Here is a 52,151-nt window from a genome sequence, read left to right as displayed (position 1 = left end):
ATTTCTCACCCGTGGTCAGGATGCAGATTGGCTTGGAAGCAGCACGACACTAGAAATCGTGCATCACATCAGCAATCAGCCCTTCTGCTGGTGGGTGAGCAGCTGTAGCAGCTTGAGGAGCTCCAGATGCTGGAAGGAGTTGCTGCAATGTGTGGTTGGGAAGGCAGGCTGCTCTTCCCTGGAAATATGACAGCCACCTTCATTTCATCACAGCAGAGGCCCTGGATTTGGCTTAGTTCAAGCTGGAGGGAGTTAAGAAGATGCTGTGGCTTCACTACAGCAGCTTGGTGAAGTCAGGAGATTTGCAATATGGAATTTCAATGTCTAAATTTATGACTAAGACTACAAGCAACATGTTGCCAAGTTAATCACAACAAAACTGACACAACAGCCTTAACACAAAACTTGAATTAACTTTATTTTCCCCTACAGTTGACAACTGGTCTGCATTGAGCTTTAAAGCAACAAAATAAAATGAAATCTCCAAACGACAGGGGCCAGAAATCCAGATTTAATTACCTTTGTGAAAATGTTGCAGCTGTAGTATTGGTCTGTATAAACCACTGGAGTCAAAAATGAGTTCATAAATCAAAAAAATATTCTACACCTTGGGAAAGAAGTCAGCAGTAACATTCTCACAGAACACTGTAAATTTACATTTTCTTCATGAAAGGTACATACTATTCTGCATTTCACATCAAGTTATTGATGCAAGATTTGTTTCTATAAAAAGTTACAACCTGTGGCAGGAAAACAAACTGCAAAAAAACCATTTCATTTTAATTAAAGAAAAATTTCAAGTCTGTATAAAGTTTCCTTGTATCTGGAAAGTGAACATGTTCAGTCTCCATTTATATTTTAGTGCATTTAATCTGACAGTTTTCACCACTTAAAAAAAAACCCAAACCGAACCAGTATAAAAGACAGACAAAGCAAATAGCACTAGAGCAGGAACTTCTTCAATTGATTTAAGCACTCCAAATAAAATGCAGAGAAACAGATTTCCAGAAAAACTTCCACCCTCGCCAGAAAGGCAGTGAGGGCTGAAGAGGTTTGCAAATCTTCTACCTCTGATAGCCACAGAAAAGGGGTTTGTATACCTGTCAACCTTCTTTTCTCCAATAAGCAGGCTATGCTTGTTTTACCAATGTAAACATTCACCTAAAATAGTTTAATTTCTGTTCTGAAGCACCAGCAGCTCCATGGTGCTCAGTTGTGTGTTGCTATAGCATTCATTACTGTCGTTTCAGATCTCTCAGGAGGTTACAAATTTAGCCCTTGTATCTACAGTGTGCAAGATTTGCCTTGTCTACCTTGTGAAATGACAATGTAAGGCAGCAATACTGCAATCCTGTGTTGAACAAAAGCAGCTTGTCCAATTAATCTGTCCTGTCACCTCTCGTGAAAACTGCAGCTTAGCTTCTTACACTCCAGCTCAAAACCAGCCTGCAGCAAGAGTAAAAGGACATTGAAAGAAACCATTGAAAAATAATCATGGGAGTAACTTGTTTTGAAAGTTGAATTTGAGAGAGCTCTGCCATCTCTTTCTTGTTGAAAAAGAGTCATTTTCAGATGTCACCATTCCAGTTTTCATACTGCTGCTATTCAGCTGAACAGTGTTCTCCAGAAAAGATTGACAAGTAATGCATGTGCCAAGGACCAAATTACAGGGTTCTTTGGTAAAGTCAGTCCAAATTTTCAACAGATTTGAAGGATAATATGTACCAATAAAAAAAATGCTGCTAGACTTGGATAGCAGCTCTGTCTTGCTTCTCATTACAAATCTAAAACAGCTGTTCTCAATAAGCCAATATTTTTAATCAGACATTGCCTGAAAATTTTGTACAATAATCTGGACCAATGATGGTTCTGTACCCTCATGTTGCTGTGAAACATGATTTGAGCTAAAGGCAAAGACTGGTTATCTCAAGGACAACTGCTTCGTATTAGCAATCAGAACAGTGTGTTTAAACTGTCTTCCTGTTGGGTCTCTTGCCTTTCTTTAAAATTAGTTTATTCTTAATGTAGCCACGCTTCCTTTTGGAGGTCTAAAAAGAAAAACAGAACAACAGGTATTAGTTAATGATTTAGTCTTGACCGCGGTTTCATGATGTGCATTCAATGCCTGAGCTTTAGATTGATTTTAAAGAGCTTAAATGCTAAACCCTCAACTAGGCATTATCCAGTTATTATTTTTAATGTTGGGATTGTTAATTCCTGCCTATCAGCTGCTTTTGCACAAGATGTGCTTTTGTAACCCTGTCTACTGATCTACTAGAATTCTTTTCAAAGCATGTGCTGAGGCAGAATTAATAATTAACCAACATGATAAAACTCTAATATGCCCAAAGAGCAAAACTGATATATGTCTTAGTTTTGTGTGGAAATACCTTCATGTATTTTTGCACTATTTTATTTACTTAAAAGTTAGCTAGAAGTATTTGCTCAAAGCAGCATTAAAAAAAAAAAAAGAGCTGAATAATCCCATTTTAGTCTTCTAAACTCTGCTGTTGGTCTGTAGGTTGCTTAGTCAGTGCTTCCTGCACATTCCTTTATCAGCCTGTTTTAGATTTTTTTTTAAGGTAGTAATGGGGGGGACCATTAATGTTGGTCATAGGTAAAAATAACTTCCAATTTGTGTACATAGATTGTTGCTGGTAGAACTGTACATTCAACACACCTGCCAGGAGGCAGCTCCCACCCTTGCTGCACTTTGCTGTGCTTACCAGCAGGGTCTATTATTATTTTAAAAAATTGCATTTCATCAGCATGACACCAACAACATGATTGCAATAAAGTGAGATAGACACAAACTAATATGCAATACTCAGACTCATATTGAATCTCTGAGGTTCAGCAATGTCATTCCTAACATGATAGGAGATGGACTGAATTTCCAGTAAGGAAGCAACTGCTGAAAAACTGTGGCTACTAAGGAGCCCTCAGACTGTATTTAAGAAATCCTGGACACCTGCCCCATACTGTCCCTGGTTCTCTGATTTCTTAAGGGGAAGTACAGCCTGTTTGTACTGCAGCCTTCAGAAGCTGTATCAACTTCTAGACAGAAAACTTACACATCCAAGGCTCAAGTGGGGTCAGTGCATCTATCATAGATAAATACAGCCTTGCTTGTCATTTAACATCAAAAGTTACAATGTTAAGCGTATGACAGGCACAATAAAGCTTATCATTTCAAGATATGTCTGGCTGCAGTGGCAACTCCCAAATTCCTTATTTTATGTACTTCCCATCACATCACAGAAATAAGCATCTTTACATTTAACATTCTCTACTTGCAGAGAACGTTCTCTACTTGTATTTCCATGACTCAGTTTAAGTCTACTGTCTATACTAGTTTGTTAGACAGGGTTCTGCAGCCCCTTTTGCAACATCTGTTTGAATATATAGAAAACAGATGTTGTGAAGGAGAGGGCTGCTAACAGTCTCCCCAGCTCCCCTGGGAACAGGCCTTTCTTAATAGGCTGAAGGAGGGCAGCACAACAAACACTTTAAAACCGTGAAGATGACTTCAAGCAGTAAGCAGACAGACACTAAAGTTCCATCAACAAAAGTTTCATATTTAATTTATTTCATACAAAATTGCCATTTGTAAACTTCTAGGCATCACTACTTTCAAACAAAGTCAGAAAGCAACTTCCACATTTACTTAGTGAGCCATAGTTACTGAAACATGAATTGATGTACTTTAGACATTATACTTCCAGTTACATGAAGACTTAAGAGTTGTAACAGCCAGTGACACACTCTATGCTGAGTCAGCATTCTGCCTAAAAAAAATCTAGCCTTGTGTCTTCACATGCTTTTAAGTTAAGCAGACAGTAAATTAACAATTATTACCAGCAGGCAGGTCTGATATTGGACACTAACATGAACAGTATCCATAATATTCTGGCTAGTGGAAATACATAATTCACCAGCTATGTGATTCACTGTTAAAAATAAACTCCTGACCCCTTTCAGTTACTTCACTGGGAACCCACCTTCTTTGACAAATACTTCTGTTTCGGTACAATGTTGGTTACTCTAGGTTTATGATCCAGTGTCTCTCTGTTGTCTAGTTGTTTGACCTTGTATATTCTAACAAGCCAGTGCTCTGAGGTAAAGGCTTCCTCCAGATGTTTAAATTTAATGTCTTTGTTGCCTATCTCCGCATTGCGTGTACGGTCAAATCCTGGGGGTGTCCGAAAATCCAGCTATAAAAATTAAAGTTGCAGGTTAGTTTGAGACAAAACCCAGAACACCAATCACTACAAACTGTGAAACTTCATACTATAAGGCAATGCTTTCAGCTGGCCCGAGTCAAAGGGCAACACTTCTCTTGCATTGGTTACTCTACTACACAGAAAAACCTTTGAGATCCTAAGGGACAAATTCATTCTTACTCCTACAGCTGTCACAGGAGACAGTAGTTAATGTCTCAGCAAAACTACCCTGTCTGCATTCAGAGATGAAACAACTCAAACAACAGTCTGAGGCGCAGGAGCCTGTGGTGTTTTTTCAGCAGAGCTGCTGCCTTTGTGCTCTTGCCTATACTGCAATTATTTGCACTTCCACGGTTTTCCATATAATCCAAAAGTAGTTCACAATTATCAGTTAAATTTGGCCCCACTGTGTTTCAAGTAAATCCACTGAAAAAAGGGTTCTTGTGCTAACACATCAGAAGGAAGGATCCCTAGTGGGGGCATCAAGGGAAGAAAAGGAAAGGGAAAAAAACAAACAGGTTTAGCTCCATCCATGTGTTTGTGCTCCCAAAGGGGAGTGACAACTGCTGCCCTTACTACACAGTGTAGTGTTGTTTTATACACTGATGTGACCTGGATGGAAATCATGTCGTTTCTGACAGACATCTAACAGTCCAATAGTTCCACTTGCATGTTGCTATTACAACAAACAAATCTAAAGCTCTCCACAATGTTGCAGTTGATGCTTTAGTGAGCACACAGCACAGTGCAGTCAAGATACTCATCTAGGGCAATGTGAAGGACACCAAAAAATGAAGTACGAGTGTGGGTTAACAGCAGAAATGCTTTTTGCTAAAGGGTATAAACAGCAGACCATGACTGGATGTGTTTTAATTTGTAAAGCTCACTCTTACTGCAGATTCTGCTACTACAAGCAATGCTTAATTTAAAAGATAGAAAATACATCAAAATAATATTTGTTTTCTCACATTTCAGTTAAGATTCAGAAGAAGTTGTAGCACTAACCTGCATCTCTCCAAATCTGTAATAGGACATTTTATACATGAGGCAGTTCAGCAAAGTTGGAGAGCCTGCCTTGTCTACCCGGAATTCTCCCTGAGGGGTAAAGTAATCACTTTCCTTTAAAGAGAAAAGAAGATACAAAGAGTCAATGCAAACTAAAATCTTAAGGGAATTTCTCATTACTTTCCCCACAGAAAGACATCTAAGAATCTCAACTGGCTATTACAGTTTAAAAGCTGATTTAAGGTAACCTTAAAATGAAAGAAATGGTGCTCATTAAAGGTGAAATAGTTGCAAAATACCTGCTTGTAAGCCAGACCCCAATGGATCAGTTTTCTTAAATCTGTACTTTGTGCTGTTAGAAGTTTTGTCACATCACTGTAAGTGGTTCTGGAAAAGTTACCTCAAACTGTAAAATTTAGTTGGGCATCTATTCTTCAGAAAGGCGACGAACACTGTATTGTTAATATACGAGATTGCAGGGTCACTCTAAACTTCATATATTCTCCATGTTTAAACAAACAATTTCTGCCATTTTCGTCTCAAGTACAAGATCAAAGTACGCACATGGGCTACTCCCTTAAGCCTGTGCTCAATATCTAGGAGTTTTTGTTAGGCTTAAGAAAATATTACTACAGGCTTCTTCAATCTTAGAGGTGTTTGAACAGCTTAAACTCTACATAAGTCAATATTAACACTTTCACTTGTCTCCTACTATTACAGAGTTTGAAGAAATTTGTAATGCTGTTTAAACAGTCTAAACGCTCCTACTTTTTTAAAGCATGTGATGATGCACAGAGAGACATACAGACAAGAATTACAGAAAAAATCCTACTTTTAGTATCATGCAAAAATGTGAAAAGCTTGTGAGGCTACTGACCTTTCAGAATCAAAAACATTGAAAGAAACTGGGCTAGAGGCCACTGCACTCCTACTATTCTAGAAAAACAACCCCAGGATATGTTTCAAATTAAATGGCAATTAAGTAGTAGAGATTTCCCTCCACTGTAGTGACCACGCCCAGACAAGTGATAATAAAAGGGTTTTTTAAAAAAAAAGAAAGTAGAGGTTCCACTTACCCGTATATCTTTGGGATGTTCCCCCTCTGCTATTCTCACCATCCACAAGAACTTATTAATATCATCACCAGAGTAGCCAATCACACCACCAAAAATAATCAAAACATAATCCACATCCAGGCTTCTCATGATCTCATATGCTGCAGACTCATTTGATGACATTGCCTTTCCCACCTGCGTCATTGCAAAAATATCTTAAATTTCTGCATAGCTGCCCTGTTGAACAGCTGCACAGATCAATACAGCCAGACCAAAGCCCAGGAATCCTCTGCCATGTGCTCTAGAATGGCCCTGCTTGAGCAGGGAGGTTGGGCCAGTGACCCACTGCACTCCCTTCCAGCCTGTAGTTCTGTGATTCTCTAATACCTACTTGTCAACCAAAGCCAACATTTTCATTCTAGATAAAGAAAACCCACTGTGAATATTTAGAGCTGCAAAAGCCCAACCTAAACTGAAATATCTTCTCTATAATAGGAGTGCTGCCTGTTGAAAGGAGTGTTTTGGGTATGAAATGTAGCAACAAGGGTTTTCCTTTTGTGGCACCTACATATTCTTGAAGTCCTAACTGTATTACCAAAAGCTTAAGTGTTGCAGAAAATACCTAATTACAAACTATTTTCAAAGCTTTAGACACAGCTCAAAGTGTACAAATTATTTGAAATGTGATTTTTTTTCCCTTGAGCTCTGTCCTTCATTAATGAAGCAGCCATTGTGTCTTGCACTAAGGCACCCTCAGCACTGAATTCAAGATAAATCTACACAGAGAAAATGTCAGAATAAAATTTTTAGAGCTGTATCCAGCACCTCCTGTATCCTGGTCACTTCCCACACTTAAAAGAATTTGGTCAGTAACTGGCATGCAGTTCAGCAGTTTTGTTTGCTCTTGAAGCTCTTGTATTTGAAACACAGTAAGGTATTGCTGTAGTCTAAGGGAGTAACTAGAATATACGTAATATTGCATCTGACTTGGTAACATTCAGCTAAGAACGTAATTAGAGAGCACTAAGCTTCGGCAGCAAGCTGTCAAAAGACCAAGAACCTCAGCTTCTTGGCCATTATCCTAATTAATGTGAGATTATTTGCCCGATTTCCATCTCTGTGCAGGAGAATATCATCTGGACACACCTCCAGGGCATGCCTCGTTTACTGCACAACTGCAGGTATTGGCCACAACACACATTTACTACTTGGGTCCCCCTTTATGGAGTCTTCATTCCAAAATGGAACTTGACAATGCAGCGGTCATATTCGAGAGAATTCTTTATTGAAAGCCATTATTGCCAGTTGCTGCAATGTGTGTGGTTACTGTGCTTAGGCAGCACAGACAACTTCCACAGTCTCTATTCACATGATGCACCTTGTCCTGCAGGAAACTCTGAGTTTGGATGCAGTATCTGCATTTCTACCTCTTGTAGCAGAGGGAGGCACACAGATATCAGAGCTGAGTGTCCATTAAAACCCACCAATGCTGTCAGGTCAACAAACAAATTAGAAGTGCCTTAGAGTACACAGCAATGCATGTTGACTTACATTAGAATGATATTAACACCATCAGTACAATTTCTCAAGCTTGCTTCTAGCTGAATGTAAGTTTCCTGCCCTGTAAAAAGTGTGGATGTGTGATCTCTCTTCCCCCAATACACATTTTTTTTGGGACTCTGTTCAAAGCGCTGCTTCATTAATTTGTTGGCTTTGTACACTGCTTTTTGGCAGATCTGGCTCACAGCTGTACTCACTACTGACCCAAGACAGAAAGAATACAAGAAACTATCCTAATTATCCTAATTTCTTGAGCCCTTCCCCCATTCTGCCCTTGTAGCAAAACATTCTGGGAAGAAATGTGATTGATGAAGAGTCATTGCACAGCACAAATTGCCCAAGGTGGTGCCCTGTAACCACAGGCAACACTAACAGGCTGACTTAAGCACATGTACAAAGGTTAAACTTACTCCTCAGAAGTGAAAGAAATTAAAGGTGCAGTCATTTTGTCTATCTGCAAATTTGAGAAGATAGAATTGCATTAAGTCTGCTACACCTCCACAGCTAGTCATAAATAATCACTTCCTGTGATTTTCCAGATGTCTGAAAATTTTTCAAGTCCTGTGGTCAGTTTTCACATGCCATTCAGAAATCCACTCAGCAGTGACACTGCTGAAATGCAAGGATCCTTACTTTGATAGGCCAGTAATGCTGCAGTACCAGCTGTTACAGCATTAATCCCAAGGGGAATGGTTACCTTAGGTTTTGTCTATCTTCCCCCGAAGAAAAGAAGAGAAACTGAAGTGGAAGTGAAGTTTTGGAAGCTCCAAGTGAGAAAAATGAAAACTCTGAAGCAAAATTGATCCCTATACTTGAGTTTTAACAAATGAAGGATGTTCCTTCCACATTTGTGTTTCTCACTCTATGCAATTTCTCCTCAATATCAATCACCCTAAGAGACATCTGCAATTTCATATTGGACTGCAGTGTAAACATTTTGGTGTTTCTGTTCCATAGAAAACCCCCACCCTTACCAAGGCGATGTGGCTGTTGTTCCAAGTGTTGTTATCAACCAGGGTGGTCCTGTTGGCCATTCCTGCTATCTGATACCCATAGTCCCACCAGGACATCACTCTGGCGTGCTCGTCCGTGTTCTGTCTGAGCCAGTAATAGGCTTCTCTGAAGTCATCCAGGATATTCCGAGTGCTGCAAAATGGTTCATTTTATTTGCATCTGTACAAATACTACCAACAAATTAACTGCACCATGGTAAGTCTGGGTTCACAAATAAGGGTTTTCTTATGAGTTCAGCTCCCTTTGAGGGATTTTGTCACCAGTCATAAGTTTGAATGCTCTGACAGCTGAATGTCCAGAAGCTGAACTGCTTTGAAGACATGACTGCTTTTGAAGACATGACTAAATGCATTTCCAGTCAAATACATATTCTTAAACAAGTTTTCTCAGTTCACTCCAAGGCTTTTTTTTAGCCATGATTTTTATTTGCTTTGGGTAGGATTACTTTTATATATTTCATTAAATACTTCAGAAAATGTTGTATCTTTTTGAAAATTAGAGTATGAATAATTTTTTATTCAGGTCACAATTCTTTTATATAATGAATGATTTAAAGAAGGCAAAGCAAATTGCTAATGCAATGGCAGTAAAAAAGGCTTTAATCACTTCAGACTGTAGACCTTACTTACCCATCATGGTTGTAGGAGGCAAGAACCACGCTGGGGCTGGAGTATGCATTGCTGGTTACCCAGGTACAGTGAACAGCAAACATCATCAACAACATCAGCATCAGCATAGTCACAATGTTTTTGATATTGGGCCCCAGCCCTTCTTCTGTTTTTTCCTGTTCAGACACATGTTTCCTCACTTTGCCTGCCTAAACAAACACAAATGTATCTGTTATGGCAACTTCTATCATCCTTGACACTGGAACCCAAATTTTCTAACTCTTGCTTCTTCCCCTCACCTTATCATACAGGTTGCCAGGGTTCCTTTTGTCATCCTCATCACTGCTGTCTTCTATTGGTGGGTTTTCCCTCTTCATATCATCACCCAAATAACGCTCAAAGACATTGGAGAAAGCGATTGCTGACAGCATACAGACCACTGGAGTCAAAGTGAGCATCAGGCGGACCATCACTCCAGCAAAGTAAACAGCGCTGATTGCATACAGAGCAACTGCAAGGAAACACATCTGATGGTGACACTTGGAAAATAATACTCACTCTGACTGCACACGTACAGGCTCTCCATAAAACTACTTCTGGAACTGGGTTGAGCATCTGTGTGTATAAAGGCTTGAGTGTGCATCTTGCATTTCACTGCTGTTTAATGTGCAGACATACGGCTGAATTAACATTTATCCCTCGGAAGCCTCAAACCCTTCCTGAGATTCATCTCCACAACTGTTAACAATAACACAACCCCATTTTCAATACTCATTAGTAATGCGTCAGAAGATACATTATTAGTGAAATTTAATATTACACACCAACACTACTACTGGAATAATAGGTAACTTCATTTGATTAAAAAAATCAAACAGCTCTAGACCAAACAAGTTATTAGAACTGAAAAAGCAAAAGGAAGTGTTACAATTTCATGTAAATATTAAAGTTTGATTTAAGTTAGAGGTATCTGTGGACAAATTGGGGGCTTGTCTACATTATAATTCTATACAGATGAATAACATGGTATTGTAAGCTCTATTCTGAAGTAAGTATTCCTGAGCAGTGTTACCTCCACTTTGTCTTCCACAAAATATAAACCAAGATTTTCAGAATACTACAAAACATTAAGAATACATTTATTAGAAAGAAAAAAACCCCAAACAATCCTGTATACACTGATTGGGAATATCCAATAGTGGTTTCCTTGTGGTAGACTTGTCTGCTACAGTTTAACAATATCCTCTCATGAAAGATTTCCCACAGAGACCAAGGGACACTGATTTATCAGATTACATCAATGTAAATATTTTCTACATTGTGATGAAGCATGATGGCTCTCCATCCTCACTCATAGGTCTATTTATGCTGTGTTAAATGGAAGGTGCAGCCTTCAGTAGGAGGGTGAAAGCAAGTTGCCCAGCACTGGTCTTGACAAACACTCATTGTAAACATTCATACTGCCCACACATGTCTTAGGCTGCCTAAGAGGCAGCTATATTAGCCTGGAGACTCCTGTGCCTGTAAAAGTCCAAGACCTGAGTGATCTTCGCTCCTCCATATGGGTTACAACTGCTTACAAGCCTCATTCAAATTCAGAAGCTGGCTTTCACAATACGGTTTTGCACAAAAAAAGAAGTTGTCACTGACATAGTGAGACCGCACACTTCCACTTTGGCTAGTGCCTTATTGAGCACTTGATCCAAAGCAAGAGATTCTGTTCACTAAAATAGCAGAAAACCTGGAAAGCAAAGGCATTTTGAATAATTTGTGATGGGATGAGTGCCAGACACCCAAAGTAGGGACCCTGCCTTTGCCAGAGCTGTTCTCCGGGCTAACCTGTACTGTGGAACCGCATCCCACCAGAACGTGCAACTCCAGCTGCAGAACTGAACACAACAAATGACTGCATCCCACCTCCTGGGACTACACTCCATCACCATTTCAGCAACCTCTGCACTTTTATATACTGTTTTAAAGATTGCTAAGTACACGCAACTCCTAATAATCACCTTTACACACATCACTTTTAAACCGTATTTTAGAACAAGCCACATATCAGCTTTGAGCAAACAAAACCAAAGTAAAATGAAGTTGAAGGCAAACTTTTTCAAAATAATTTTAAAACAGTTTCTCTTACCAAAGACTCTTTCATCATTGATGTTTTTGATACAGAACCACAGCCCTGCTGGGAAAGTACACACGAGAATATGCAGATCAAAAAAGAAGGAAACCCATGTTGTAGGCTGATGCTCAGACACAGAGGCAATGATCGGGATGTGAATTTTCGCATACCTTTTTTAAAAAAAATTCAGTTCAAATTATTTTGAAAAGATAAAATTATTAAAACCTGCAAACATTAGGAATTCTGAAATTCATCTCAAAGGAAGCATTTCTATTTTAAATGGCAAGTGCCCTAATCAGAAGAAATCTGATGAAACTATTATACCAAAGAAATCCCCAGGCCTTACTGCATCTAGGAAGCATTTAGTGTATAGTTATTTAAAACAACAATTATTTCCATACTAAATAAGACAATTAAAATTATAGATGTTTCATTTGTTTATGGCTAAATATGAAGCCAAATTCGCCAAAATGGAAACACACAGCTATGGAAGCACCTTTACTACATTTTTTAAGAGAATCATAAATGCCAGTAAATCTCCTAAATTTTCAACATTGTATTTCAAAACCTCTACACAGAATATCTTCATTTTCTTAGTACAGAAAGTTACAGTATTAAATACCAGATCAGTTACTGATGCACCCACATTCATTCAGATACTGAAAAAAACAGGCCTTGTCTACACTTGGAAACACAAATCATCTAAACAACATGTCAAACACTCAGTGCAGACAAGGACAAAACTGCGCTCTATATTACAGACAGCTATACATATGGACCTAATCTAGCATGCTGCCATGACTGAATGGTGAGGTATCAAACACATGTCCTTTTCTTCACTGAGATCTAGCTCTCATTCAAAACTGTATTCTGTGTTTTAACACAATATGTTTTTCTAATGTAGACAAGCCCTCAAAAGTTTAATGCTTTGTATATACATATATATATATATGTGTATACATATATATATATACAGGCAAAGAACAAAATCTATATATTTCTCAAGTAAATCTGAGGCTTCCTTACTAACATTTGTTCTACCACATTTATTATAGAGCTGGGACAGAATCTTGTATGAGCTGGATTTTGGAGCCTGAAAAAAAGTCTGAACTGCACAAAGTTTGAAGTTGTTCTAGCCTTGCTTTAAGTCTTAAAAAAAAAATCTAGCAATTGAATTTCACTTTAAAATATTTATCTGAGAAAAATACTTTCCATTTTATTCCTTTTCTCTGGGCTGACTAAAGAATCCAACAGTATTTTGAAAGGTTAACTAAAACAAAAGATTATCAAGTTTTTTTTTACCTGTGAAAACACACATTAATAAACAATTGTTCAGAGTGGACATCTGGATATACAAAAAAGATGTATGAACATAATATAGAGGCAACATGCAAGATCATATGTGCAACATTTTGGTGATTTCGTGCAATATTGCACAATGAAAATAGTCTAAGGCTCTTAGTAATTTTAAATGTGTACTCAAGGGTTGGCACAGCTTGCAGTTATTTCATGCTGACATACATACTACAATTTCATATAGAAAAAAACATATTACATATTCAAAGACTTGCAACGAAGCAAGCATTTTCACAGATAAATTAGAGAACTGGTGGTAAAGACCATGAAACAGCTACTACAAATACTCTCTTTAGATAACTGATTCTCCTTGACTGAAATACTAAATGGATCTGGAAATGAGGAGAGGAAATGATTATTAGTTTTCAGTAAAATGCTACTGATATCTAAATATTATATCCTTACTTACCCAGTGTCCCACAATGAATAAAATCTGCCACTCCAAGGAGCAATATAACCTGAAAAAGAGAAGGAGGAAGAAAAACCTTTTTGCTGCCTAGGTTTTTAAATGAAATAATTTTTCTACTCCCTCAAGTTATAACACAAACCCAAAGAAATTTTCATTGAACTTGTAATACATGTGAACCATACCTACTGCATTAGGCAGGCTATAAAACCTACCAACCATGAAGCAAGCTGGTTTTAGAACACACTTACAGGATCACATTGTACTTGTTAACTACAATCTGAGTATCAAGACACGCACACTTCCAAAAGTCAAAGCAATGCAATAATAAATATTTCTCGAATAATATGACAGATAGCAAACTATACTCTGTGAAGGAGTATGAGAAAAAGAAAACATAATTGATAAGAAAGTGTTTCATTTTTCTGAAATGTCAGAGCAGGAAACTGGCAACACTCTATAGCCAAAACATGAACACTAAATGAATGCTGGTTTCCTTTTATTTCTCTGCTGGTGAATCTACTTGTGGCATGGAATATAAAAGCTGCTATTAGACATGCTGATAAGCTTTATGTATTATTTGATAAAACAAGGCTTTTAGATAAGTTGAATACGATAAGATGAAAAGAAACAGCATAATTATTAGATGAAAGATAAAAAATATTATTAAAAATTTTAGATGATTCTTAAATTTTTATTTCCACTTTCTTTGCAATTGTTTCAGCTCCTCCTGAAGACAGATACAGACAAGGAGAAATAAGAGAAGGTTAAATCCTTTCATTATTACCCAAGTCTTTGTGTGTGACTCAGTAAGTCTTCCCTCTATCTTATATTCAAAATTAGTATAATCTGACTGAAGGGTTAGTTTAGTATCTAATTTAGACATTTAAATATTATGGTTAACGTTCTAATACAAGACATATTTTTCCCTCCAGTCTTCAGATGAAAAGACTGCTGCCAATCCACTCCGTGCACATGAAGAAGGAGTTGTCAGCACACAGGAAACTACTGGTTGTGATCTTCTCTGGATGCAGACAGCCTTCACCCTCAGAGTGCTGGAAGAGTTGGCCAACATGAGAGCTACCCACCATCTGCTCCTGGGTCATGAGGGTGCCTGGGAATTGGCTACTGCTGCACCTCTAGGCAAGGCAGGAAGCTGTATGTGGGAACCTACAGGGCAGTAACCTGAGCTGCTGCAAAACCATGGAACACAGCCTCCTGAAATACACTGATAAATGTTTTCTTCATTGCTCATTAATAGCTGAAGAAGAATGGACAGGACAAACGGACCATTTGACTGGTTGAAAACTGGCTGTCCTGAGAAGCTCAAGTAGTACACAGTGGGTTGGGGTCCAGCTGGTGGCTCATAGAAAGTAAAAATATCCCAGAGGCCAAAAGGAACTGTGCTAAATTGAAAAGAGTGGCTGACATGCCTTGTGGCAGGCAGGATTTCAGTCCAAAACTTGAAACTCATTCTTCCAGATGCAGGGATAAAGGGTCCAGATGTGGGCACCCTCTTCTGCAAGAGGAGTATTAAGAAAATCTAGAGAGATCAGAGTGCTGTGAGGTGGTCAGGAGCCCAGATCACACAGCCTGTCAGAAGCTGAGGGAACAAGGCCTGTTCCAGCAGATGAAGCAGGGATACTGATCAGTGAATTTCAGAAGATGAAATCAACACTTCCCAAGATCTGCAACTGAATACATATTTGGCTGCATGCTGAGATTAGAAGCCAATTTTTGTTTTGATATGCCAGTCTGAAAACTTTGCTAACTTATGCATGGAAAAGCAAATCAAACCATCATGTTTTAGAAGACTTTGAAACAAACAGAGATGCTAAGAATTCTTTTGGCATTATGATACCATAACTAACAAAAATAAAACTGCTACTAAATAGTCAAAAATGTTGAAACAACTACTTTAGGCTAAACCAAATGTTGATAATCTGACTTACAAGCTGTGAAGGTAAATGAGTTTCACATTTATTTACCTGTGTATGTCAAATAGATGACACTCAGGAATACAGTACCAGCAGCTAGTGAGACGCCCAAGAAGAACAATGTCTGAAATTCTTGCTTTGTTAATCTGTCTCTCAGATATTGCAAAAATGCATAAGCCTGCAGCAGTGCAAAAACGCCTATGGAAAGAGGAAAGTTCTTGTTTAAATGCTCAAAAGCAGTACACCTGTTAAAGCAACCAGCATATTTGCCAATATTTGAATTGGAAAAATAAACATAGGGTACACCCTAACATCTAGAAACTAGTATAACATCACTTTCTGACAAATAACCTTTAATACTTAACAAGCATGACACTTGCAAAACCAGAAACTTCCAATGAGATAAAATATTCTAAAGGAGAGAATCTCCTGAAAAGCAGATTGCATTGATTGACATGAATACAGGTTAACATACCTAGCTAGATGTGGTGAAAAATTAAGAGACAGACTTCAGGCAACACATAATGCTAATACAGAAATATATGCAAACTAAGCTACTGAATAAACAGGAGGAATTAATGAAAGGAAAACCAAACCAAGTAAGTATTAAGTCAACTGTATTTTATAAAGTTAGTGTTGAAATCCCAGAATTCAATGGTGAAGCACCCGACACACTCAAGAAGGCTGTTCAGAGTTTAACATTAAACCCAGAACTTGGACATGGCATTTCAGTTATTATTCATTTCACGGTATATAGTCAGATCAATCCACTGATGAATCCTTTCAAAAGTGAAAATTCAATGCTGGCTGGCAGAGGAATAAAACCAAATAAAACAGAAGTATATAGTCTTTCTTCAAATTAACAAAGAATTCAAGGTACAATGAAATTCACTAGGTCTGAACTCATAGAGAAAGAAAAATAGAAACATTCTATTCACTAAATAAATGTAAAAAATCTTCAGAATCTGAATATGGCTAGGTAATTTTTTGTTTTTCCATTATATTCAGATTGTTGCAAGTCTCCATTTTGAAAGTATTTTTGTGTTAGATTTTAATGATTGTCCCATCCCTGTCCCTAATACATTCTGGTAAGTGACCACATGTAAAAAAAACCCCTAGGGAAACTCACAAACTGAAGTCTCGCACACAAACAGTGCATGCAGTTAAACTCAGTGTTAGCAGAGGTTATTGCTATCAAGAAATAAAGATGTCTGACTGCCAACAACTATGGAAAAATCAACTTAAAGAAATCAAAAAACTCTAAAGAAGACTGAAATTGGTTATTTAAAAATCACCCTCCTGATCAGCAATTTAAGTAATTTGTATTTAGCCTGTGTTGAAAAATTACAGATTATCAACTCTAAAACCAAATGGCTCAGTAAAAACTGCATAACCAATGTTTCAATTGTACATTGGAATGTTTCAATCCTACAACATACAATGGTGAAGGCAACATTGTATTGCAAACCAGCAGAGATTATCAATGTGTAAAGTAAGTGCTTGTCAGAATGCTAATTGATCCAGTCTTATGGAAGCATTTTAGCTCCATTAGCTCACACAAAAAGAGGATTCTGTGTCAATTGGAAAGAAAGCTTCCCAAAAGACACTAAATTGTACCTCTTTCTTTAACAATTTGCTTTGTTAGCTGGTGTTTTCTCTAACAGAAGGAAACAAAGCTGCAAGTGTTTGAGGTTTTCCTGTGTTAAGGAGGCTGGTGGATGCAGAAGCTTCATTTTCTTACCTGCAGCTGCCATGTGTTCACTTGTTCTAATTGGCTGAAATCCCACAAAAGGTATCTGCATCGATAATATTAACCCCACAATGTAGAAAGTGCTATATGCTAGGAGAGAAAAATGTGAGGAGAGGGGAAGAGAAAGATGGGAACAGAATTAATACACATTTGAAAAAGCATTGGCTCCATCTTCAGAGAGGAGTCCATCTTCTCCGCTAACTTCACTGACAGCAAAACAGAACTGTAGTATGTTAAATATTTCAGCCATTTTAAGTACTTTTTTTCTTCACTGACTAGAATAAAGCTGTCCATTGCAACCAATCTTAGTGGATGTAGCAGAGTACTGTTCTTTCAAATCGCACTGTTTTATCTCCTCCTAGGACAATAAGCCATTTAGCTAAGATTCTCCAGCTTGTAAAAAGTTTTCTCTTCCCATATCTTGGTTTTGAGAGTCATGGATGTAGAAAGAGCTCTCAAATAACAAGTGACATAGAAAGCTTTCTATATGAGGAGAAATTAAAGGGACCAGATCTTAAAAAAGTCAAACATTTAAGAGTCCACTACTTCTTTAGAAAATGCAATCAGGCACCATTGTTCTTTATTTAACACAAGAGCAGAGGGAAGGCAAGAAATTGAACAATAGAATTAAAAATTAATATTATGCATATATATCGATAGATCTGTATCAACCCTGGGGATTTATAACCCCCTAGAAAACAGAGGCCAAGAGCATCATTAGTTACTACTATTATTATGAATTATTATTGTATATGCATTAACATTCACATACTTTATTCTAAAAGGGGTTTTGGTCCTCAATATTACAGGGTGAAGAAGAGATGGAAGGGGAAGATAAAAATACCAAATCTGAAAAGCCAAAAGGCTGATTACATTTGAAGTAACTAGCCAACCTAAAGTCCAAATGAAGTTCTGTTCTTTCAGTGGAAAACAGCAATAATCCACCTGTCATATTTTTAAACTCCTACAAATCCTAAACCACAATCTGGCTGTAGATAGCCTGGATCTTACAAAGAGATCCCTGTTCTCATGGAGACCTTTACTAACGTCCACAGGGTCAGTTCTGAGGAGTGCACCACTGAGCAGCACTGTCATTTCCATAGCACCTATGTGGTCTCGCTGAGGGATTATGCTCCCAGGGCACTGTCTGAGTTCCAAACCAGTCAGAAGGGATGGTTTATTCTTTCAAGCACCTGTACTGCACAGCTTGGCCTAGCTACTCACCTATGCCCTTTTAAGTCACTGAAATGCATTTTTCCTGTAGGAAGCTCAATTTTTGAAGAATTCACTACAACATAAATCATTTACTGTACCATGCAACTGTTACAACACTGCCATCCTGTGGAAGTTCAATGGTTGGCATAAATCACTACATTTCACATTTGTTAGACCACTGTAAAGCACCATTTTTAAGCCCAGTCCTGCAACTGCCATACTTGCTATGTGCACTGCCCACTCCCATCCCAAACCCTTACTTCCACTTCTTTCAAAAAGTTACATAGTGCCTGGCACTAAAAAGATTTTTTAAAAAAGGTAATTTACACAACATGACAATTTTTCTAGAAATTTAGAAGCATCAGGACAATATATGATCACAAACTTTTAATGTCCCTTTATATTCTACAGTTTGCACAGTCTTTGCAAAAACAAGAAGTTAATTTTGATTCCTGCATGCTGTTCTTATATTTATAACTTCAACCAACTCCAGAACAAAACCATTCTGACCTACTGTGGATAAAGTCATTTTACAGAGAATTTAATTTGCAGTACACCACAAAAACACAGGAAAGACCTACTGAAAAGCTTCTCTGGAGAGTATAATCATATATTGGCCACAATCTTTCAATTAGTGGATTACAATCATCAGAAAAAAAGACTCTGAAATTTTAGAACACTGAAGTAGTTGATATAAATATATGCCTGTTCACTGTTTTAATGATAAAATACAAGACATATAACAAGGAATTATTGAAACAAAGTTTTAAATTCTGGAAGATCCTCACGTGTTTTATTAAATATTATGATAAAATTAAATATTCTGATAATATAAATTATTAATAATTTATTAATAATTCTGATAAAAAATAAAAATAATAACTATTCTGATAATAAATTAGGTTTTATACAGAACCTAAAAAAATTGAATGAAAAACTATAAAAACTATAAAATTGAAGTGTGCAAACATAACATAAATCTATACCCTTCTAAGTGTAAAACCATTCATTTTTTAAACATATGAGAAACTAAAGAGAGACTACAATAATAGAATATAGTATCAGTGGCTGCTGTATCTGAATAAAGAAGTTATTCACCTCTCTGTTAATACACTGGAATTGTAAGCACTTGTTCATAATGATTAAACTACGGGATCAGAATGAAAGGCACTGGCCACTGTCAAGATGAAAAAATAAAAGCACAGCTTGAGCTTTGAAATGGAGGTAGCATCATCACTATTGATGCCAAATGGGTCAGAAGCTATCTGGCTTATAAAGTCATCTGCCTTCCAGCCCTAAAATATTTTAAAATTGGCAAACCCTTCACATTCTGGGAATTTTTACTCATTATATGATTCTGAGATACATTCTGGATTACATTCCCATATATATCAATCATGTCCCACTAACCTTTTCCTTGGTGTATGAATACTCTTATGAGAAATAGATACCAGGAATCCACCACTATTTTTAAAAATTTGGTTCTCACAAATACTGTTCTCTACATTTATGTTATGTTGGATTAAACTTAACACAATCTTTATAAAATGGCTCATGCTAGCTTGAAATAAATTTAAACAATTGATCTAGAGAATAAAACCCCCAAAATTCTCCATAACAGTAAAAAGCACGTAGCTTTTACTAGCTATTGTCAGCTGACAATACTTTTCAAAAGTTTTAGCTGCAGATGGTAAGTTTTTTAAGAATTAAAAGACTGCTGCAAGCACAGTAGCAATTGCAACAGAAACTCCCCAAATATCTTTATTTTCCCTGCTTCAAGGAGCTTTTGTAAACTCTTCTCCCTATCTGAATAGTTTGGAGGTGAAGCACACTCAAATTTCCTCTCAGAAGTGCTTGAACATTCTTACCTGTTTTACAAAAACATCCTGTTAAACAAACCTAGAAATGACATAGTAATGTGAGATGTACAGACTTCTCTAGGGCTTCCTATGAAAGTTTAAATTAAGACAGCAGTTGCAATGAAACAGAGAGCACTGATCACATTTTCATTCTGACAGCTCCATGGCAGTACATATCCCTCACTGCTGAAGGGCAATAACATCTCAAAACACTGCAGCTATTTGCAAAACAAACATCTGCCAAACCCTTTAATTCCTATGAGCTTGCAGTACTATTTTTCCCATATGAGTTCAAAGACTAGTTAATTTAAAGCTGAAAAAGCAAGAGCACTTATTCTTTATTGTTTCTGGCTACCATATTGCTTCAGGATTTTATAATTAGTTGATCTAATTTTCTCTTGCCTAATTCATAGAAATCAGAAAATGAAAATATCCAATAAAGCAATTTTAAATGGAAAACAAGATAAATTACTTTCCCCTTAAGTTAGGAAGAAGTAGTTAATGAAGAAGTTAACTAATACTAACATTTCTAAGATAGGTTAGTGCTTCCTCTTACTCTCTTTTTAAAATTTTAATGACTTTCCAATTCTTAATTACATAGAGTAGCAAAGAAATATGGAAGCAATAGTTATAGTTTTGATAACAAAAATTCAAAACGGAACTTGAGTAAATTAAGCAATTGTTGTGATATACAATGGTTCACATATATGTACTTAATTTCTCTAGCAGGGACTAAAAAAAGCATTAAAATAATTGAAAATACAAAGATAAAACAGTATTGAAATGAGGAATAAAAGTATATTCGCAAATATGAAACGCTTTGTGATTACGCTTCAGCACACATTATTTTCTCATATTAAAAGTGTTCCAGGTAACTTCTAAATCTCTGAATACTTGAATTGCTTACTAATTATTCCATTCATATACCTACATCATGGCCAACTGATTTTATTGGTAAAGTGTCAGTAAAAACAGTTTACACAGTATTTAAATGTCAGGCAAATCAATAAAAAAGTTAGGCTCCCGGGATCCCTATTCACACATTCCTGAACCTGGAAGGAAGGCTGACCAATTAACCCAGTAAAATTTTAAGGATTCCGATGGAGTGGACAGACTCTTACTGTGCATGCCTTTTCTCAGTGATCTAAAACTCACATGGCTGCTCAAAATTTATTATGTCTTTATCTGGATGTTTGCATAATTTCTGCTGTATAACTTTTAAAAATACCAATTGTTTTATATACTTGGAAAAGAAAAAATAGAAAACATTGTTAAAGGCATACATGCAATGCATATTTACAAGATATCAATAGGGGTCTTTTACATCAAACCACCCATTTTTCTTTCCCATGCACTAGAAAGGAAAAAATTAATTGGCAGCAACATATATGAAATTTTGGAAGTGCGAGCATGTTTCATCTCCTTATTTCCATGTTGTAGAAAATAACTGGCTATAATCAGTAATCAAATTAAAACAACTCAACCTGATTTGCAATTACTTAACACCCACTTGATACAAAACACATCAGTACAATAATTGTGTATCTCATGTTTTAAGTATTTGAGAATGACTTTGCAATGAACAGAACTTACCAATGTAGACTCTCCTGCTGTATCTCTGCATCAGCAGCAGAACAAACACATGCAGTGGAATAAGGTTGATGATAAAAACATAACCACCCCATGCAGAGACCTAAGAAAAATTGAACAGGAAATTAGATCTAAAAATATCTGCAAATTCTTAGGACAGCCATGGTGGATTTATACATCTTGATGGTCTAACAAGAAAACACATAGCCCATCTACACAAGCAGTCAGAACTACTACCAATACCACCAGAATCCTTCTCAATATATATTATAAAAGAAAAACAAACCACAACAAAGCCCACATATCAGAGGTGTTTGAAATGGGCTGACAGATTTCCTAGGCTACCCTTCCTGGATCTCCTCCTTGCAAGCTAATCTGGCCATAGTGGCAAACCAGAATGTTGTGCTGGAGGCTTTTCCCAATGGTGAAGGCTGCAGCACAAGGCAGTGGTAGGATCTGCAGGGCCATGACCTGGGCTTTGATGATCTTTGTGGGTTCCTTCCAACTCAGAATATTCTATGATCTCACGCAGGATCCAAAACTTTCTTTTGACAATTTAGCGCCATGCACTTTTTGACGAGGACAGGGAACATTATCTCCAGGCAGAGAGGGGAAAGGGAGCAAGGTACACCTCCAGGAGCAGAACTCTGGGACCAGAGCAGCCAGTGCAGGTTGCAGTGTAGGGAAATGAACAAAAGGAAGAATATGGATGCACATGAAAGCAGGACTGAGCACTGCGGAATGATATACAACAATATTGTAGACATTGCAAACCTGTGGCAACAAGAGCTGTTGAGTGGGACTGGTGCACTCAGAACTGAAACACTACAGTGTTATTAACAGATTGCTGGCTTAGGTAAGGATTTATTGAGCTATCATTACAATGTGTTATCTAAATTTCTAACATATTTAGAAAGGCCCATATTGACTAGACAATCTGTATTTTAACATGTCCTCTTGTCATATTACAGTCTAGACTTCTCCCATATGCACCATGCCTAACCTAGATTTTCATTTTTAGCATGCAGTAGCTAATGTGGTTTTCACTTTAATTGTACTTTAGGGTTCAGATTCATGCAGCTATTTTAAAGCCCTAGAATCCAAAAAGAAACCCAAATGATATGTTCTATAGAACAAATTCTAAAAAAACATGAGGCCAAGATTACTGTCTTTTGACACTAATACTACAAACCCCAGCATTTCAAAATTTATGGTAAGGAATTCAGACAATGTGAAACAAGTAGAATAAAATAATCTAAGTTTTCTAGTAACTCATTTCAGAGTATCAAAATCCTATTGCCTAATTACTTGCATGAAGTATCATGTTTTACACAGGTACGTTTATGGGAGAAAACACGTACCTGAAGACAGGTAGGATGGGATATAGTTCAAACATGCAAATAGAACACTGTCAAATTCAGGGAAAGGTTTGAATAAAGGTTTGCACAGACCAGAGACCCGCCTCCCTAATTATCAAAATATGAACCCAAATCTAAGCACTGAAAATTATACTGAAGATGTACTCTGGATCTCTTCAAACAAAACTGAGGCATCCTCACAGATTGGCAAAAAGAGTGGAGACATGCTATTATTCCTACAGGATTGCTTTATTGTAAAGCTTTCCTTTATTTTATCTCCTTGCCATGAAAAGCCATGTGAAACAGAAGCTGATGAAGCAAAATAAAAGCTAAAAATATAAATCCAAGGAGAAAACACCCTTCTCTATATTGAATGCATTGCAAGCCTATGAGTCAGATTACTACAGTGAATTAAGTATATATTATGAGGCAGATTTAGTTATCAGGAAAGATTTGTCAGTTCATGTAATATCCATTCTCCTTTCAAGCTGTTATTGTTATCTCCTTTCAAACTTCCCATTCAAGGACTGACTCTTGGGACCTCAAAATTGTGATTTAACTTCCAACTTACACTGAAAATGACTAATTCCATCAGAGAAAGACAAATTATTACAATGCAACAAACAGTACAATTATGCTTTGTCTTAAAAATTTACTCAAGCAAAATAGCTAGAAGGGCAACTCCACAAAATTCTTTCCAAAAGGGAACTACAATGTAGGACATCACTTGCGTGGGATGAAGTAGATACAAGCAATAAAATTCTATCATCTAATCACTGAGATTTGAAGCTAAGCCACAGATGAATCTGAACCTTTCATGAGCTGATAGAACTTGAAAGTAACAACACCCTCATTTACATTCAAGGATTGACTATCACTATGACACTGATTCTTAAGTTCTGATACCATGTACACACATGATCACATACTGTCACAATCAATCACTCTCAAATACAATCACACACACCTGTTATTGTGATTTTTTAGCAGAAAAATTGTGAAAGTATTGTATTTGTTATTTGTATGTTTATGAAGGCCCCTTTAGAGAATCTTACCAATAAATTGGCACAATAGAAAAAAACACCGTGCCATATAAATTTAACAATTCAAAAACTTACTTGCAGCTTTTGTACTGGACTTAAACATGAACCAAAGCTACAGGACCTTTTCACTATAAAGCTATATAAACAGCAATGCTATGTATAAAGAAGTGGCTCTCTACTAAACAATGTGGCAAAAAGGAGGATAAATTGAATGAATAATGTACCCTTAACAAGAAATAGCTATCTTAGCCTCTTTGGTGACAAACACAAGGCTATTACCTCCTATATTATCTGCAGAAGTCTCCCAGGAAACCAAATGGACATTAAAGCTAGAGGAAAACTAGACAGCATCCAGACAACCTTTGAATTAACCTTGACTTTAAGGTACATAAACCAATCCAGAAGCTCCTTGTTTTTGCAAACTTAGTTACCTGATGGTAGAAAAGCAGTATTTGAGACCTCAATCTTAACTGTCACCAAGCAATTAGCTTGGCTATTTTGAGGATAATTTATTTTTCATACAGCCACAAAAAGTTTATCAGTTAGGGGAAAAAAAACCCCATGTTTGATTCAAACAAGATAATTCTTAGTGTAATGTTTCAGAAGATGGAGGAGGGGGAAAACCAGTTCCCTCAATTTTTCTATTAGTTTTATCTCCTCATGTTTACTACTGTTTTCCCCCTCTGTTAGCCCTCAGGAAAATCTCTGCAATAGCCTTCATTTTCATAGATCAAGAATGAAAAGGGCATTTATGATCATTTATTATGACATTGAAGTCATTCATCAGTTCTGGTGGTAAGCTTTACTTTATAGCATAATTATACCCACAGAAATAGCTTTCAAAATTATAAAAATGTCACTTTGTCCTCATATTCTAAATATTCAGGTTATTACTGCATTATAGTAATGACACACAGACACATAAATATTAAAATTATATCTTAATTTACCCATAAACAAATAAAAATCCAACTGAATCAGAGCACCTATTCACAGCATAGGAAAAATTTGTAAGTAAAGTTATTATATTTCCATTTTTTCCCCCAAAATTGCTTTAATCATGTTGATTTAAATATTTTACCTTTACATACTATGTTGTTTAGTCATATATTTAAGGTTTTAATAACAATACAAAGCAAGAATTTTATATTATGGCTCCAACAAAGATGAAAATATATTTCTTCTCTTCTTTGTCAACACATGGATTATGTAAGTTACTCAAATTGTTTAGCTGTTATATATATAAAAGTCTTACCATGTAAAAGTAGGATAGACAGCAGCAGATTGTCCAAAAGACTGACCCAGTTTTCACAGACTTCACCTGGAAAAATAACCAAGTATTTATGAGTGACAAATCCTGGGTAATACTCTAAAGTTTCATCCCAAAACAATTGAGAGAACTTCTTTAGCCCACATCAAGTTATATTTGATACTTCTGAACTAACATCCATAAAGTCGTAACGCAAATGCAATTCTTTCACACACAAAAGGAGGTTAGGTGTATTTCTCTAGCAAAAGCATACAGTCCAACTCTCTGCCTTATGATCTGATGTAGTAAGGTAGTTGCAATGTCTCTGTGCTACTTTCTCTGAGACATTAGAGCACTTTATAATTCTAAGTGAAGACCATCCATGCCTTAATTTGTCTGGCATCTGACCCAACTCTGCTGTTACCAACATAAGAGCTATTCCAAAAAATTCACTTAAGGTTAATAAGAGCAGCCAGTTTTAGCAGGATCCAAAGGTTTAGCAGGATCCAAAAACTGCCCCAGGAATATGAATTTGTCTGAAACTGATGGGGGTGGACTGTGGTGAGGGAGAACAGGAATGAAGAACAGACTTTAAAAATGCTAGAAAGTTGTCTATAAAATGTATTTGATTCTACAAGAGTTCATGCAAACATTACTGCACTCTGCAGTTTAGTTAAATATGAATTCCATGAGAACAGATAACTGCTATCATATCTCAGTTACTCTAAAGTAACAACGTAAGTTGATTCTATTATTGTTATCAAACATAGCACACCTTTCCAGCTGCAGCTTATTCTAAAACCAGATTGAAAAAACTACATTTAAGTAACACCAGTCACTCAGTCATGAAAAATTCAATTCTCTTCCATTATATTCCTACCAACTATATCCCAAGTTTGAAATATTCTAAGGCTAAAACATTTGTGACTATGCATCTGCTTATGAAAACCAGAACTCTTGACAAAATTATGGAGAAAGTTGTAGTGACCATATACTTACTTATATGCCTCTAAATAAAAAGTGCAGGCATCCCAGAATAAACAAGAGACAGTACCCTACAGTGTCTGTGCTGAATTAACAATATAGTTATGCTATTTTTGTTATTTCCAAAGTAGGTTTAACAGTCCAGAAATATTTCAGCTTCTCTAAACTCCTTCCTGCAAAACTACCTTACGGATGAAATTCTACGCAGATTAAGGAGAGGCACACATGCTGCTTTAGCAAGCAGGCAAATTAAAATACATAAGATTGGGTTTTTTTTAAGTACACAAGAAACAGTAATATCTGACTCTAGTTTTGACCATTTAATTTGGATACTGAACTCAAAGCCCAAACACTCCATACAGTCAAAAGTCTTTCCAGAAGACAATTCAAAACACTTCATATTCAGAGTCTTCTACTTTTCACCAGCTATATAAGGAGGCTAACATTTGATGCACACAGCACTAACACCTCCAAACAGAAAAACAAACAACCCCTCTGTTTGCTTTAAGTTTCTAGACTCATCATGATTTTTATTACTACTACAGGACACACATACTTCAGTGGAACCGTGCTTTTACACAGCAAACTGAAGAGCTTTATGGAGTGGTTCAGATCATGTGATTTCTCAGTACTTGCCTAATCAAGAGCCAAGGGGAAGAGGGATGAGAGGGAGGAAAATAAGAATTCAATGGATTCTAAGAAAAATCAGTCATTTGGTTGGAGGAGGAACAAAAAAACCTTTCCAAAGCAAAAGACTCAGTAATTACTTACCCATAAATAGTATGTGAACTGCAGTGCAAAAATAGCTATGCCTTCATTGTCAAACGATCCTGCTACTGATCGGGATATGTAACCTGGAACTATGGCAATAAAGCAGGCAGCTAAAAGCCCTGCTCCCTGGTTCCACAGTTCTCTGGTGAGCAGGAAAGTAGAAATAGCTGTAAGGCCGCTAAAAACTGGTGCTAGAAACACACACACATCTCTTATATGGACTGTCACGTTAAGCATATTTAAAATCCAATGTATAAGGCCTGCTGTCACCATCAGCCCTGGGTATACCTACATGGAGATAAAAACCAAAACACTAGGTTATTACAGAAAACTGTCATAGTATGCATGTTTACAGAGAACTTGCAATTAAACAATAATTTTTAAGCTGATATAAGCAGTGAGTATTAGCATAAGCTAACAGAATTATTTTAGTACTACTTTAATCATGTTTTGACAACATCACTGAATACCCTAGGCTCTTTTAATTTTATCCAAATGCTAACAATAACATATAATCTACTTCATGAATGAATGAGCAGCATACAGATAATATCCCATCTCGCTTGACATTTATCATATAATGAAAACAATTTGTCATTAAGGTATGGAAGCAGAAACCAAAATCTGTAACAGAATTTCAAGCCACCTACTAGTTTTAAGGAAATGAAAAAAAAAAAAGCCCCAAAAGCCTAAGACATCAAGAAGAAACCCAAAATTTCCCAGTCAGACCCATTTTCCTTTAAAATATACCATGCTATTCTTTCACTTCTTGGTACCAATGGGGATAGAAAATGTGCTTCAATAGGATTTAATTTTTTAAAGTTGAAAAGTTGATGGTCAGTCAATTGAATACAACATTTTTGCAAGGTATCTGTAGACATCTTTGGATATGAAGGATTAAAACAAAGTCCTGTAAAAACGGAATTAAGATGTGCTCCAGGAAAGGTAGCATAGGCTTACACAAACATATTGAACCCACCATAGAATATTAGAGAGCTTTAGAATATTCTTAATAGGAATTCTACCCTCCCACATTTATCAACATTAGAAAAATCAATACATCCTAGACAAGTTAATATGTACTTTACCTGCCTTAGTTTCTTTCAAAAACTAAGAAGGACATTGTACTAAATTAAATTAACAGATGACTGCCCTGCACATATTTCAATTCTTTTTCTTAAGATGTTTTATTTTGTATAAGACAGGTATGAAAAACATGCACTTAAATGTTGCATATAGAATGTCCAGTACCTCTGAGACACTAAAACAATGGTGATCTAACTGCTACAAAAAAAAAACCTTGTAAATGCTTTTAAGTGGTATATACGAGCATTAAAAACCTTTAATGAACTTTCATATGATAATAAATACGCGGCTGCATTACTTAGTGTTACTAAAGCTATTACAATGAGTGATATTTGCATTTTGACTTAATAACATTGTTTTGTACACCTTTCCTGTCTTGTAACTTGCAATGATACCAATTTTAACTAGTTCTGATGCTTCCTAGAGGTGCCACACTGATCTAATTTCACAAGCGCTTCTCCCAGTGAAATCCTAACTTTCTTCCATACATACATGAAGTCTACTCAGCATACATAATTGGATTAAAACTTGTACCTTAGGAGATTTAGGCAAAGATTTTTAAAAAATGGGTTTTTAAAAAAAATTGTTTCTCCTGTTTTGATTTCATACACCAGAATTGCAGGAGCCATAATACCCTTATTTTTTACTTATTAGAATTTCATATGTAAGGAAGTTCTGTATTTCTTGGTCACAATGTGCTGTTGGATAAAGACTAAGGCATGTTGACTCACTCTTTCTCCAGCTAAAAATTAAAAACGTCTCCGTATTCCCTCTGCAATTTGACTATTAAAAGCTATATTTTATATTAAAAACTATATTTTATTAAGATTCTCCTTTTATCAACAACAAATTTGTACTGAAAGTTCAAAAAACTTCCTGAAAAGTCACCTTTAACTATTTTTTGCCCATTAAATCGATTTTATTTTTAAAAATGCATTATTACAATACTTACAGTTCCACCTACTATTCTTCCTAGTGGATACCATGCTCTTTCATCAAACCAATTTAAAAATTCATAAAAGCCATGAGATGCAAGATGATGTGTTGATCTATAGTTAAACCTAGAAAGAAACAGAAGGATAAGATAAAAATCAAGAGCTTTAGCATCTCATTTACTATGTAAGTACAATGGTCCTCTCCCAACCTGCAGTTTTAAAGTAAATTGCAAGTTCTCAGCTACTAACTACTATATTTTCTTCACTACTACTAAGTTCTCAGCTACTAACTACTATATTTTCTTCACTACTACAGCCAGTGCATATACCACTGATGACAGTTTACAGTTTTTGGTGAGTTCGTTTTTGTGTGTAAACATTAAAAAGGTTTTCTTTCACTCTAATACAGTACTCTGGTTATTTTTGTTATTCCTTTCTATAACTACTAATTTTCAACTACAGTCTATCACATGCAGTCAAGGCAAGACTCCCATTCTGAGATAGGATAGCTACATGTGCAGCTGCCCTACTTCATGAAAAATTGACAGGCAACTCATTCAATAACAGGCAACAGGAATACAGTCTGTTTGTTCACACTATCAAACCAATGACCTTCTTTTAATCAGTAAGAATTCACACAATGTAGAACCTCTGTGGATGAAGTTTCATCTTCAAAGTTTGTACATTCTCTGCTGCAGAGAATTTCTTGTACAACAAAAAGTCTCTCATGCACACCTTCAGTTCAGCCTTCCACACTGTATAAAAACCATTAAAAAACACCAACAGACTGCTATTAAGGCATTCATCTTCCAGCTTCCTGGCACAAAATATTTCCAACATTTGATAATGAAACTTTTAAACTATTAAAATGCCCATTAGTTCTTGAAATTAAGTGTCAGGCTGAGAGAAGCACTACAGTGCATGTCATCCTAAAACAGCAACTCTTTCATGATCACTCATTCAAAGGACACATAAAAAGGCTACAGATATTGAGAATATGAAGCTTTGTAGAGAAAGTTTAGGTAGAGAAAAGCCTGGGTGAACACAGCTTCTAAAACAAGCAACATTCACAAAGCCAACCCTTCTAATAGATATTCTAATTGAATTTCAGTTAACCATTTGAAATTCATTAGTTAAAGAAGTATGAAAGATTTTATTCATTATTTAAGTAGAAGTTCAGGTGACTAAATGGAATACTACAACAGACAAAAGGTTAGATGGGCAAACCACCACAAAAGACTTCCAAAGACACTCCTAGAATTCAAGTCTAGAAAAGACTGTGTGTTTTTGGTTTTTTTTTAATCTATTTTATGGAAGAATCCCCTTAAATCAGAAATACGCATCCCTTCTGACAAAATTTTAAAAACTAATTCAAATTCTATTGCATATCTAGGATTCCCAAAATATCACAGGTTTACTCTGAACCAATTCGTTTCCACAGAATAAAGATAAGGTCATTTAAGATTGCAAACCCCATCAAGTTCCTAATTGTTTAATCAGTACAATTAGTATCTGAGATAAAGCCACATTGAGGTCATGAGCAGATTCTTCATCTACACAGTGGAAGAACAAAAAGAACTGAAATTCAGGTTCAGATGTCAGCAAATTTGCATGTTTCAAGTGTCTGAACTATCACAGCATCAGTCCAATTATATTAAAAATAAGTAAATAACAGAGTGAAGTATTTTCAGGAACACTCACATCTGTTAAATAAGCATTTATATAGGATATATTAACTGATAAAACTGTGGACTTTCAGAAGTCATTAGTCATGTTTATATAAGAAAATTCACACGAACATCAGTCATTCTGACCTAGAAATCTTTGATTCAAACAGCAATGTGACATTGGTTTCTAATAAGCCTACAACCATTCCCATTTGACTAGATGTCTAAATATTAATTAATTCTCCAGTTCTGAACTGTCAACTCTAATGTGATTTCTGAAATGCTGTACCTGTAAAATTAGCCTCTTATCTTAGGACAGCAAGGTCTATTGTTAATTTGTTTAGTGCCAAGTGCCTGCAGTATGGTATGTAACAAATCAGGAGTTTCATATTGCACAGGACCCACAGAATCCACCCAGCTACAGACACGACTGAAAACACTGAAAACCCACCGAATATTGTTAACCTAGAACTTCAAAAAGGGAACAAGTAAGATGTTTACTAACACAAATTACTTTCAAATTTTTAAATCATGACTCAAACTCACAGAGGCTACAAAAGTATGACTAATGTTTACTTTTACAGCACCAAAAGATTAGTTAAACAAACGAAATAGGCAAGAAGAATACATATTGACATTCTCCTCATGTTTCCAATTAGCAAAGCTTCGTAACTGACTTCAGAAGGATGCGAACAACTGTCTTGAGCTTTGGCAGCATCCCATTAAGTCTTTAATAAGAATGAATTACCACTCAAAATTGAAATGCAACGTAACAGCATTTTACTTCTACCACTTCAGAGGTAAGAATTTAATCTTCCCTCCTAATATACTCTTAGACAGACACAAATCTATTAGCCCTTCTTTCAAAAAAGTGATTCTTTTGCCACAAATTAATGCAGTGACAGCTGGGCATGTCTTTGCAGCAGAAATTACTGGCAACACTATGGTGTATTGTGAGAAGACCTGTGAGAACAAGAAACAACCTTCTAGACATAAAAACTATAAATAAAAATATTTAGAAGCTTAACTCAGCACCCCAATTTGACTTAAAAAAAAAAAAAAAGTGCCCACTTCACCTCCTACTAGGTTACCTGCAAACAAAAATAAGTTAAAATGTCCACATAAACCTAGGCAGCATCAGGAAAAGATTGCTGTGATGTGGCATATCAAAGCCAGCTTCAGGCACGGACAAACTGGCAGCAATAGACAGTGCACCAGACAAAAGCCTAGTTTGGCAATCATATGATGATGCCAGTATTGGGCTCTGATATCACTTAGCCCTTCACAGCGCTTTTTTAGGGACAAGCTGAACCTTGTGAAACTGTTTCCCTTTAAGCTAGGACAGAGAGCACTGCTAACAAACAGCAAACATCACAAAGCAGTCACACCTCCTTACTATCTTGGTACTTTTCAAACTGTGCCTAAAATGCAGCACAGTGGTATTGTATTTGTATTGCAATGCTATCACAGTACCTGCAACTATCTATAGCATTCACAGGGGTGTAAAACAGCCCTGGAAAATACCAGAAAAATTGCCATCTTTGCCTGCATCTGCATCTGGGAGATTCAGGGGCTGCAGCTGAGGAAGGAATCAGAATGGAGGCAAGAACAGCCACTGCTGGGTAGGGGTTGCAGGTCACATTTGAGGGTCACTGCCTGCCCCAGTTCTTCCACTTGCAGCAGCAGCAAGAAGAGGTGGTATTTAGGGTTTTTATCCAGCCCTCCTTCTGACCTACTCCATCTTATCCAAGGAGACACTGGAACTGAAGTACACTGCTGGTTGCACTAACTAAACAGTATGCAGCATGATATGACAGAACCAGAGTGAAGGACAGGATCCCTTTTCTGCCATCCTCAACCCTCACATCCATCTGATCTTGAGGTATGGAAACAGATTACTCATTTCCCAAGATTCCCTCTCATCCTCCCTCACCCCCTTGAGGCAAGTCGATTTGAAACAGACCTGAGAAGAATAAAGAACAAAATTATGTGAAGCACATTTTAATTAAATACTTAGCTAGAAAACCTGAGTGAAATATTCAAGTTCTCAGTCCACGCTGTAAAGAAGATACACACTTGCTAAGATTCAGCTAAGGGCCTGACACCAGGAAGCACTGACTTATTTTAGTTGACGTTCTAGGAGGAAAAGTGATGTTCTGCTGTTCTCCTTGCCTCTTTCTGTCATGTCTGTAGTTTGAAATATTTCTTCCTCCAAGCTAAGCTTTAAAGGAATAAATAATCCTAAGTCTTTGTACATTTCAGAATTCAAAGTCCCAACCACCAAACCAGGCTGGTATTGTAGTATGAACCTTGAGGGGGATGCTCTAATGATCACCTAAGTGCTCTGTGTATGGTACCATTAATTTTGTGGCACTGTTGGAGATACCGACATTACAGCTGGTTCAGCAGACAACTGGAGGTAAGTTAATAAAAATACAGTTTTCATTTCATATATTTTAACATAGAACAGAGTATAAGCAGCAACTGAAACAGAGGCATAATATTTTTTTAGTAGCAACATTAATTTAGAAAGCTTAACTAGGAAACTTGCAAAGCAAAGCCTGCAAAGTTTTCACTTATATGTTATGCACTGTTAATACATAATCTTAACTATCTGTTCATGCTTAGGTTTGATTTTTATTCCTTGCTATGAACTGCCTTTTTGATGACACAAGGCAATACTGTAGGATAATTACTTAATGCTAGTCACAGCAATCACTCTCTATCCAGGAGCTACAGAATTCTCCAGCACTTCACAGCAACAATTACTGCTATATTTATAAAGAGACGTCTTTGACGTTCCTAGGTTTAGTATTTCCTTGACAAAGTACTATTTAAGGTGAGTATTAAAATAAAATTCAGCCTACTGAGAAATAAGAACATATAGAAAGGAATAGCACATGTATGGCAGTGAAGTTATTTCATCCACATCTTAACAACACTTAAGGCAAATTACACTGACAGCAACGGAATTCATTTGACCCCTCAATTCCAAGAGAGTGCAAGATCAGTGTGTTCCTTCTTGTGGGAATGGTGACTGTCTAAACCCCAATCAATTTCATGCTGTTATTGCCCCATCATCTAGACTTTTTATCCAGCATTTTACAGCCATCTGAGAATATGTAATCTCCTTACAAGCAGAATCTGTTGAAAATTTTCTAAGCCTTCAATTATAAAGGCTTCTGTGCTTTAAAAGTCTTCAGCTGCAGATGCACAAAATTTTCACATCTGCAAACTCAGAAAAATTACAAGATAAAAAACTGTGAACATTACAAGCTATAGGAGTAATTCTAGGAGTCAGTTTTTAATGCAAATGTAGATTACAGAATCAATTTGGTCATATAGAATCTAATTAGAGATGGCAAGCGTAGATTCTTGAAAAGATAGTTGCAGATTGACTCCACATCCGACATATTCTTTGTATCCAAAGGAAGAACACATTCAGCAACACTTGATGAAAAATCTAATGGGAAACTTCAATAACTTCCATTGAAACAAAGAAACACACATACAGTATTGCAAATTAAATTTTAAAACACCTGCTTGCCCACAGACTATACTACAAGCACAAGATCCTGCAAGTCTCATTCTGAGCTCTGTATCTGCAAATGAGCAATTAACACACTGAGTTCTGCATAAGGTTTTTAAAATGGAAGTGTAGAACGAATCAATCACATAATGAATTCAAGGCACTAAGGAAGTCTTTCTCACCCGGAAAATTCTTATTTGTGTTGTGTTTATAACCTTGGTAAGTGTGTGTGGACATTTAAGTAATTTTCAAATAATCAAGATTAGAACTTTGGAGCAGCAATATCTACAGGAAAAAGTACTTATGACACGTGAAGAGCCTTTCTTAGTGCCCACAACCCAAACCTAAAGTGTTTGACCTCGCAATAAGACTGAAGAAAACATACACCAAGGTCTACCTCTCTCATGTGTAAGAACCCATGAGATAGAGGGTGGTCTTCTGTTTACCTGAGCCAAAACTAACAACTCTGTAAAATGGAAGAACCACCAGACAATTTTATTTCAGAAAGATTTCACATTCCTTTCTTTTTAACTTACATTCATGTCAGTGGAATGGTTTTATTAGGTCCTAAGTCTAATACATACACTATACAATTAATCCCTAATTAGCATATTACATATATATATATATTTATATATATATATTTAAGTCCTTTTTTTCTGTAATTTCTCTGGATAGACACCTACCATAGCTTTATGGGGAAACTGTTACCACTTTGCACACTCAAGCTTCTGTACCTCACCAGACATCAACCACCCAGGGAGTCAGGAGCACATGAACTCTACCCCATCTTTCACAAGGGACACAGAACAGGTTTGCACAGTCCTTGCTAAACTTGATTGAAAGATGATTGCTAAGACAAGTCCACCAGAAAGAAAAAATAAAAGCTTTGACTGATGCAGAATTTACTATCATCCTAATTCTGATGATTTTAGGGGGTTAAATATGCAATTTTTGATTGTTTAGTCTTAACATTTTTATATCAAAATATCTGGATATGTAATTACTCTAAGCATTCTGAGATAATATCAAGTATTAGTGATGGCTACTGAGACTGCCCTACATTTAGAGAGGCTCAAATGATCTGTAGGGGTTTTGATGCAAGTAAGGCTGTTTGAAAAGAGAAATACATGTCCTTCAAGCTGACTGTCAATCATAAACTTTAGAGAAAAGAATTGGCAGCAGTACTGCCATTCTGAGTTTCCTCAGGTTCAAAGTTGATCATGGACCTGCTTCTGATTTCAGATTTCACCCCCTCAGAAAAATGTGGCAAAGGCTCCCTTGTTATACTAAGCTTAGTAAGAATGATGATGTAACAAAATGGCAGGAAGTTTTGTAGTGCTGTGGCCACCTAACTTCAAAAACGATGGAAATTTTGAGTCAAAGGAGGAAGACATTTCTGTCCTTGGAATCCAGCTGAGAAACAAAACTCCTCTTTTTGTAATATCTTTAGAATAATCCCTGAAGGTAAACCAGGAGAAAGCCAAGTCAGAAAAAAAGGTGGATGACACAATCAGCATGGCAAACATTTTTCAGGCCCAACATTCAACTTAGCTCAATGGAAATCCTGAAGAATACCAGAATGTTTATAGAATAACCATTAGGAATTACCATTAAGAACATCAGAATGTCCCCAAAGTGTTTAAGAAGGATTACAGCCTTCCTACTGCCACTACTTGGCATGGTATTTTCCTTGCCTGCAATAGGATGTTACGCTTAGCAAGTGCTAAAATCAGGAACTGCATGCTGCTAGTAGCTTAATGATAAAAAATTCTACAAGGAGCATACAGTCACTCAGCTTCTTCAGAGAACCCAGGGCACCTCCAGTATTTTTCCTAAGAAACTGTGAGCTTTTGAGAGCACTCCATGATCACAATTTGTATTTTTTCACACAATATACCACCATCTGAAACCACTATATGCTTCCCATCACCACTGCAGTGGGCGTATATCTGTCTGCAACTTCAGACGCTTCCCCTGATGCCTATTAAGTTTTTTATTATTTTTTCTCTGTCTTGCTTTTGAACTATTCCATATCTCAAGGCAAATTATTATGAAAAGCATTGGTTTTATCAACTTAAAAGGCATACTTTGTCAGTGAATTCTGCCATTCATAACACGCAACAACATTTTAGACCTAAGAAGAAAGTGATAATGACATTTTTCTTGGGACAGTCAAAATTCCCAAGAGGTTTCAAAGACAAGATGGAAACAGAATAATGTGAAATTTTTACAGGCAAAAATGGAATGCTTGTTTTCTTTTTTATGGATGGACACCAGATCCATATCTGAGGTATATTTACCCCAGACACCACACTACAACTGGCATCCAAATTGATGACAATGTTGGTTCTGTACCTTTTGACAGCATCAGCTTCTAGAGAGGCATCAATTCTCTCCTCAACACAGTATTAACTACCGCGAACTCAAAAAACCTTACCCTATAGTGCTATGTTTGTTTCTTTCTGAACGCTCTTGGGCTACTCTGTGGCACAAAAAGCCCTGTATGTTGCAATTGTGAAAGCTTTGCACCAAATTCAAGAATACCTTCAAGAGGGTGTTTTTCCAGATGAAATTTGGGCTATATTGTTTTAAACATGATGGAGACAGGGTAACTCCAAGGTCTTTTAAGTTAAAGGCTGATACACAAGGATCTGCTTGGCAAGAAGGAATTAAAAGGCTATTAGCTGAACAATATATTTTAAGAGCAAAATATCCTTTCTGTGAAAAATCTGGTACTAAAAATCAGTGAGGTGAACATGACTGCTTCTTGAGAAGTAACAGGAAACAGAGGACAGCTAGCTCCAAGCCACTTTTTTCATAGTCTCCTAGTACAGAAAAGCAACCTGTAACACCTAAATAACTACACTGGACTCCTATTAAACTGATCCCAAAAATACCTGCTATCTTGCAGCAAGATCTAGTATGTGTGCAGAAGCGAATAATAACTTTTGTAATAGTCTGAAATACAGAGTACAAAAAAAGGAAATTTACTGTTCATTGCAGAAACTTTAATTATATTTTAACTTCTTGGAAGTATGTGGCATAGCCTTCATTTCTATTACATAATAAAGTCACCTATATGCTGCAACACTGTGGCAATTCAGGAAGTACCAGCTACACCCAAAATGCATTTGAACCAACTTCACTTCCCATTAACCAAAATTTAAGAAATCAGTCTGGATGCAAGATGGCCTGGAAGACTGCTTCTACCCTGTAAAATATGTGACACCATGTCTTGTATTTGGTAAAAAGTAAACAGGACCCTTAGAAAGGCTCCAGATCCCTCACATCACAGATGATATTTAAATAGTGACAATTTTATTTCTGGAAGAACATTTAAACAGTTATAGCAGTATAGAAGAGCTTTAGCAGAAATTATTTTGTACAAACCTCAATTGTCAAGAGTCTGTTACTTGAACTTTGTAACATGACAAAGGGCAAATCCAGCCAGATTCAGACATCAGACACCAAATCACTCTGGACAAATTATGGCAACATAAGGTTCTTTAGCTCACAAGAATTAAAAGTATCTACGGTGTTGTGGCTGCACATCTAAGTCAGTTTAGCAAGTTAAAATAAGGTAGCTTTTAATCCAAAAATCCTTACATATTTGCTCTTTAGTATATTTCCTAATGCATCTGCTATTCTTCGTCCTGCATCTAGGTCAGTCTACCTTGCCTGAATTCTCTGACTATACTTTCTTTCCATTGGTCTCTCTGTAGGTAGATCACATTTAGTCCAAGAATCTGGATCTCTCATAGCACACCTGTTGAACTCTGTTGCCATACTGACTTACTGACTTTTTAATACAATAACTGCTCAGAAAATAAAAATTGTTTCAGAGTGGATAATACAAAGCACCATCAGAGCAGAACAGATGCAGTCTAACTTGAAGAATTTCTGTCCTGTGATTAACACCAGGTTAAACACCCAATTTTATCAAACTTGAATATGTCTGTTCAAACTCTGCTCAACCCTTCAGTAACCTGGCATAAATACACACAAACATTGCATTTCCAAGGACTATAGAACCAATCAGACAATTTTCACCTGAGCATATGTATATAGATAGATCTACCTGCAGAACAAACCCAACAATACACACAGGGTTTACAGGAACCTAGAGACAGATCTAATGATGCCCTAAACAAATAAAGCTGGAAAGAAAAACACATTAATAAAGCCCAAAGTGGAAAGGTGTAAGGGTAAATAAAAAAGTATTCCCAACTCTAGGATGCCTTGTACTAAATTACATATGCAAATTTAGCTGTGGCAGTTATCCTTCAACTAACCTTTGCCAGCTAAAAGGAGCGCAGAAGCGCTCCTAATCCGCTTCTGTCCGCAAATCAGACAAATTAGCTTGAATCACAGCTAAAAAGCAAACAACTCAAAAGACGCCATAAAAGACAACAAAAAATGCTTCTATAAATACATCAGCAACAAATGGAAGGCTAAGGAGAACCTCCAGGCTTTGCTGGATGTGGAAGGAAACAGTGACAAAGGATGAAGTACCTAATGCTTCATGCTTCTGCGCCGCTGCCTTTTACAATAAGACCAGCTGTTGTTTAAGTACCCTCTTCCCTGAGCTGGAAGACTGGGATGAGCAGCAGAATGAAGACCCCATACTCCAAGGGGAAATAGTCAGCAACCCACTGCAACACTCAAACACACACGAAGCTGCATGGGGTCCACCCAAAGGTACTGAGGGAGCTCGCAGAAGTGTTCACTAAGCTATTTTCAACCATTTCCCAGCAGTCCTGAATAGCCAGAAAGATCCCAGTAGACCAAAGCCAGCAAATGTGATGTCCACCTACAAGTAGGGTGTGAAGGAGGATCCAGGAAACTCTGGGCCTGTCAACCTCACCTCGGTGCCAGGAAAGGTTATGGAGCAGATCATCTTGAGCAGAATCATGCAGAATATACAGTACAACCAGTATCAGGCCCATTCAGGACAGGTTTATGAGGGGCAGGTACCTCTTGACCAACCTGCTCTCCTCCTATGACAAGGTGACACTTAGTGGATGAGGGAAAGACCGTAGATGTTGTTTATCTATACTTTACTGCAGCCTTTGACACCATGCCCACAGCATTCTGGAGAAATTGGCTGCTCATGGGTTGGAGAGGTACACTCTTTGCTGGATGGCCAAGCCCAAAGAGTGGTGGCGGATGGAGCTGCATCCAGTTGGCAGCTGGTCACAAATGGCATTCCCCAGGGATCAGTGTTGGGGCCCAGCCAGTTTAATTTCTTTATCAATTATCTGGATGAGGGATTGAGTGCACCCTCAGTCAGTTTGCAGATGCTGGGTGGGAGTGTTGATCTGCTGCATGACAGGAAGGCTCTGCAGAGGGATCTGGAGAGACTGGAATGATGGGCCAGTTACATGAGGTTCAACAAGGTGAAGTGCTGGGTCCTGGACTTGAACATTGCAGGCTTGAAGAAGACAGTGGCTGGAAAGCTGAATGGCAGAAAAGGACCTGGTTCAACAGCAGGTTCAACATGAGCCAGCCTGTGCCCAGGTGGCCAAGAAGGCCAATGGCATCCTGGCCTGTATCAGCAGTAGTGCGGCCAGCAGAACCAGGGCACTGATTGTCCCCTGTGCTCAGCCCTGGTGAGGCCACACCTCAAATCCTGTGTTTAGTTTTGGGACAAAAAAGAACATTGATGTGCTGAAGCAAGTCCAGGTGAAGGGCCTGGAGCACAAGTCCTATGAGGATCAGCTGAAAGAGCTGGGTTTGTTCAGCCTGCAGAAAAAGAGGCTTATGGGGAACCTTAGCACTCTCTGCAACCACTGAAAAGGGGCTGTAGCCAGGTAGGGGTCAGCCTCTTCTCCCAGGTAACAAGTAAGACAACAAGAAGAAACGTCAAGTGGCACCAGAGGAGACTTAGATTAGGTATTTGGAAAAATTTCTTCACTGAAAGGGTTGTTAAGATTTGGATCAGGCTGCCCAGGAAGTGGTTGACTCACCAAGCCTTGAAGTGTTTAAAAGAGGTGGGACATGTTAGTGCTGGGTTAATGGTTGGACTCATTGCTTCAAGAGGTCTTTTCCAACCTAAATGATTCTATGATCTCAACTATTGGATTTTTTAATCTGAAGCAGATTAAAAGTATACACATCTATTAATACAGTCCAACAGAAGGGATGATGGCATTTAGCTAAGGGCAAAAAGAGTTCCAGATGCTGGCAAAGTGACTGAATATTCTCACATTGGAGCAAATTAGTGTAGGAATAGGATGTCACCAATAAAATAAACAGACCAGGAAAGTAGCTGAAAACTGAAAGTGGCCTTCATCCTTCCTCATAATACACAGAGTGGAGTTTATCTTTCTAATCATATTTTGCATTCAGATACTTTCAGTGTCTGATTTCGTCTCAAATAAGTATGGCAAGCAGAATTTAAAATGAGTTATGAACTACTTCTATTTTGTATCTTTCATACTGCTTCAAGTAAGTCTAAATTGCAAAGAAACCCAAAGTTTTTGCTGAATTTAATATAACCTGTTAAGAATTGTGCTTTATGGTTACCAGTGTTTCTTTAAAGACTATGCACGGGAAACACAAGTGTAATAACAAAATGTTATTTGCTTTTAGGTATTATCACAGAAATGCTAAAGTTAAAGTGTACTGTGATAACTGCAGTGCCCAGCATTTAAGACAGTACTTATAATTAATAATAAATTCCTGCCATGTACAATGTGAAATTGAAGTTACATATTCATTTTCTCATTACGTGATAAAACTTCTAGTATTGCTCAGTCTTACTCTACCGTAGATATTGAGCTATTCCACTGTGCTCCTCTGTCATTTCAGTAAAATCTCATGCTTAGAATGCTTAGAAATGACCTTAAAATGTGAAGGTGGGGGAAGACTTTAACCATGAGCTAGGCTTGCTATTACACACATATGCTTGAAGCTGTCACAAATGTTAGTACAGAAATATTCAGAGACTACACCCACCATTGCCTCCACTATCCTACGTCCAAGAACATGCCCTTTCAGAAGCAAACCACCTCTATGACCAGCCAGCTACACTGGTATTTACAGTTTGGTAGCTACAGCCCCTCTGTTTTAGAACACTTAAAGGACGAGTTTCATTTCTAAAGCAATTTTATTACATCAAAGCACATCCTTTCACTGCTGCACCACTGTGACATAAAATGAATGTGTGGCTGCCCATGAAAATAGAGAAAGGAGGAGGCTAAAGCAAGAGGTTCAGTTTCAATTCAGGTGGGGTTTAAAAGTCATGTACTACAGGGGTATGTGAGAGTTGTTGGGAAGGACCTGGTGTAAGTTCTCAAGGGACAGTTCTTAGGTCACATAATCCTAAATTTTCTCTCTTCTTGCTCTCCAAGCATGAATTAAGCTGGTCTGTTCCAGGACCTTTCATGCTTCAATCCCCACCAGACCATGTGCCCTCTAAACTCTCTCTCCACAAATGCGCTGCTCTGTGGCTTTTTCTTCTTGAAGGTAGCGCTGAAAGAAGACAGCAGATGGCACCGTGTGGAACACACTCTCACAAAGCAAAACCACGATGGGTATAGCTAAGAATGTTTTGTTGAAACCAGAGTGCAATGGAAGCATAAAGGAAAAAAGAACCCTGAAGCTGACTTACAGAAGTAAAAAGCCAGAAAATAAAATTCAGTGATGGAACAATTACAAACATGACACATTTCACACAAAACATATCATCCAAGCTTGTGCCTAGCAAAAACTGGGCTTTATTGTGGGAGAATGAGGCTAATGTTGCTGAATACAAAATTAAAACACTAAAAATTCCTTGGCTCCCATTTAGTCATAGAATAATTAGAGTTGTCATTACTAGCTGACCTGAGACATCACAAATTAAGATACTGTTGCTATTGTTTAAGGTAGTCTCTCCAGTGTCAAGATCCATTTTCTATTTGGCAAATAAAAGATTAAAACTGTTACAGTAAAATTAATTGTGAGACACATGCAATAGCTTTTCAACTGTTACTTCAGACATCTGACAATATATGAATCATTCTAGTCACCTGAGTAAGACAAAAGTCAAAACACTGTAGCATTACACAGCTTCTTGGACAACTCAAACACTGCACTGGCTTTCATGACTTTCATTCTACAACAGTAAGTCGAAAAGACATTCATTTACTGTCATTGTTACCATTGATACAATGCCAAAGCTCCATTTTTGTTTTGCTGACTTTCCAAATTAGAAGAATTGAAACTTTAAGCCATTTTATCTATTACCAGAGAAAGAATTAAAAATGTTTTAAAGACCTTTAATACCCAAATCATCACATATTTCAACCATGAAGATGAAATCACCTTTTTCCAAGATAAATGTTTCAAAAATATTTATGAAATTTAAAGTTATTTAACTGAACTTCCAAATGCTGTTTGGGCTAAGTTTAGAATAAGGAGTTAGCACATTCAACATACGCAATAGACAATAGATAGATAGACAGACATATTGATATATAGATAGGTAAAGTTAGTTCAGTACTCAGGACAGGAAAGCTTGTTTTGTTACATTTTGCTTCTGCATCACTCTATTTCCGAATCCTCTGGCTATAGCACACACATATTCTAATAAATGTGTTCCTCTCAATCAGCTACATCCTTGAAGAGGTACTTTCCATGCCTAGACTTTCTTAACATATCAATCTATTGTGAAGATAGGAATAAAAATAAATAAAATCACACTTCTTGAATTTAAAGAAGTTGGCTATCATTTATAGCACAGTAATTGCAAAAAAGAGAATACACAGACTGAAAAAATAAAGAACTGAAAAAATGTAGTCACATGTGCTAGAACAGTTTAAAATCACACATTTACATGTTATTCCTCCCTTCTGCAAAATCCATATTAAACCAACAGGATACAGAGTGCTCATCCATACAGTGAGGCACTATTTTAAATAAATGTAAATATTACTTCATAAAACAGTCTGGAAAAAAATAGTTACCCCACTATGAAAACCATCAAAAATCAATAATCAAGCCAAACTCACATCCTCCATTGCAATGTAGTTTCCCAAGGAATTTGTTTGTTTACGTGAGGGAAGTTTTGAAAAGGTGTTTTGCAATTCCTCATGGATTATCAGCTGAAGAGAACTTGAACGTGCTCTTTTACCTAACAAACTAACATAACCCATAATTTGACTGCCACAGAAAATTACGATAAGCATTGTAACACCTGGAAGAAATTATCATTTACAGTTATTTATGTTAGATGGGCTCTGAAAAAGTAACATTTGATTCTGGACTTGGGTCCCCCACAGAAGACAGACATTTTAAATACCATTTCCTGCTCTTAAAGCACTCATGTACAAATACTCAGTTATTCCTTGTTTAAAACAGACCATTTCTTTTTCTAAAGTGCAGGAATATTGCCTCACATAATAGCAAGCACTTTTGAAGTATAGCAAGTATTTAATTCTCTAAAATGCCAAAGGAGCTTTTACTCTGGGAAAGCAGCAGTAAGTTGGGAAATACAGAAGCTGATCTATTTTATTCCTACCTATATCCTTAAATTCATTCCCCAGGCTGCTTCAACTTATGTAAGGTGCGGTGCAGCATTAGGGTCAATTTCACGGTACCCCTCCAGCCCAGACCTAGCAGTTACCCACATTATAAACACCTCAGTTTGATTCCCAGCAACAGCTCAGATGAAGACCACAAACTTTGCTCAGCTATGGGGCCGGAAATGCAGTCAGTGTGCTAGACATACTATAAAAAGGCTATAGCAATACATGTCCTAACTTCACTTTGCTCTCCAAGCAAGTAGTAAGACTGACAGCTCCAAGAAGTTTTGCTAAAGGAATTAATAATAATAAAAACATTGTCACACATCCTGCAACAGGGTGCAGGCTCCACAGGCCCCAAAAGTAGCAGCTTTAATAGCTTTCCTGTGTAGAAAGAAGCCCTCAGGAGTAGCCCTAAATGTCAGTACAAATGTACCTCAAAGGGCTTTCAAGAACGGAATATTCAAAAATTCAGGAGGAAACTCTGCAACACATGCACAGTTAGACATTAAATGGAAAATAACCAGACTGAATTAGAGGAGATTCTTGTGGAACAGCAAAGACACCTCCCTGAACTTAGTGTCCCCTCAATCCACTTAAAACCTATTAGTTCCAACAGGATTTTGAATTTTCTTGCTAAATATACTAGCCAAAATTTTTATTCTCCCCTTCCCCCACCAGTTCAACATGAGACAGATTCAAAAACATGATATTAGGATCACAGGCTGCTAGAACTAGAGACTATTAGAGTGAGTTATGATAGGAAGCAAAGCTAACCTTTATAAACCACTCTAACCCCATGTAATCAAATCAAATTTCTGTTTTAAAAACTGAACATATTAAGCTGTTCAAATAATAGGATATCTGCCAAAAAAAGTCCATTCAAGGATTTTAATTGTAGCATTTGCTCTAGTCAAGTATTTGTGAGTGTTTGCTGAAGACCATTAAAAAAAAATCATGGCATTAAAAGCTTAACTTGATGGTTCAGTTGACCCAGCCTACATAAAACATTTGGATATGTTTTCTTTTTCATATTTTATTCTGCTATCCATAAATCAATAAACGGGTCAACACTTTGCAAGCATTCTATCTCACCTCATGTATTTTCCACAAGAAGTCTGTAGGGAGTCTCTGCACATGTTTTATGAACAGTGCCCCTCCTACCTATCATGCATAAACCCATTACTGCACCCACATGAAATCTGATGAGGTGCTCACCCCAATTACAAGTAGTGCAAGTGAGGAAAGAAGCACTACGTGCTACGTAAAGGTGGTAGTAGACAATAGTAGATACACAGCAGGGATTTGATTCTTGCATGACTGCTATTTTATGAGGCCACACAGCGAATTGCTTTTCAGCTGCATCACTCCAACTAAACAAATCTAGCCTGAGGTCTCCCCACTCACAAAGCAGTTTCTGCTATGCCTTCAACTCTGTCCAATGTTCTTTTAGCAAATTATACTCCTTCCATTACATTTCTAGTATTTACCTATTTTTGCAACTTCACAAGCAGTAGAGAAGTCCAGTACAGTCAAGTGCACATCATCTTGACTTTACCACCATATCGACCTTACAGAAAAAAATTACTTTTCAAAACAGCTCTCTCCAAATAGATCAACAATACCTTACAATGGAGAAACCCCAAATGCCAGGCTAACCTGTGCTAACAGTTTCTCAGCCCATGTCATACTGCAACAGAAGTAATCAAAAAGACACCTGATTTGGATCCTCCTTATTAAAGGGTAGGTGGTGGTGTGGTGGTGAAGCCTGGAAGAGTATTCTCACATAAAAATCTCTAACCTTTCCTTTCATGAGCACACAGTCCCCACTGAATCAGATCTGGACTCTATACTAGAATATTTTTCCTACTATAATAAAATGGCAGAAATGTGTTTGAGTTACCTCAAATTCTGTTAAAATCATTAGTATTACTAGAGTATAAAAACCCACTCAAATGTTAACAGTAAATATAGTATTAAAAACTATATTTCAATAAAACAGAAATAGATACTTCTCACTTCACAGAATCAAAACACTTGTGAATGAAGAACATGTAGTAAGTTTTTAATATGAATCTCATGAAATTTGCAACATCTCAAAATTAATTTGAAGTGATTATATTCAAACTGAATTGGAATCAAATTCTTTCCTGAGGTCTGGAAATTGTCTAAGATTATAAACAAAAGGAATTGTTTTGGGAAAAAACCCCAAAGTCTGTGAGAAATGTTTCCTAAACAGATTCACATTTATGCACTTCACTTGAACAGGACTGTGTAATGCATTGAAAGGCTCCAGAAAGACAGATCCAGTTTGGAGACCAAAGTGGCTGTCAACTCTCAAGAATTCATTTAATACACAATCTGCTATTTTCCCAGCAAGAGGCACTAGCAGGGAAGCAGTGGCCAGATGAATTACCTGGGTGGGCAGTGGTAATTGCTATTATCGACACAATCCTCTTTACGCAATTTTTTCCCTCCTCCTTATGAACACCAACTTAACATGCTCTTATTCACCTCTTCTTTCATCACCTGTTGCTTCAGTGTCTCAATGTGCTCTGGTTTTATTTGTATATGCCTTCCCTCTGTCACTCAATTCCAGTTTATCCCCTAACATCAGTCAGTTTTTACATTCCCTCCCGATGTTCATATTCTTCCTCAAAAATAAGAGATTAAACTGCAATATAAGAACTGGAGGCAAATCAGCTCAGGAAACTAAAGTGTTATCGTATTTCAACAATTTGCCTCACTGAATTTACTATGAGTGCTTTAGAGCAAGCAAGAAGAAAAAAACCAGACTGCACAGTGGGCAACAGAGGAGAACTACTCCAGAAGGCAACTCAGATCAGGTAACTACAACATAAACCCACAACCACCAATGGTCGATCAATTCCATACACCACATTTCCTGTTCACTTCAGTCACACTGTGAATTTTAAGGAAGGTTTCATGTCATATTTATAGATGCTAATTATGTTTTCATTAATGAAACAAGTTTACAACAGCTCGAGGATCCATCGGGCAAACATGATTTGAACATAGCAAAACCTGTACATTTGATGGTGCCTGAGATAAAAATCTCAACTTCCTTTAAGCTGCCTGTCTCTGAAACTCAAGCAATGACACTGACCTTAGGTTTATTTTCACAACTTCATCCCCATTCACCAAGCCCCATTAACACTAGATTATGGTTTTAGTGATGAGAAAGTGGATTGCTACTATACCTATAAGCCTTATTTGCTACCAGGACGATTATGTTACCCCAGAGCGAGGTACATTAAACAATGGTCAGCCCTAATGGCAAGTAAAAAGATGGTGGTTTGAGAGATCAATGCTGCTGGTCTGAAAGAGCCCAAAAATGTATATGGGATTGTGGTAGTGCTCTTCATAACCAAGAGCAGGCAGGGATGTAGAAGACAACATTCCCAGCAGGAGAAGATAGGCAAACAGAACTGACAAAGCCTGCACTGGTTCATCATCCTGCACGTGCAAACTGGTAGGGAGAGGGTCTCATGCTCACACATATGAGCCTCGGTATTCCAGCCTAAGAAAGCTTTCATTAAGGTAACTGGTATTAATCTGGCTTTTAGCAAGATGTTAAAATTCTCAGGGGAAAGAGAAGTTTGATCTCAAGTCATGGGATATGATTAATGATTCAGATACAGTTCTCACACATGTGACTTAATGGTAAGAACTGTACAAACAGAATGAATGTACTATTTTGACAGTATTCCCTGAAGACTACTGATGTACCAAAAGTTGTTATCATTTCACTTGGTAGCAGTATCAGAATGCAACAGTCTTGCTATATCTATCTTATATGTATACATATGCACATATACAGATTATTTTTATAGACATATACACACACACACATATATATGTATATATTTATATCACATATATATATATACACACATACATATATATATATATGGTGCAAGCAGCCAAAAGAAATAGCACATGGACATGCTGGAGCTGTACTTTAGAAAACCAGTGCATAGAAAGTAGTCTCTGTTCAAGGGCTCCATGATTTTGGTTGCCTTGGTTCTGCAGCCAGGTTGACATTTAAGGCAACATCTGACAGTAAGAATACTCTCACTTGACAACTGAGTTAAATCTGCTGTTGTACTTTTCATGTGCAGCTTTCACTCCGCACTTGTGTGTACACAGCACCAAAATTAAGCTCTTGGTCCACCCAGCTGCCAAACCAGCCAATAGATGAACCAGATTCAGACATGAAATCTGTCCATTCCAACGTACCATCACTATCCATGTTTCAAGTTCTTGGCCTTAGAATGAAATCCTGGAATTAAATGCTGGAGGCCTGTCAATGGCACATCTTAATGTGCTGCCTGACTTCATGTATCAGCTCACCTGACCTAGAAGCTGCCAAGAAGTACACACATTTCTCAAAGTCTCTGGACCAGCTCAAGTATGGAAAGTAAACATGACATGAGAAATAAATCAAAAAGTGAAAATACTGCAGAAAATAGGTAGTCAGCATAAAAAAAAACAAAACAGTAAACTGAGTCATAATGTACAGGTCACAAGTTCTTAAGTGACAGCATGGTGACCTCAACATACCAGTTTGGTTTTACCTTGCACTGGCATTGTATTTCAATGGAGATCAAAAATCAAACACCGTCCTCCCTGTACTGCCTTGGCCTATCGTACTACATTTGGGTCACTTCTGGAAGAAATGCCAACACAAGTGAGTCTCAGTAGCCGATTTTACAAAAGCAGCAAATCTCCTTTCTATGCCAAATCAAAACATCATTTTACTGTAAGAAAGGCACGTCAAAAGGGATGTTAGGAAAAAAAAAATAAGTGGTATTTGATTCAATTAATATTTAGAAAACCCTAGTCAATTCTGCCTTTCTTCCCATCCTTGATGGTTCCATATGTCCATACCAGGAAACTGGATTCCTAAGTAAATGGGAAAGCTTTCTACACCTCAGAGACAACAATATTTTTCAATTCAAAAGAAAAAACTATTTGCCTAATGCTTCTCATTTTATCAGATATACCTCAGTTTCCTCTCTGGACCACAAAACAAATGCTAGAGAGTAGGTGACTGACTTAACAACACACTGCAAGATATCCTAAGCAAGCTTGACAGGAAAAGCCAAAATAATTGAAAAAAATATCAAACTGTTTCACAGCAAAGTCTACAGCCACTGTCCTGAAAAAAAAAAATCCAGTTTACCTGGAGAAGCTGCTAAAGAAGTGGTTTAAAAAAATTACAAGCAAAGCACTGCTACTAGTCTTTTCAAAAGCTCCTTTCCCATATTACATTCAGACTTGTAAGACCCTTGCAACTATGAAAAACCATTCCCACCTAGCTACTCCACACTGTTTAAGAAAGCAACATCATTTTTTACTCTTTCCAACAATTTTGCTGCTGCAATAGAGAAAGCCCTGTTTTCACTCAGTTTCTACCATTTTAGGTTCTCTTTCCTACTAATTAACTTAAGTGCATTTGCCTCTACCATTTCTGGCATGCAGCAACACGACACTGGCATGATTCTTGACATTTCAACTGCTTCTCACAGACCTGCATTAAAATCAATGAGTTTTGTCAACTTCATCTATTCCCTAATTAACAAAGGTACATCCAGCAGCACAGGCAGCAATGCCTTCTGTTTGTGTACTCAGGAAGATGACTTGGCATCAATTTACACATTGCTTTAAACAGGAGTTTATCTTTACAGCTAGATCATTACTACGAACTTAACTCCCATAGCACCATTTTAGGGTCCTTCAGGGCTTAGTAAGAAGTTACGCAACTCAGCACTGTAAAATTTTCGTTCATCCAACAAGGATGAGCCTTGATTACAAAAATCAGATGAAACTGGCACAAAAATGTAGGTTGCATGCTTAAAAGTTTCCTCCATAATAGAAAATAAAGCCCTTATGCTTAAATTTAGATTAGAGGATAACTACTTCACAGGATACAAACTCAGGTTCATAGTCTCACTGTAGATGTGCTTAAACTACACTCCCCCTCATTCTTTATTAATTGGAAGCCTGCACTTCTTCCATTCATTTGTGTCTGCAGAAAAACACTTAAATCATGGGCAATTACTTGACATTTTGAAGATATTTTGAGATACTCGGCTTTCACATCACAAAGGTTTGTTACTTCACACAGCATTTAAAAACAAAGCCATTCCTTGTTCTCTATCCACTATTCTGAGCCATGATTTGTGAATGGATTACATTTGCGGGTGGGAGGGAGAGAAGTGAGGGGGGAAAAGCCAACTAGAAAAGAGGAAGTTGTGCTTTTGAAAGTATCAAAGTGGAGCGCATGCTTTGCAGAGAAGTACAATTTCAGCAACAATTTTAGGTGAAATTTAACACGGAATACCTAGCATGCATTTCAAAACGAAGCATCTCCTTCCTTCGTGCAATTAACAGTAAAAGCCAAGACATAAGATTTTAAATTAAAATCTGACAATTCACTATTCTAAAGTCATCTGCCACTTACCCTACCTAAAGTTCTAAAAACCCCACGGATTCCTAGGATGAAGTAACCAGTAATGTAAAAATTCATTGTCACGTTTTTGCATTTCAACAACCTTGCCCCACAAGTCTTGTCATCTTTCACTTCGCCTTGCTGCAAGGAACGAGTGCAGCATTTCTTCATCTCATCCATAAAATGGTTTCGGTCCCCTCCAAGAGAAAAAAGAACAGACTGCTTCTACAGGAGGGAAAGCAATCTTTGGAAAAATCAAGATGTGCGGGAAACAGCAAAAGTCCTTGGGCTCAGAAACGCGGCTTCGAAACACCTGGCAGTAAATCAATGTCACCCATTTCGCTGTAATCCCTCAAGTCACTTTTACGAAGATTACTTCCTGCAGTGCATTCCTCACCCCGCTCCCTCCCCGGCCGACAAGGACTCCAGCAAAGACCACGTCGGGAAGCCGCACCGCACACACGGGACCGGCGCCGCGACAGCGGGACCCGGACCGGACCGGGGTGCGGGTCACGCCTGGCACAACTGCTCCGCCACCAGCCCCTGACTCCGGCCCGACTCCCGATTCTCTGCCAGCGCCACAACTTTCTTTCCCCGTGCCCCTCGGAGAGTCCTGCCGCAACTCCAAGGGATGCGGGGAGCTGCCGCCGCCCCGTTCCCGCGGTCTCCGCCGCAGGGGACACCCCAGCGTCGGCACCGCCGCTCGCTCCCGGCGCTTCCCCTCTCCCGCGCCGCGGTGGCGACCCCTCACGCTCCCTCCGACCTGCCACAGCGTGTCCCGTCCGCACCGCCTCCCTCTCTCTCTCCTTGCCTCCCTCCTCGGCTCCCGGGGCGGCCGCGGCTGCCGGCTCCCTCCGGGGAACAGGCAGGGGCGCAACTTCGCGGAGTGGCGGAGCAGGGGGCGGGCGGCGGGGCCCTCCCGCCGGCCCCGCGGCCACGGCGGAGGGAACCCGCGGGTCTCCTCCACCGCGGCTCATGGCGCGGTGCTTTCCCGCCTCCCCGTCCCGCCCGGCGGCGGCGGCGACTGACCAGGGGTCGAACTCGTGGATGATGCTCTCGAAGCGGATGACGGCGAAGAGCCGGGAGCTGAATCCAGCCAGCCAGGCCAGGAAGAGGATGGTGAAGGAGAGCAGGGACTGCCAGCCCGCCGGCTGCGATAGGCCCCCCGACAGGCCGCCGCCCGCCCCGGCGCGGCTGTGGAGCGGCGCCGCGGAGTTGGCGGCGGGTCTGTGCTTGTGGTCGGGGGCCGAGTGCTCCGCCATGTTGTACCCGGGGCTCCCTCGCAGCCTCTCCCTCCGCCCGGCGCGTGCGGGGAGGAGGAGGCGGAGGAGGGGAGGAGGGGAGGGAGGAAGGGCAGGGGGCGGGGGGCTCGGCAAGGGGCGGGGCGGAGCCCGCCCGTTCTTGCTCGGCGCTCCTCGCTGACTCCCCGCCGCCTCCTGGCGCACCCGGGCTCTGCCGCTGCCTCCTCCTCCCGCCGCCGCCGTCACCGTCCCCCGGCGCGGGGGGGAGCACGGCGCGGCGCGCGCGAGCCCGGGGGGCGGGGCCATCGACAGCACGGGGGCGGGGTCAAGGAGCCGGAGGGGCGGGGCTCGAGACGGCCCGGGGCGCGCGCGCGGCTCCGAGGGGCAGCGCCGGGGTGGGGAGGGGGCTCCGCCAGCAGGGGGCTGCGGACGGGAGCCAGGCGGGAGGGAAAGGGCCGGATCGCGTCTCCCGTCCTCCGTCCCTCCCGAGCGGGCTGTTTGACATTGCCGCCCCTCCGGAGCAGGAGGAGCTACCGGGGGAGGGCGGGGCTCCCGGGAGAAGGCGAGGGGGCGGGACCGATCCCCTCGGGTAGCGCCCTCC

General features: G+C 38.3%; 1 protein-coding gene across 1 annotated transcript; it reads right to left on the bottom strand.

Annotated features, from left to right (window-relative positions):
* Window positions 1-392: 392 nt before the first annotated feature.
* On the bottom strand, window positions 393-51,827 carry STT3B (STT3 oligosaccharyltransferase complex catalytic subunit B). Its single transcript, XM_038129347.1, has 16 exons — window positions 51,339-51,827; window positions 29,147-29,255; window positions 27,109-27,396; window positions 25,360-25,425; window positions 21,707-21,806; window positions 17,031-17,129; window positions 15,341-15,487; window positions 13,356-13,404; window positions 11,606-11,760; window positions 9,765-9,976; window positions 9,487-9,674; window positions 8,818-8,989; window positions 6,305-6,478; window positions 5,229-5,342; window positions 4,002-4,214; window positions 393-2,048 (listed from the first exon to the last, which is right to left on the bottom strand). Exons 1-16 carry the CDS (start codon window positions 51,569-51,571, stop codon window positions 1,968-1,970), a joined length of 2,400 nt encoding a protein of 799 aa, XP_037985275.1. The 5' UTR covers window positions 51,572-51,827; the 3' UTR covers window positions 393-1,967.
* Window positions 51,828-52,151: the final 324 nt, after the last annotated feature.

This window comes from Motacilla alba, chromosome 2 (assembly GCF_015832195.1).
Source record: "Motacilla alba alba isolate MOTALB_02 chromosome 2, Motacilla_alba_V1.0_pri, whole genome shotgun sequence".
In the NCBI taxonomy this organism is placed as follows: Eukaryota; Metazoa; Chordata; class Aves; order Passeriformes; family Motacillidae; genus Motacilla; species Motacilla alba.
Note: the sequence above shows the minus strand (reverse complement) of the source record. Positions and strands in the feature narration are given on the sequence as shown.

What these genes read in the sequence shown, in the direction of transcription:
- STT3B (XM_038129347.1), bottom strand. Translation starts at nt 51,571, where the DNA reads ATGGCGGAGCACTCGGCCCCCGACCACAAGCACAGACCCGCCGCCAAC. An exon ending in AGTTCACATACTATTTATGG is followed by an intron (nt 25,426 to 27,108) that starts GTAAGTAATTAC and finishes TTATTTTTCCAG; the next exon opens with GTGAAGTCTGTGAAAACTGG. An exon ending in GCCTCCTACAACCATGATGG is followed by an intron (nt 8,990 to 9,486) that starts GTAAGTAAGGTC and finishes ACCATTTTGCAG; the next exon opens with CACTCGGAATATCCTGGATG.